Raw genomic sequence first — 72,089 nt, 5'->3', positions numbered from 1 at the left:
AGAACTGATGCTTTTGAACTGTGGTACTGGAGAAGACTCTTGAGAGTCCCATGGACTGCCAGGAGATCAAACCAGTCAATCCTAAAAGAAATCAGTCCTGAATATTCATTGGAAGGACTGATGCTAAAACTGAAGCTCCAATACTTTGGCCACCTGATGTGAAGAGCTGACTTATTGGAAAAGACCCTGATGCTGGGAAAGATTGAAGGCTGGAGAAGAAGGGGACAACAGAGGATGAGATGGTTGGATGGCATTACCGACTTAATGCACATGAGTTTGAGCAATCTCCGGGAGATGGTGAAGGACTGGGAAGCCTGGCATGCTACAGTCCATGGGATCACAAAGAGTCAGATGTTACTGAGCAACTGAACAACAAGGATTCAAAAACTGATTTATCTCTAGTAATAACTCTCTTTCCAAAAAAAATAAAATAAAATAATCCCTAGTTTAAATTCCTGTATGTATATCTAAAGGAGAAGTGGTCATTTCTCTTGAACCTACATGGTCTCCACTGCCTTAAGCTAAAAATAATCTTCATGCCAAATTAGCAGATCTTGAGAAGGCCTGTTCTGAACTCCCACAGCTTAACACATATCACACATGAACATCTCCTTACAATGGGTCATAGAAATTGTTGTAAAAAGTAAAACCATTAAACTTCCAGACTTGAAAAGATGAGAAAAACATTTGTGACCTCAGTGTAGATTAAGAATTCTTAAAAAGACAGAAAATATATAAACCACAAACACTTGGTTAATTGGACATCATGAAAATTAAACATACCTGCTCCTCTAAAAACTCCATGAAGAAAATGAAAAGAGAAAGAAGGAAAAGACTATATTATACATGAGCATGAAAAAAAATAAAAGCTTATCCAGAATGTGTAAAAAGCTTTTACAACTCAAAGAAGACAATCCAGAAAAATTGAAAAAGAACAAATGCATATGTATAATTTAACTTTGCTGTACACCTGATACTAACACAACAATATTAATCACCTATACTCCAATGTGAAATAAAATTTTTTAAAAGCCTCCCTTGACCATTCTATGATATCCCTCTCCTGACTGTAAAAAAAAAAAAATGCATATATATATATTGGGAAAAATATTTGAGCAGTGTTTCACAAGAGAAGATATTCAAATGGCCAAAAATCCCATAAAAGATGCTTAACACTACTATCAATCAGGTGCACACACCCTTACAGCACACTGAGATGCCTCAGACACAGAAATTAGAATAGTTGTGTTATTAAGGCTTTATACTTTATAACAAGTGCTGGCCAGGATATGGAGCAACACTGCCAGTAGCAATATAGATATTACAATCATTTCAGTAACTCTTAGTTTCTCTTTACCATATGGCCCAGCAATTTTATTCCTAGGTATTTACTAAAAAAAACAATAAAATGAATGTTTACATAGAGACAAATATTTTTAGCAGTTTTCTTCATAGTCCCAGATTGGCTATGACCTATATGCCTCTTAACTGGAAAATGGCTAAACAATGGAATGCTACCTTGCAGTATAAAGGACTATACTGATACACAGAACAATAAATGTGAATCTCAAAAGCATCATGCTGAATGAAATAATCTACACAGATAATGTGGAGAAGGAAATGTCAACCCACTCCAGTATTCTTGCCTAGAGAATCTTGTGGACAGAGGAGCCTGGTGGGCTGCTGACCATAGAGTCACACAGACTTGGACAAGACTGAAGCGTCTTAGTATGCATGCATGCATTGGAGAAGGAAATAGCAACCCACTCCAGTATTCTTGGAGAAGGCAATGGCACCCCACTCCAGTACTTTTGCCTCAAAAATCCCATGGGCGGAGGAGCCTGGTAGGCTGCAGTCCATGGGGTCGCAAAGAGTCAGACACGACTGAGCGACTTCCTTTTCACTTTTCACTTTCATGCATTGAAGAAGGAAATGGCAACCCACTCCAGTGTTCTTGCCTGAAGAATCCCAGGGACGGGGGAGCCTGGTGGGCTGCCCTCTATGGGGTCGCACAGAGTCGGACACGACTGAAGCGACTTAGCAGTAGCAGCAGCCAGTGTTCTTGCCTGGAGAATCCCACAGACAGAGGAGCCTGGTGGGCTGCCGTCTATGGGGTTGCACAGTCGGGCACAACTGAAGCGACTTAGTAGCAGCAGCAGCACACAGATAATATGTTATTTTGTGATTCCATTTATATAAAATTATTAAATAACAATCTGATAGTAAATAGACAGTGAATATACATTTGTCTGAAATGTAGGATCATGATCAAACAAGGAGGGGCATGATAGATGTGGTGATGAAAATATGCTGCTGCTGCTGCTAAGTCGCTTCAGTCATGTCCAATTCTGTGTGACCCCATAGACGGCAGCCCACCAGGCTCCCCCGTCCCTGGGATTCTCCAGGCAAGAACACTGGAGTGGGTTGCCATTTCCTTCTCCAATGCATGAAAGTGAAAAATGAAAGTGAAGTCGCTCAGTCGTGTCAGACTCCTAGCGACCCCATGGACTGCAGCCTACCAGGCTTCTCCGTCCATGGGATTTTCCAGGCAAGAGTACTGGAGTGGGGTGCCATTGCCTTCTCCGGATGAAAATATATTAAACCTTTAATATACTGGTGCTTAATTAATTATATTCACTGTTACAACTCATTGAACAGTACCATGAAATTGGCTGCATTTACCTGGTGCACATTATACCACAAATAAAGTTGATTTTATTAACTTGATGCACCCCAAGTTCCAAAAGTTTTCTGGAAGAACTGACTTACTGAGAAATATATTGTAGACACAAATCACTTCTTTGTATAATCCAAAAAAGGAATTCATAATAGGAGGATAACATTGTAAAATTTAATAGTATTGAGGAAATATTGTATTTTCCATTATTTAAAAGTATCTGTAAGGTTGAATTAAATACCTTATATCGCATATTCTAATAATTATATTTGTTTAGCAAGTGTGCTACTAAAATTGTCCAAAATCCCTTTTATAAAAGAGTGTATTTATCATATAGATATGCATACCTCTCCCTTTTCAAAAATGTGGTTTTGAATTATTTTGTATGTGATTATATAGTATACATAAAGTGATAAATGAAAATATAAGGTCACTCTTCTATAAGAGCAACAGTTCAATGAAACAATCATTTGCTTGAAATAGTTCAATTCTTAAATTATATATGCATCGATTAAAGTATCAAAAAAAGTTAAAGAACATCTACTATAGGGCTTTCATGGTGGCTCAGTGGTAAATCATCTGCTTGCAATACAGGAGACCTGGGTTCAATTCCTGGTTTGGGAAGATACCCTGGAGAAGGGAATGGCAACCCACTCCAGTATTCTTGGCTGGAGAATTCCATGGACAGGGGAGCCTGGCAAGCTACAGTCCGTGGGGTTGCAAAGAGTGGAACATGACTGAGCTATTAACACTTTCACTTTCACTATTTACCAAAACCCACACTAGGCACCTGCAAATTCAAAGAGAGAGTCTCATGAAATCTATATTCCTGGAGTTTATAGTCAATGTCAGATAATAAGTGAGTAACCAAGTAATTTTAATATAGTATGATAAAAAGACAATATGGTATGAAATTAATGGAAGTTTACTCCTTGGAAGAAAAGCCACGACCAACCTAGACAGTGTATGAAAAAGCAAAGTCATCACTTTGCCAACAAGGGTCCGTATAGTCAAAGCTATGGTTTTTCCTCTAGTCATGCATGAATGTGAGAATTAGACCATAAAGAAGGCTGAATGCTGAAGAATTGATGCTTTTGAACTGTGGTGTTGGAGAAGACTCTTGAGATCCCCTTGGATAGCAAGGAGATCCAAACAGTCAATCCTAAAGGAAATTAAACCTGAATCACTGGAAGGACTGATGCTGAAGCTCCAATACTTTGGCCACCTGATGTGAAGAGCTTACTCATTAGAAAAGACCCTGATGCTGGGAAAGACTGAGGGCTGGAGAAGTGACAATAGAGGATGAGATGGTTGGATGGCATCACTGACTCAATGGACATGAGTCTGAGCAATCTCCAGGAGATTGTGGAGGACAGGGAAGGCTGGAGTGCTGCTGTCTATGGGGTTGCAAATAGCTGGACATGACTTAGAGACTGAACAACAAAACAGTGGGATATTGGTGGCTGGGAACCACAGAGAGGAGGATTTAAACTTACCTCGGAAGTGTCAAGCTCAGTGCTAATGTACACATGCAAATTAATCAAATTATGACTAGGCAACAGAGATTCCTGGTGAGAGGGAACTCCATGCTTAGGGTGGTGGTATCACGTGAATAAGAAGAGGTAGAGTTATATTATGCTCTAGGTTTTTGCATTAGCTAAAAAAGCTGATCCAACTTGAACCTAGCACTGTCTTTATTTATTTATATATATATATATATTATATAATATATATATTGTTTTCTTGTTAGAATCATAGGAAATGGTAATGGCTAAAGTTTTCTTGACAATCCATTTATAGATACAAATGCATAATTGATAGGCACCCAGAGGTATTATTTTTCCACACAGAATTCAACTGGCTATGTAACAGAATCCACAATCCAATTTTAAATTCCTTTTGAGAATGTATTTCTGGAGGTCAGTTGAAAATTTTATACTGAAATTGTTTTTGTAAAACTTCCCAGAGGTCATATGTTAAAAACTACCTTGAAATAAACAGCAAAGGAGAAAATTCTGAATCAAAATATCACCACAATTTGAAAATGAAGCCCCAGGATATAGTACATTTTTCAATTTAAGTACACTGAGATTATGGCAATGAGAAATAGTTAGTTAGTTTAAAGAGCTATGTTCTTAGGTGTATGTTAGAACACATTAAGTTTAGCTTTTCTGAAACAGAATTGCTATTTTATACTTACAAGCTATAATTTTTGTCAATATGCTAATATAAGAGCATAATAATCAAATCATATGACAATACATATTTTATGTGGTTATAAGTGTTAAATATCGAGGTGTCTAATCATGAAAATCTTAATATTTTATTATACATATACACAACTGAAGTGACTTAGCAGCAGCAGCAGTAGCAGCAGCGACTATTATAAATAAACTTAACCACCCATTTTGGTCTCTGCTACTCCGCTAAATACCAAAGATATTTAAAATTCAACTATTTCAATAGCTAGCATCATTACTTCATGTTTTGTTTTCCTATCTTCTCATAATCCCAGCAACCACTGGCCCACTGATACTACGCAAAAATATTTAGATGGTCAAAAGAGACTTTAAAAAATAGTTTAGTGTGAGTCTTGATTTTTTCCTTACTAGTGAAAGATTCAGTAGCCTATATTTTGAGAAGAGCATAAGGATATTTATAAAACATGTCCATTCATACATTGAGAGATTGGTATTTGGGTGCATAAAGCTGTGACATAGCTTTGAAAGATAGTTCTTATTTTAACTATTGTATTCTTCACTGGAAGGAGCAGCAGAGCAATGCTTTCTATTATTTTTAAGTCCATCTGCAAACTTTTACCCCTTAGTTAGGTGTGTTATCATCCTTAGCAATTGTGTAGAGTGTGCACTGGACTGGATAGTCTGATGTGAGCTTTCATCAGGTTTAGTTGAGCCAGAATTTACCTTTATTCTCCTTCTAAATCCAATTTAAAATATTCTCAACACTTTGAACAATTGTACACAGGCTTACCAGCCTTTTGGATTGTGCAATCTTCTGAGTCTTTTTTAAGACTTGACTTCATTCCAGCATGTTATTGCCTTCTCCACCTGACTGGTTGCATATTGCCACCCCTGCTTGTTGGATTCTCTGGGAATTGGACAGTGGGACCTTTCTTTATGATGTTCTACTTCTGATCTCTTAGTATATTTTTTCTTGCATCTTGTAGCTATGAACTCGTAATAATTCTGACAATAAAGGATACTGTAAACATACTGTAACTCAAAACAATAAGGTTTATGTTCATGATGACCTAATTTACTCCACTTATAACATTAGCAAAATTACGCAAAACATAACTCCATGACACCATATAAAATATATGCTTCACACATCAACATTTGCTAGATTTCTAATTGTAAATACAGTGACATAATTCTGTGATTTCCTTATCAGCCTCCATACCACTGACTTCAGTTTGTGTTCAGAAGAAAAGGGTATTCTTGAGAAAATTACTGATCAGAAATAATGAGTTTGTAATAAAGGTAACTAAGATTTTTTAAAAAGTAGAAAAATTATCACCCGAAAACAGTGTGGCTTTCACTCTGTTGTTAATGTGAATTTGGCCAAATTTCTTCCCTTCTTTCTCTAATCCCTTAGAGTTGTTTATCTCTGCCTCTTGAACATCTTATCCTTTGAACCATATAGTTTACTGTTTCTCTCTTTTCCTCTTTCTTGTTTTATTTTAAATTGCCTTCAAGTTTTAAAAATTCTTTCCTTCTAGCAATCCTATACATTCTTTTTTAGGTTCCCCTTTTTTTTTGGCTTTTATGTGGGATTGGGGTTAGAGGAGAGCTGTTATGCTAATAGAATGTGTGCTGAGGTCTGACAAAAGCGGTTTTAAAATCAGGCTTACACCTAGAGTAGGAAATGGCAACCCACTCCAGTATTCTTGCCTGGAAAGTTCCAGGGACAGAGGAACCTGGTGTGCCACAATCCATAGGGTCGCAAAGAGTCAGACATGACTGAACACAACACAGAAGCAGCACCCCTTATAAACTCTGATATGTTAGGTAAGTTAAATAATCATTCTGTACCTTACTTTTCTCATTTGTGAAATGTGGATTTTCATAATGACTACATAATAGTTTTTTTGTGTGTGTAAAGATTAAATAATGCAACTAAATTATAAATGTATTACAATAATAATTAGCATATAGTATCCTAAAAATATTAATATTGTATATAAATAATTCTCTGACTTCAGCCTCTCTTTATTTGTCTAGGTAGTGGTTCTTAAGAGAGGAATATTTTGCTCCTGGGAGGACATACTGTGAAATCTGGACACATTTTTGGCCTCCACAGCTTGGCTGGGGAGGGGGTGCCACTCTCATCTAGTGGGCAAAGGCCAAAAATCTTGCCTAAACATCCTGCTATCCCCAGGACAGATCCCCACAAAAAAGAATTATCCAACCTAAAATGTTAATAGTGCCAACATTGAGATACTCTGGTCTAGTACAATGCTTAAAATTGAATCAACATAATCAGTCATTTCATAGAAGAATCCTAGAAAGAGACTGACTCATAAAATCACTAAAATTATTTAAAATGCCTATACAGGTTTAAATAACCAAGATGGCACAAGAGAATGATGCTTTATCAAGGACAGTAGGCAAAGGAGTTATTGTGGTTTATATATCTCCACAGAACATTGGAAATCATACAACTCAGAGAAAGGCATAGTGCAGCTTAATAAACAGTGAAATGAGGCTTCTTCTTGATGTAGTGAGTATCTCATTCTTGGAAAAGTTTTCAAATAGAGCTTTCAAATAATGTCCAAAAAGAGACCACTGGATGTGATACTTTGACTATACTGAAAGAACAGTTTTAAGCAAATGAAATACAATTTATCATGTATAATTGCATTAAGTTTAAGAGTTATTTGGTGGGTTAAAATAGGTAGCTAATGAAAATTATATTTTCTGGGAATTTGATGGTCAAGGTAGAAAATTAAAGGAGCCGTACCCGGAAAAGATGATAACTTAAGAAATGACTTTAAAATCATTGCAGTAGGAGGGAGGAGACTTAATCATTATTGCATATAAAGGGGAAGATGGTATCTGGTTGGTACATTTGAGATGTAAAATAGCAGGTACAACTGTTGAAGCGAAATTGAAGGGAACACAGTAGAGGAGAGGAAGGAGATGAAGGATGATTGTCTCAGGTCTTGAGAAAAGAAATGATGACTCTTCTTCTGAGGCAAAGAGGAATGATGAAAGAAGAAGCACCTATGCTTTTCAAAGAGGAATAGAATCACAGTCAAATTGCAATAAAGCTGAAAAGTTTTATGAAATTGTGAACCCTCTATTGAAAGAACAGTGGAATAAATGACAAAGGGAAACATTAGAGGTAAGAAAACATCTTACAGAAGAGAAAGGATGTCATGTGTATAGGTGGGCAGTTGTAGAATGAATGTTTCTTTCATTCTAAGGTTTATAATAGATCTATTCAGGCCCTCAGAGTTGGAAGTGAAATAGCAGCTGTCAGCCACAAACTACAGACATAAAACTCCACCTTGTTTGGCAGCCCTGAGTTGGGGTGCTGCACACCAAAACCTCCGATACTGGAGATACGAAGAGAACTGAGGAAACAGATCAGGCCATGCACTGAATTCCTATGGAGTCTTTGCTTTTACCTCCTTTATGGTTCTAATTCTGGACCTGTTTTAAAACTGAAAGAAAATTGTTAAGCAAATATCAACAAGGCATATTGTTTCCTTATGCTTAACATGTTTTATACTTACAATGATACAACTTAAAAGAAGAGCAAAAACTGGAGTTTTAAAATCTGATTAGAAAGTTGATTGATCAATCTAGTTGACTGTCAACTATTAAGATCCTAACTTTAGGACCAAGGTACTCGTTGCCCCAGAAGCTAACTGGTCATGATCGAGTCACTTCTCATGCATTTATTGAAGCCAAAGTTGCTTCATCCAAGTCTATGCCTTCCGCATGGCTGTGATTACTCAGTTTAATGATATAAATGTTATCCTCCATGACACAATTCCAGGGAATTCAGGAACACCCCCCTAGTTCTAGTTCTGCTTTCAATAGACTGAGGATTTGTTTGTCTGTTTGTTTGTTTTAGTTTTGGCAACTTCCTTGCTGTCAGCTTCTCATTATGCCCAACCCAGATTTCTTTACTTCTTCCCAATGGATGTTTCCAGGCATACCCACCAATAAACTTCCTGCAAGCAAGTCTGTATATCTCAGAGCCTATTTCCAAGAGAACTCGGTCAAAGATTGTGATCGTTTCTTAAAAATCCAAGAAGAATAAATAAAAATATTATGAAAAAAGTCAAGAAGCTGTATATTTGGATGATATGTTCCAATGCACATGTTTTATTCTTTTATATACTTTTTGTTATTGGTTTTAACATTGTCTTCAATAAGTCACAACATACTAATCATGTTTAGTATATTTCACTAGGAGACCATAGGAAAATGTTGGCACTCATCCAGTGGCATCATATTTAAAGACAAAGTGATTTTAGAGGAAATAAATGAGATATTTCACTTTTGAGATGGCAAATCTAGCTTTGTAAATGCCAATGGGAGTGTCACAGAGTGAAACACTGATTATTTCTAAACTACTCTGAACATGTTCCCAATGATATAAAAACAAAAGATTTATAACATTTGAAGAAGTCATGGTATAAACTCCAGTGTAATTAGGATCCATTATATTGGGGGTTCAGGAAAACTTTGTTAAGCAAACTTTTGCCATAATGTTATGACAATTTTTTTATGTTCCTATTATATTTTTTAATTGTATCACTCTAATTTCTTGAATACCTTTGAAATACTGTCAGTATGTAGCTCATGCTTCCTTAGAATGGTAAAGGCAACAAAGTTGCATCAAAATAGCTCAAAGATGAAAATGACACAACCATTAGTGTGCTGTGATTCAGCCAGCCATTTAGAATTTAGAAAAATCACAATTACTCATATTGTAGCACAACTGTCTCCTTTCTCCAATAAAGAAAATACCCATAATTGAATTCCCATTAATATTTATTCCTATGATTTTTATTACACAAGAGAACAGTTTTATTTTCTGTGTAGATGCTGCTTCTTTTCAAATACATATGCCCCTTAAGGTCAACATATTTTTGTAAGCATAAAATACACTATCAATCCTAGTCAGAAAGTGCATACTTCATTGAATTACTGCATTTTTAATTTGTAGTTACTTGAATAAGTCATCTTAACACAATTAAAATTTGGAAAGAAATCACAATAGTAATTCTCAGACATCATAGCATGTGCAAGTTAAAAAGGCATTGGTTTATAAGAATCAATCTCATGATATGTGTTGAATACCAAAGACATAGAAGCATTTGCTCTGTTTTCCTTAAAAAAAATTCATTTGATGTAATTTTTTATGATCAGATGAGAATGATTAAATCTCTCTGCTATTTCATTCTATTTATGTCTTGCTATTTGAACCGTGACAAAATTCTAACTCATATATAATTCAAATTCTTCTGCATCAAATCATATCATTCAATTTGTTTAAATTTCAAAGATGTGACTTTATGACAATACACTTGTTCTCAAATTATGAAAAATAATATTTTAATATAACAGTATTCACTATTTTAGGTTATTTTGATTGTATAAGAATACAGTCTATTTGAATACATTTCTTTCAAGTCCTTCAGAAGAAAACTACCAATCAACAATCAATTGAAATGACCTTTGCACATTCATTAAAACTCATTAGATGCACATACATATTAATAGAAAGAACACAATTTCCATTTCTGTGTGCATTTTCAAGAGCTTTACAATTTGAATATTTTAAAAGATTTCAAATTTTATGCCATTGCCCTGATTAATCAGTTACAGAGACAATAATTGGAACTATGACTCATTATAAGGTAAAATTATTACTTGATATATATGCATGCACACTATATAGTTTAAAATATATTGCCATTGGACTATATCAAGGTTAATATCTCAAAATGATAGGATGAGTATAGATTAAAACAAAATCTCTAAACACTGACAAAAACAGAATGAGCAAAGAGAATAAAGAATGGTGGATGAATTTCATGATCTCAAAATATGTAACAGATGCAAACTAAACCCCAAGGATTCTGTAATATATAGAAGTTTACATAAAATCAAAATTATAAATATTCAGTTTCTCTTATGAAATGTTATAGAACATGTTATAAATTCAATGTTACAGAAAATAACTAGAAAGTATCCTGAGACATTCTCTAATTAACATCCAATTTGCAAGTAGAGTAAAATAAACAGTCACCATGTCATTCCTTTCATAAAATAAGAATTTAGTGTTAAAGAAAAAACACTGATGAATTCTGAAAAATTAATTGCTTTTCTGTCTGGAGGTCTGAAATTTCAAGAAACAGAGGTCACTCCACCTTATTTTGTTCAGAGACATTATCTTTACCAGGGACCAAAATCTGCAGAGACTATTGCTCTGAAAATAATATAGAAAGTTCATAACTCTGTCTTGTTATGTCACTTTAAAAAGTAATCTATGACTTAACACACACACACACACACACACACACACACACACACACACACAGAATCTAAAACCTTAAGAGCATGTTCTAACTAAGAACAGCAACAACAACAATAAAATACTGAGTTAAAGAGAATATTCCCAGTTGATGAAGCAGTTTGTAAGATTCACTAATATTTCTAATGTAAATCTCTTCATTTTATATGCAAAAGAACGAAGAACAAATAAACCAAATATTCTGAAAGTTCACTGCTAACCCTCCCTGCTACAAATAGTTTCTATAACCAGGCAGAGTAACTTTTGGTGCTAATATTTATGACAAGAAAGCAGGTAGAGTTAAAGATCACTTATTATATGAAAATATTCTGATTTCTTACATTAAAAAGCAAAATTAAACTGAGTAAATTTGAGGGCCTGTTATAATTGGCTTTCTTCACTGATCGGAGAAGGCAATGGCACCCCACTCCAGTACTCTTGCCTGGAAAATTCCATGGGTGGAGGAGCCTGGTAGGCTGCAGTCCATGGGGTTGCTAAGAATGATTCATGAATCAGGAAGCCTCCCAGCTAACAGACAGAGAGTAGCTCCAAAGAGCTGCAGAAAAAGGAAAGGTTTTTAAAGGCCAAAAGGGGAGGGACAAGGAAGTCATAAATAAAGGAAACAATTATTTCAGGAAAGGCCATCTTCCTTTGAGGTATGTGTTAGTTGATCAGTCTTGTCCAGCTCTTTGCAACCCCATAGGCTGTAGTCCACCAGGCTACTCTGTCCATGGGATTATCCAGGCAAGAATACTGGCATGAGTAGCCATTCCCTTCCCCAGGGCATCTTCCCCAACCAGGTATCAAATCCAGGTCTCCTGCATTGCAGGCAGATTCTTAACCATCTGAGCCATCAGGGAAGCCCAATGAAAGGGGTCTATTAAGACATCACTTGTGCTGACTAAGAATTTCCAGATTGACTAGTCAAGATACATTTATACCTGTGGCTGGTTCATGCTGCATGCTCAGTTGTGTCAAACTCTTTGCAACCCTATGCACTGTAGCCCGCCAGCTCAATGGATGGCAAAAAACCATCACAATATCGTAATTATCCTCCAATTAAAACAAATAAATTAAAAATGAAATTACATTCTTAGAAAAGGCTGAAACTATAATTAGTGTAGGTATAAAGTCTTAGTATGGAGACCTGGGATTGAGCTGATTATCTTTTTTTTTTTTTTAACCCTAACCATCAACAAAGGTCTGTCTAGTCAAAGCTATGGTTTTTGCAGTAGTCATGTATGGATGTAAGAGTTGGACTATAAAGAAAGCTGAGCACTGAAGAACTGATGCTTTTGAACTGTGGTATTGGAGAAGACTCTTGAGAGTCCCTTGGATTCTAAGGAGATCCAACTAGTTAATCCTAAAGGAAATCAGTCCTGAATATTCATTGGAAGGGCTGATGATGAAGCTGAAACTCCAATACTTTGGCCCCCTGATGTGAAGAACTGACTCACTGGAAAAGACCATGATGCTGGGAAAGATTGAAGGCAGGAGGAGAAGAGGATGACAGAGGATGAGATTCTTGGTTGGCATCACAGACTCAATGGACATGAGTTTGAGTAAACTCTGGGATTTGGTGATGGACAGTGAGGCCTGGCGTGCTGCAGTTCATGGGGTCGCAAATAGTCAGACAAGACTAAGCCACTAAACTGAATTGAACTGAAGTCATGTCCAACCTTTTCGTGACCCCATGGACTGTAGCCCACCAGACTCCTCTGTCCAAGGTTCTCCAGGCAAGAATATTGGAACTGGTAGCTATTTCCTTCTCCAGTGGGCTCTTCCTGATCCAGGGATTGAACCCATGTCTCCTGCATTGGCAGGTGGATTCTTTACCACTGAACCACCAGGAAGCCCATGTATATATATTACTAAAATAATAACATATTATACTTTAAGAAAGTCTATATGTGAAAATAGATTAGATAAATGATAGGTAGGGGCATATATGAATAGATAGATGATAGGTAGATAGCTCTGTCCCTAAGAAAGTCAAGAAGGAAGGAATAAGATTCTTGCATCAATGAACACATTTAGGACCTACATACTGTTTACTATATACTATTTCATACTTAAAAGTACCATTGCTCCCTATACCTGATTTTGAAAGTGAAAGTGAAAGTCACTCAGTCCTGTCCGACTCTTTGTGACCCCAGGGACTACACAGTCCATGGAAATTTCCAGGCTAGAATAGTGGAGTGGGTAGCCTTTCCCTTCTCCAGGGGATATTCCCAATCCAGGGATTGAACCCATTTCTCCCACACTGCAGGCAGATTCTTCACCATCTGAGCCTCAAGGGAAGCCCATACTTGATTTTACCCACTTTCATTTTAATAAGCACTGCTATTGAGTTTATATAACAAACAAATACTTGGGTAATTTGAGCATCTCCAAATCAACATTTCCATAACTGACCTTTGGTTTCTTTCCCATTGTGTACCTTTTCCACTTCTCTCCATTTTAGTACAATAGGCCTTCTTCTCTCTCCCCCTTTTTTTTTTTTCTCACTACCCACTTCATGATTGGCTTCTCTGGTGGCTCACGGTAGAGTCTGCCTGCAATACGGGAGACCCAGGTTTGATCCCTGGGTTAGGAAGATTCCCTGGAGAAGGAAATGGCTACCCACTCCAGTATTCTTGGCTGAAAAATACCATGGATAGAGGAGTCTGGCAGGCTACAGTCCATGGGGTTGCTAAGAGTCGGACACAACTGAGTGACTTCACTTCTTCTACTTTCTGGTTAAGACAAATCCTTCAATGCATTCTCTAGTATACATTCAATCCAATTAGTGTTTCCAACCAAAACTGGTGTTGGGAGGCAGAGATATGAATAAAATCTTCCAAGCCAAGAAGGAACTTTAAGTCTGAAAAATGAAGCAACGACTCCATAAAGTACAACAATGAAGTTTGCTGTAAGTAACTTACATATAATCAGGAAGAATGGGGCATATCAAAGATCAAGACGAATTTGAAGCTGCACTCCACACTACAGAAAGGGAGATAAGGGTATTTAAAAGGACCAAAACTAAAACCTGAATCTGACTACCAGGGAGAATCAAGTCCACAGTTATGGGAAACAGTTCTCATACTTTTTTTTCTCCCCACAGGAGTCTCAGAACCAATGATTATCTATGTCAGCAAACACATCCTTCCAGTTTTCATATCAGATGAGGCAAGGATGACAGTTAATGGAGAACTTATCTGGCTTGAGTACATTCCTTGTGAGTAAGGCTTAAGTTCAGTCAGGTCAAAAGGGTATGGGGTAGAACTCTGGACCCAAAATGAGGCTGACAAATAAAGTGTGGTTAAGATACACACCCACATTACCCTAAACATAGTCCACATTACTTCCTATCTAAACTACAACAATAGCTTAGTAATATATTGCCTCAATTTTAGTCTTGTAAAGTCCTACTTCATTCAGCACAAGCAACCATGAATGATATTTAAAAATAAAGCTATTTTAATACTCTCATACTTTAAGTCTTTTCATGTCTTTCTATTATATGTAGAGTAAAATACAAAATCGTTGACTGGCAGTATAGTACACTGATTAAGAGAGCAGATTGGGTAGATAGATTAAAATATTTCAAATCAATCTCCACCACTTCCCAGTTGTGTGGTCTTAAATACATCATTTCAAATCTTAAAAGATGATGCTGTGAAAGTGCTGCACTCAATATGCCAGCAAATTTGGAAAACTCAGTAGTGTCCACAGGACTGGAAAAGGTCAGTTTTCATTCCAATCCCAAAGAAAGACAATGCCAAAGAATGTTCAAACTACTACATAATTGCATTCATCTCACATGATACCAAAGTAATGCTCAAAATTCTCCAAGTGAGGCTTCAACAGTACATGAACCATGAACTTCCAGATGTTCAAACTGGATTTAGAAAAGGCAGAGAAACCAGAGATTAAATTGCCAATATCCACAGGATCATCGAAAAAGTGAGAGAGTTCCAGAAAAATATCTACTTTTGCTTTATTGACTACACTAAAGCCTTTGACTGTATGAATCACAACAAACTGTGGAAAATTCTTAAAGAGATGGGAATATGAAACCACCTGACCTGCCTCCTGAGAAATCTGTATGCAGGTCAAGAAGCAACAATTAGAACTGGACATGGAACAACAGACTGGTTCCAAATCAGGAAAGGAGTATGTCAAGGCTGTATATTGTCACTCTGCTTATTTAACTTTTATGCAGTGTACATCAAGTGAAATGCCAGACTTGATGAAGCACAAGTTGGAACCAAGATTTCCAGGAGAAATATCAATAACTTCCAATATGCAGGTGACACCACCCTTATGGCAGAAAGTGATGAAGAACTAAAGAGCCTCTTGATGAAAGTGAAAGAGGACAGTGGAAAAGTTGGCTTAAAACTCAACATTCAGAAAACTAAGACCATGGCATCCAGTGCCATCACTTCATGGCAAATGAATGGGGAAACAATGAAAACAGTGGCTGACTTTTTTTGGGGGGGCTTTAAAATCACTGCAGATGGTGACTGCAGCAATGAAATTAAAAGACCCTTGCTCCCTGGAAGTAAAGCTATGACCAACCTAGACAGCATATTAAAAAGCAGAGACATTACCAACAAAGGTCCATCTAGTCAAAGCTATGATTTTTCCAGTATTCATGTATGGATGTGAGAGTTGGACTATAAAGAAAGCTGAGTGCTAAAGAATTGATGCTTTTGAACTGTGGTCTTGGAGAAGATTCTTGAGAGTCCCTTGGACTTCAAGGAGATCCAATCAATCCATAGTAAAGGAAATCAGTGTTGAATAGTCATTGGAAGGACTGATGCTGAAGCTGAAACTCCAATACCTTGGCCCCCTGATGTGAAGAACTGACTCATTGGAAAAGACCCTGATGCTGGGAAAGGTTGAAGGCGGGAGGAGAAGGGGACAACAGAGGATGAGATGGTTGGATGGCATCACTGACTCAATGGACATGAGTTTGAGTAAAGTCTGGGAGTTGGTGACAGATAGGGAAACCCTGACCTACTGCAATCCATGGGGTCGCAAATAGTCGGACACAACTCAGCGACTGAACTGCATTGAAATACATCACTCAAAATCTCAGTGGTGAAGAAGTTTTCTTATTTGTTAAACCAATGCTCATTTTACATAAATAGATTGCCAGTTATTTCTACAGTGAAAGATAGGTTTATTTGGGATAACGAAGAAGTGCAATTCAGATTCTGCAAAAATAAGCCATGTGAAAATCCAGGTCAACAAGTAGAGTAGATATAGTAGGGAAAAGAAAGGAGGGCTAGAATAAACAAAGGTTCTATTTGAGGAATTGAGAGTTCTAAGTACAGTGGTTTTTCACTGGCTGACTTCTGACAGTTTCTCATTGGCTGAGTTGATGCCCGGCGAGAAGAGGAAGTCTTTCTTCTTCCTTTTGTGCTCTGTTATTATCATAGGGTGGAGAAGGACATGACAACCCACTCCAGTGTTCTTGCCTGGAGAATCCCAGGGACTGGGGAGCCTGGTGGGCTGCCGTCTATGGGGTTGCACAGAGTCGGACACGACTGAAGCTACTTAGCAGCAGCAGCATTATCATAGGGTGTGAAAGCTTCTCTTTCTGTCCTCTCAAGTCTGTTATAGTAGAGGTTTCAAATGATTAATTTGTACAGTACCTATGCTTTTGAATTGTTTTAAGACTAAAGAATAAACGTGTGAAGAATAGAGTATCATCTAGCAAGCTGTAATGATAGCAGTCATTACAAAGGCCTGCACAGTGTAAATAGGCAGTATATTTTTGCAGCATGAACAACTTCCCAAACCTGTAACTCTCAATTTACTTCAATCACTGTAGCTTTTTTCAAACACATGGACCCTATAATAATCTTTACCAACCTCTTCTCACATGGTACTACATCTTATTGAAATGCTCTCTTCACTACCTAATGTCTATCCAACTCCTATTTATCTTCCCATTCTGTAAATATCATTGTCTCAGGTAGGCTAGAAAAATTTTTCCTCAGGAGAACTGTCATAATAAATAATAACATACTTTTTTTTTACATATAAATATTTATTTACATGACACCTAGCTCACATTTGGACTGTAAACTCTATAAGAGGAATGCAATAGCTTTTTTCTACAAAAACAACTTTGTGAATCCTAGCACAACATAAGTTCTTAATACATGTTTGCAAAATTACCAAAACAATTAAGTGATGAAGATATTTGAAGAGAAATTACCCAGAAGCGAGGGAAAACTAAAAAAGAATTCTAAATTATCATATAAAACATGGTGGAATTGGATATCATATAATAATTTAAACATGACTATTATTCCAACCAGTCCATCCTAAAGGAAATCAGTCCCAAATATTCACTGGAAGGACTGATGCTAAAGCTGAAATTCCAATACTTTGGCCACCTGATGTGAAGAACTGACTCATTGGAAAAGACCCTGATGCTGGGAAAGATTGAAGGCAGGGGGAAAAAGGGATGACAGAGGATGAGATGGTTAGATGGCATCACCAAGCTTCAGGAGTTGCTGATGGACAGGGAAGCCAGGCATGCTACAGTCCATGGGGTTGCAAAGAGTCGGACATGACTGAGCATCTGAACTGACTGATTTAAGCATGATGAAAATGAAAATAAATAAATAAATAAAAATACTTCAGATGTATAAAGGAAGTTTGGAATCTATAGATCTTGGAGATTACAATGTAAGAGTTAAAGGACTCTCAATCTAGCAGGGAAACATGATGAAAATATAAAACCATGAAAAACTGGCTGAAATACGATAAGCATATTTAAGAGCAAGATTAAGGAAATTTCTCTAACAAAAAGACCAAATTCTATACATGTTTACAGTGATGGGACCTGATGACAATAATAATAAAACTGTCAATATATCCACTTACATAAGAAAGTACTAGAAGGAGATAGTTTGAAAAAAAAAAATAAGACAGCAAACTAGGTTTTGTCTTAGACTACAAAGAAAAATTTCAAAAATTATTATCCTATTACAGTAAAACACACACACACAAAAAGACAGAACTAGAAAATAGCTATTTAAAAAACTCACTTTAGTACACTTGGATTGAATAGATATATAAGCTATATAAAATTATATTGTCAGTCAGCAATAATAAAAACATTCATAGTCAACATAGACACTACCATAATTATATAAAGTTTTGCTCAGGGGAAAGTATCCTAAGAGAAAATTTATATGATCATTTCAGTATATATGTGTATTTGTGTGTACATGTATATGCATTGAAAGATACTGCAGAATACATGCTAAACTTTTACAGCACTTATGGCTAGGAATTAAGATATTATGTAATTTATACTTTCCTATCATATTAAAATCACTGTCTGAATCTTTTTAAGTGAGCATGCTTTTCTTTTATAATCTTAAAGAAAACATAAAGCAAACAATTCTTTTCATATTTTAAATGAATGACAAAACAGTGAGATTCATGCATATATTTTAAAGGCATTTCTCAAAGTTAATTTGCTTTATAGAGACAACATTAAATCAGCTGTCAACAAAATTAAAGCTAGAACTTTAAATTTTCATTGTTCTTCCCATGAAGCCTGATGATTAATATTGTATGTTTACATGGACTGAAGCCAAACAACATTAAAACAAAAATTAATGTCTCAAAGAAACAGAGAATAAGATTTTTTCATGTAGACAAATCTCTACATTCAAAATATCCACATGGAGTAGAATTGTTAAGTCTTGGTTTTTATTATAGTCATCAATTTTTTTAAGTAAAAATAGAAAATCCTGCAACCACTGAGAGAACACATTTACTATTTTTAGATTATTGATAGTCTTATAAAGATCAGTTGCTTTTATAGTATTTTAGAAACATATAAGAATGCAATATTAGATGGCCTTTTTAAAACATTTGCTTGGTTATAACATAGCTTCCCTTGTGGCTCAGCTGGTAAAGAATCTGCCCGCAATGCAGGAGACCTGGGTTCGATCACTGGGTTGGGAAAATCCCCCGGAGAAGGGACAGGCTACCCACTCCAGTATTCTGGCCTGGAGAATTCCATGGCCATGGCGTCACAAGAGTCAGACACAACTGAGCGACTTTCCCTTTTCATCATAACTTTAAAAAATTTGAACATGACAAAGAAACTTTCAGTTTTTTACGTGAGAAGTTTTCAGGGTTTTATCTGAAATAAATTTGTGTATGTGAGTATGATATGCTACGTGTGTAATATAAAAGCCTTGTGAAATATATTTTCAGGCTGTCTGTTTTTTTGAGTAGAGGGAGATCTGGAAATCCAATTTGTCTTTTCTATGTTTACCAGAAGAGGGTGGAGTGCAGGTGGACCATGGGCACTTTAATATTACATGTTTTATGCTACATAATGGACTAATGGACTTAGATCATAAGTCTGCGTGTGTGTGCTCTGCTGCATCAGACTCTGAGACACCATGGACTGTAGCCAACCATGACTGTGAACTCATAACTGTTGCGTTTCTGGCATTGGCAGGTGAATTCTTTAGCACTGCCCCACTTGGGAAGCCTTAGATCATAAGTGTATAAACAGTAATAAAATGAAAAACAGATATTTTTAATTTCTAGAACCAAGATTAATGAATATTAAGGACTTAAATTATCTTCTGTCTTTAGTAGTATCTAAAATTAACAACATGTCTCTAAATGAGTAATTCTTTGATACTATACCATTAATAATTCATCAGACTTCTGTTAGTATCTCTTTGGAAAATGTTTGAATTTTTTTTAACACAGCGTCCTTAGGATTTAGTAGTCATCTGATTAAGGTCAATTACCTACATTGCAGCCTTTTAGGGAATTAAAGGGGCTTCCCAGTTGGCACAAAGACTGAGTTATTTTATGAGAAACTGGGCATCTCTTCAGGTAATGAAACTTGCATAAGCAAGCCAAACATTGATAAAACAACAAAAGCAACAAACCTTTTACTTACTTCTACAATACTGTCCTCTCTAAAAGGTCTGAATCTTTTTACAAAGTAGCTAGACATGGCTTGGGAATAGAATATTTTTGAGAATTTTTTCCTCCATATACTCCTCATCATTCATTTAGCCAGTCCCCTTGGTTCTATTTACCCCAAAATTTGTTATCACTCATTGCCTATAATTGACTTCAAAAATCTTGGTCCTTCATATCAAAGGTGGTTAAGTGGCTATGTCCTGGATTAAAGACAATCCTGCTCCTGGTGCAAATCTAACATACCACCACCCATTAGATCGTCAAATCAACTCATTCATAGATCCTAGTATCAACTTTCAATAATAATTTCAGGGACACAAGCAATGAAGTAGCATAAGTGAAGCAGAGAGAAGACTGGGGCACCCTGATTCTTAAGGTACTTCCTATTCACAGCCAATTCGGGTTCTCTGTTCTAGAGTAATAGTTATAGATTGAAGTAATGTCTGTGTTTCATCTCATGTGGGGGAGCTCATTAAGCTTTACTGAACCTCTCCATTTTATGACTAGAGAGTCACATTGCTTGCACTGCATTTTCCAGACTGTTGTGTCATAAATCCACAGATTGTGTTTTGTGTTCTCAGAAGAGAAGCTAAAAGCAAAGGAGAAAAAAAAACAAAAAACATAAAAGTATCTGAATGCAGAGTTCCAAAAAAAGCAAGGAGAGAAAAGAAAGCCTTCCTCAGCGAACAATGCAAAGAAATAGAGGAAAACAACAGAATGGGAAAGATTAGAGCTCCCTTCAAGAAAATTAGAGATACCAAGGGAATATTTCATGCACAGATGGGCTCAATAAAGGACAGAAATGGTATGGACCTAACAGAGGCAGAAGATATTAAGAAGAGGTGGCAAGAATACACAGAAGAAGTGTACAAAAAAGATATTCACGACCAAGATAATCACGAAGGTGTGATCATTCATCAGGAGCCAGACATCCTGGAATGTGAAGTCAAGTGGGCCTTAGAAAGCATCACTATGAACAAGCTAGTGGGGGTGATAGAATTCCAGTTGAGCTATTTCAAATTCTGAAAGATGATGCTGTGAAAGTGCTGCACTCAATATGCCAGCAAATTTGGAAAACTCAACAGTGGGCACAGGACTGGAAAAGGTCATTTTTCATTCCAATCCCAAAGAAAGGCAATGCCGAAGAATGCTCAGACTACTGCACAATTGCACTCATCTCACACACTAGTAAAGTAATGCTCAAAATTCTCCAAGCCAGGCTTCAGTAACACGTGAACCATGAACTTCCAGATGTTCAAGCTGGTTTTAGAAAAGGCAGAGGAACCAGAGATCAAATTGCTAACATCCGCTGGATCATGAAAAAAGCAAGAGAGTTCCAGAAAAACATCTATTTCTGCCTGATTGACTACGCGAAAGCCTTTGACTGTGTGGCTCATAATAAACTGTGGAAAATTCTGAAAGAGATGGGAATACCAGACCACCTGACTTGTCTCTTGAGAAACCTATATTCAGGTCAGGAAGCAAGAGTTCGAACTGAACATGGAACAACAGACTGGTTCCAAATAGGAAAAGGAGTATGTCAAGTCTGTATATTGTCACCCTGCTTATTTAACTTCTATGCAGATTACATCATGAGAAATGCTGGGCTGGAAGAAGCACAAGCTGGAATCAAGATTGCTGGGAGAAATATCAATAACCTCAGATATGCAGATGACACCACCCTTATGGCAGAAATTGAAGAGGAACTAAAAAGCCTCTTGATGAGAGTGAAAGAGGAGAGAGAAAAGGTTGGCTTAAAGCTCAACATTCAGAAAACTAAGATCATGGCATCTGGTCCCAATACTACATGGAAAATAGATGGGGAAACAGTGTCAGACTTTATTTTGGGGGGCTCCAAAGTCACTGTAGATGGTGATTGCAGCCATGAATTTAAAAGAAGCTTACTCCTTGGAAGGAAAGTTATGACCAACCTAGATAGCATATTCAAAGGCAGAGACATTACTTTGCCAACAAAAGTCTGTCTAGTCAAGGCTATGGTTTTTTCCAGTGGTCACGTATGGATGTGAGAGTTGGACTGTGAAGAAAGCTGAGCACTGAAGAACTGATGCTTTTGAACTGTGGTGTTGGAGAAGACTCTTGAGAATCCCTTGGACTGCAAGGAGATAAAAGCAGTCCATCCTAAAGGAGATCAGTCCTGTGTGTTCATTGGAAGGAATGATGCTAAAGCTGAAACTCCAATACTTTGGCCACCTCATGCGAAGAGTTGGCTCATTGGAAAAGACTCTGATGCTGGGAGGAATTGGGGTCAGGAGGAGAAGGGGACGACAGAGGATGGCATGGCTGAATGGCATCACTGACTCGATGGACATGAGTTTGAGTAAGCTCCAGGAGTTGGTGATGGACAGGGAGGCCTGGCATGCTGCGATTCATGGGGTCACAAAGAGTCAGACACGACTGAGCAGCTGAACTGAACTGAATAATACTGAACATTGGACATCATGCTATGAGATTTCCACAGATATAAGTGTTTGCCTAGCGAATATCATTAGTCTATTTACAGGGTGATCCAATTATCAACAGGATTAGAAAGGGATTAGTAGCTTTCTTTCCCCTGGGAATATCACCCTCATAATCAGGACAGACATGGATCACAGCTCTGCTGCTGTAACTTCACTCTTCCCTGGGTGATCCAGTATGTCTAATTTTAGGATGAAATGATTGCAGCACATTTATTCACACATTTGTGGCCTCCTCAAAAAAAAAAAAAAAAGCTTTACTAATATAAAAGATAATATTTTGATTTCCATCTACCTGACTTTTTCAGTTCAGTTCAGTCGCTCAGTCGTATCCGACTCTTTGTGACCCCATGAATTGCAGCATGCCCGGCCTCACTGTCCATCACCAATTCCCAGAGTTTACCCAAACTCATGTTCATTGAGTCAGTGATGCCATCCAGCCATCTCATCCTCTGTCGTCCCCTTATCCTTCTGCTCCCAATTCCTCCCAGCATCAGAGTCTTTTCCAATGAGTCAACTCTTTGCATGAGGTGGCCAAAGTATTGGAGTTTCAGCTTTAGCATCATTCCTTCCAAAGAACACCCAGGACAGATCTCCTTTAGAAAGGACTGGTTGGATCTCCTTGCAGTCCAAGGGACTCTCAAGAGTCTTCTCCAACACCACAGTTCAAAAGCATCAATTCTTCGGTGCTCAGCTTTCTTCACAGTCCAACTCTCACATCCATACACGACCCCTGGAAAAACCATAGCCTTGACTAGACAGACCTTTGTTGGCAAAGTAATGTCTCTGCTTTTGAATATGCTATCTAGGTTGGTCATAACTTTCCTTCCAAGGAGTAATATCTTTTAATTTCATGGCTGCAATCACCATCTACAGTGACTTTGGAGCCCCAAAAAATAAAGTCTGACACTGTTTCCACTGTTTCCCATCTATTTCCCATGTAGTGATGGGACCAGATGCCATGATCTTAGTTTTCTGAATGTTGAACTTTAAGCCAAATTTTTCTCTCTCCTCTTTCACTTTCATCAAGAGGCTTTTTAGTTCCTCTTCACTTTTTGCCATAAGGGTGATTATATCTGCATATCTGAGGTTATGATATTTCTCCTGGCAATATGATTCCAGCCCATGCTTCTTCCAGCCCAGCATTTCTCATGATGTACTCTGCATAGAAGTTAAATAAGCAGGGTGACAATATACAGACTTGACATACTCCTTTTCCTATTTGGAACCAGTCTGTTTGGCTATCTCTAATAATGTCCTCCCACTACTTCTTTTAATTCTGTATTATTAAAAGAAAACTCAAATTCACTCCCCCCAAAATTACTTCACTGTGATCTGTTTGATGTCCACTGTTTTTCATTATGATAACTGTTTTCTAATCACTCAAAATCAAATAGACTTGTCTATGAACAGAATCAAAGCTTTCTGAGTTTAACTGGCAAGGTTTTCACTATTTCTTTCTTTTTTTTTAATACAAATTTATTTTAATTGGAAGTTAATTACTTTACAATATTGTACTGGTTTTGCCATACATTAACATGAATCTGCCACAGGTATGCACGTGTTCCACATCCTGAACCTCCCTCTCTCCTCCCTCCCCGTACCATCTCTCTGGGTTGTCTCAGTGCACCAGCCCCAAGCATCCAGTATCATGCATCGAACCTGGACTGGCGATTCGTTTCATATATGATATTATATAAGGTTTTCACTATTTCAAAAGATTCAATAATTAATTTATACCTTTATTCTATTTGTATTATCTGGAGAACACTAGCCATTTATGATACTGTTTATAATTAAAAAAGGGGTTCCCTAGTAGCTCAGTTGATAAAGAATTTGCCTGCAATGTAGGAGACCCAGGTTCAATTCCTGGGTGGGGAAGATCCCCTGGAGTTGGGAAAGGCTACCCACTCCAGTATTCTGGCCTGGTGAATTCCATGGACTGTAAAGTCCATGCAGTCGCAAAGAGTTGGATACGTCTGAGCGGCTTGCACTTTCACGTTTCACTTTCACTTTATAATTGATACATATTTTGTTGTCAGAGTAATATGATGACTGATTGCTATTGTACTATTAATTTATTTTTATTCCTATTTTTTATATGTGGATGGATTTATTTCCTTCTCTAAAATGTAAAGATATAATTTAGTATACAATGTGATGAAATTAATATCTTTCAGGCTTCATTTGATACTACAACTTATTTGATGTTTCATCTTCTCCCAATGATAATCTGCAGTTTTCTAATTTCAGTTTGCTACTGTTGTAATTGCAATACACAACTCATATTTAAATGTTAATGGAGTGAAATTGCTCACATCCATATTTTAAGAGGTTTAAATATGTACAGTTCACAAACTCCAGGAAAAATGGAGTTTTTAAATGATAAGAAAAAATAATCAGGATATTTCAACTGAAAAATTAAGTATAAACAAATCAGTAATGGAAATACTCAATCTTTATTTTTCTAGTGCATGTCAATTTGCAGTATAATGTGCCACCTGTTTGTAATGAATGTCAAAGAAGTATGAAAATCACATGGCAGAAGTTTTATACATCTTATATGTTTCCATTTGCTAGCTAATTTTAACAAGTGTGTAGAATGTCCTCAAATATTAAAAAAAAATAGAACTTAATGCAATTTTAATTGGGTTAATTTGCTCTAATGTTGTAACCTATTGATATGTTTACTGGGTAACATCTAATTTCATAAATCTTACTATGGTTTATAACAGAAATAAACATCTGCTCTTTGGTTTCTGGCACACAGCTTCTAAAACCCTTGGAATTTCATAAGTGCATAAGAACAGAAAATCTTAATATTCATAACAAAAAATATTCATAACAGAAAATATCTTAATGTTCATAACAAAACCCTTCAATCATATAAGAGTTGATGTTAATAAGGTGACTTTAGGATTATACCTCAAGATGCGGACTGGTCACCAGGGGGAATAATCATGGGATTAGAGTATTGGAACTTTTAGTCTCAACCCCTGACCTCCAAACAGAGGGAAGGAGAGGAGCTTAAGATCGAAATCAACCCCAATGAACAATAATTTAATCAACTGTGACTGTAATGAAAGTGAAAGGAAAGTGAAGTCACTGTTGTGTCCGACTCTTTGTGGCCCCATGGACTGTAGGATCATCCGTCCATGGGACTTTCCAGGCAAGAAGACTGGAGTGGGTTGCCATGAAGCCTCCATAAAATCTTAGTGGCTCAAGGTTAGAGAGCTTCCAGGTTGGGGAACACCTGAAAGTGGGGAGAGCGGGCTTGGAGTGAGCATGGGAGCTCCTGGCCCTTTCCCCATTCTTGCCTAATGCATCTCTTCCATCTGGCTGCTCCTCAGTTATGTATTTTTATAATACACCAGTAATCTAATCAGCTTCTCTGAGTTCTGTAAGCCACTCTAGCTAATTAATGGAAACTGAGGAGGGATTTGTTGGAATAGCCAATCTATAGTTGGATGGTCAGAATCAAAATCTAGTATTACAAAAATATCTTAAAGCTGTGAGTCAATTTAAATATTATTCTTTTCCCCAAATTTCAAATAGAGATATTCAAAAATTTATTTTTTCTGTTTTCTTTTATTTCTATCCTATTTCATGCATTTGAAGATTTTTTATTTTTTGAAGGATATTAGCTTTACAGAATTTTGTTGTTTTCTGTCAAACCTTAACATGAATCAGCCATAGGTATACATATATCATTCCCTTTTGAACTTCCCTCCCATCTCCTGCCCTATCCCACCCCTCTAGATTGATACAGAGTCCCTCTTTGAGTTTCCTGAGCCATACAGCAAATTTGCATTTGCTATCTATTTTACATATGATAATGTAAGTTTCCATGTTACTTTTTCCATACATCTCACCCTCTCCTCACCTCTCCCCATGTCCATAAGCCTATTCTCTATGTCTGCTTTTCCATTACTGCCCTGTAAATAAATTCTTCAGTACCATTTTTCTAGATTCCGTACATATGCATTAAAATATGATATTTATCTTTTTCTTTCTGACTCATTTCACTCCATAAAATAGGTTCTAGGTTCATCCACCTCATCAAAACTGACTCAAATATGCTCCTTTTTATGGCTGAGTAATATTCCATTCTGTATATGTACTACAACTTCTTTATCCATTCTTCTGTCAAAGGACATCTAGGTTGCTTCCATGTTCTAGCCATTGTAAATAGTGCTGCAATGAACAATGGGATACATGTGTCTTATTCAATTTTGGTTTCCTCAGGGCATATGCCTAGGAGTGGGATTGTTGGATCATATGGTGGTTTTATTCCTCGTTTTTAAAGAAATCTCCATATCATCTTCCATAGTGACTGTATCAATTTACATTCCCACCAACAGTGCAAGAGCATTCCCATTTCTACACACCCTCTCCAGTATTTATTGTTTGTAGACTTTTTTATGGTGGCCATTCTGGCAGGTATGGGGTAATATCTCATTGTGGTTTTGATTTGCTTTTCTCTAATAATGAGTGATGTTGAACATCTTTTCATGTGTTTGTTAGCCATCTGTATGTCTTCTTTGGAGAAATGTCTACTTAGGTCTTTTCCCCACTTTTTAACTGCATTGTTTTTCTGGCATATGAGCTGCTTGTATATTTTGGAAATTAATCTGTTGTCACTTGTTTCATTTGCTATTATTTTCTCCCATTCTGAGGGTTGGCTTTTCACCTTGCTTATAGTTTCCTCTGCTGTGCAAAAGCTTTTAAGTTTAATCAGGTCCCACTTATTTACTTTTGTTTTGATTACCATTACTCTAGGGGGTGGATCATAGAGGATCTTGCTTTGATTTATGTCATTGACTGTTCTATGTTTTCCTCTAAGACTTTTATAGTTTCTGATTGTACCTTTAGGTCTTTAATCCATGTTGAGTTTATCTTTGTGTATCATGTTAGGAAGTGTTCTAGTTTCATTCTTTTACAGTTTTCCCAGCACCATTTATTGAAGAGGCTGTCTTTGCCCCATTGTATATTCCTGCCTTCTTTGTCAAAAGTAAGGTACCCACAGGTGCATGGGTTTATTATCTTGTTCCATTGGTCTATATTTGTGTTTTTGTGCCAGTACCATACTGTCTTGATGACTGTGGTTTTGTAGTATAATCTGAAGTCAGGAAGGTTGATTCCTTCAGCCCCATTCTTCTTTCTCAGGACTGCTTTGGCTATTCGGGGTCTTTTGTGTTCCCATATGAATTGTGAATTTTTTTCTTCTAGTTCTGTGAAAAATGCCATCAGTAATTTCATAGGGGTCACACTGAATCTGTAGATTGCATTTGATGGTATAGTCATTTTCACAATATTGATTCTTCCTGCCCAGGAACATGGAATGTCTCTCCATCTGTTTATGTCATCTTTGATTTCTTTCATCTTTAGTGTCTTATATTTTCCTGTGTACAATTCTTTTGTCTCTTTAGTTAAGTTTATTCCTAGATATTTATTTATTTTTGTTGCAATGGTGAATGAGATTGATTCCTTAATTTCTCTTTCTGATTTTTCAGTTAGTATATAGAAATGCAAATGATTTCTGTGTATTGATTTTGTATTCTGCAACTTTGCTAAATTCACTGATTAGCTCTAGTAATTTTCTGATACTATCTTTAGGGTTTTCTATGTACAGTTTCATGCCATCTACAAACAATAAGAGTGTTACTTCTTCTTTTCCAATCTGGATTCCGTTTATTTCTTTTTCTTCTCTTATTTCTGTGGATAGGACTTCCAGAACTATGTTAAATAGTAGTGGTGAAAGTGGAGACCCTTGTTTTGTTCCTGATGTTAGGGGGAATGTGTTCAGTTTTTCACCATTGAGAATAATGTTTGCTGTAGGCTTATCATAGGTGGCCAAAATTTTAAAAGAGCTTTACATTGATGTAAGACAAACTTTGCAAAAATATAAATTTTTAGTAGTTACATAATTACTTTTGTCTAATTAGTAGCCTTTTACTTTATTCTCTTTGAATATATTTTCTATTTAATCTCTTCAAACACAGTACCATTTAATAGAGCAATAATAAGCAAGTCTCAGCATATTAGACTTGTTCCAAAGAACATTGTTTTTTAAATTTCATTATATAACATAGTGTGGTTTTTATATGAAATACGCCCAGTAATTCTAGCAGGTTATAACATCCTATCACTGCAGTGAAGTTAGAGATTTGATGTGATGATAAGAAGTAGCATATGTTTTCTATGTTCAACTTGGAAAAATGATCTCCTGACAACTGATACTGAATATACATCATTAACACATGTTAATATTGCTTGGCTGTATTTTCAAAGAAATTCAGAAGTGTACCCTTCTTCTGTATATCTGAGGTTACTGATATTTCTCCCAGCAATCTTGATTCCAGCTTGTGCTTCTTCCAGTTCAACGTTTCTCATGATGTACTCTGCATATAAGTTAAATAAGCAGGGTGATAATATACAGCCTTGACGGACTCCTTTTCCTATTTGGAACCAGTCTGTTGTTCTATGTCCAGTTCTAACTGTTGCTTCCTGACCTGCATACAGATTTCTCAAGAGGCAGATCAGGTGGTCTGGTATTCCCATCTCTTTCAGAATTTTCCACAGTTTATTGTGATTCAGAGAGTCAAAGGCTTTGGTATAGTCAATAAAGCAGAAATAGATGTTTTTCTGGAACTCTCTTGCTTTTTCCATGATCCAGTGGATGTTGGCAATTTGATCTCTGGTTCCTCTGCCTTTTCTAAAACCAGCTTGAACATCAGGAAGTTCACGGTTCACATATTGCTGAAGCCTGGCTTGGAGAATTTTGAGCATTACTTTACTAGCGTGTGAGATGAGTGCAACTGTGTGGTAGTTTGAGCCTTCTTTGGCATTGCCTTTCTTTGGGATTGGAATGAAAACTGACCTTTTCCAGTCCTGTGGCCACTGCTGAGTTTTCCAACTTTGCTGGCATATTGAGTACAGCACTTTCACAGCATCATCTTTCAGGATTTGGAATAGCTCAACTGGAATTCCATCACCTCCACTAGCTTTGTTCGTAGTGATGCCTTCTAAGGCCCACTTGGCTTCGCATTCCAGGATGTCTGGCTCTAGGCCAGTAATCACACTATCATGATTATCTGCGTCATGAAGATCTTTTTTGTACAGTTCTTCTGTGTATTCTTGACACTTTTTCTTAATATCTTCTGCTTCTGTTAGGTCCATACCATTTCTGTCCTTTATTGAGACTATCTTTGCATGAAATGTTCCCTTGGTATCCCTAATTTTCTTGAAGAGATCTCTAGTCTTTCCCATTCTGTTGTTTTCCTCTCTTTCTTTGCATTGATCGCTGAAGAAGGCTTTCTTATCTCTTCTTGCTATTCTTTGGAACTCTGCGTTCAGATGCTTATATCTTTCCTTGTCTCCTTTGCTTTTCACTTCTCTTCTTTTCACAGCTATTTGTAAGGCCTCCCCAGACAGCCATTTTGCTTTTTTGCATTTCTTTTCCATGGGGATGGTCTTGATCCCTGCCTCCTGTACAATGTCACAAACCTCATTTCATAGTTCATCAGGCACTCTATCTATCAGATCTAGGCCCTTAAATGTATTTCTCACTTCCACTGTATAATCATAAGGGATTTGATTTAGGTCATACCTGAATGGTCTAGTGGTTTTCCCTACTTTCTTCAGTTTAAGTCTGAATTTGGCAATAAGGAGTTCATGGTCTGAGCTACAGTCAGCTCCTGCTCTTGTTTTTGCTGACTGTATAGAGCTTCTCCATCTTTGGCTGCAAAGAATATAACCAATCACTCTTGCCCTCTCTTTTTGACCACTTCCAATTTGCCTTGATTTATGGACCTGACATTCCAGGTTCCTATGCAATATTGCTCTTTACAGATTTGGTTCTTTTTTCCTCTGTCTTTACAGGTATACAGTATCACTTCGCGACTATATGATATGGTTCTAGTATATCCACATTTACCTATTCTTACTTCTTCCATTTCCAAGTAAGGCATGGCTGGTTTATCCAATCACCTAGTAAAATTGAGTATATTAATAGGCATCCCAAATTCAACATGTTCATCAACGAACTTCTACTACTTCCCACGATATCTCCTTCACCTTGAGTCTCTCCTTATCTCAGTTGATGGCAACACCATCCTTCTATTTGCTCAAATCAAAAAAAAAGAAAAAAGAGAGAGAGAGAGATGACCATGATTTTTGTTTTTTTTTTTAATCTCACACACTGTAACACATACTCAGTTTATCTGGAAACCCACAAGCTTCACGTCAAAACACACCCAGGCTTTCATTACTTTCCCTACTTCTTGATTCTTTACAATCAAGATTGCTGGGAGAAATATCAATAACCTCAGATATGCAGATGACACCACCCTTATGGCAGAAAGTGAAGAGGAACTAAAAAGCCTCTTGATGAAAGTGAAAGTGGAGAGTGAAAAAGTTGGCTTAAAGCTCAACATTCAGAAAACAAAGATCATGGCATCCGGTCCCACCACTTCATGGGAAATAGGGGAAACAGGGGAAACAGTGGAAACAGTGTCAGAATTTATTTTTTTGGGCTCCAAAATCACTGCACATGGTGATTTCAGCCATGAAATTAAGACACGTACTCCTTGGAAAGAAAGTTATGACCAACCTAGATAGCATATTGAAAAGCAGAGACATTACTTTGCCAACAAAGGTTCGTCTAGTCAAGGCTATGGTTTTTCCTGTGGTCATGTATGGATGTAAGAGTTGGACTGTGAAGAAGACTGAGCGCAGAAGAATTGATGCTTTTGAACTGTGGTGTTGGAGAAGACTCTTGAGAGTCCCTTGGAGTGCAAGGAGATCCAACCAGTCCATTCTGAAGGAGATCAGCCCTGGGATTTCTTTGGAAGGAATGATGCTAAAGCTGAGGCTCCAGTACTTTGGCCACCTCATGCTAAGAGTTGACTAATTCTAAAAGACTCTGATGCTGGGAGGGATTGGGGGCAGGAGGAGAAGGGGACGACAGAGGATGAGATGGCTGGGCATCACTGATTCGATGGACGTGAGTCTGAGCGAACTCAGGGAGTTGGTGATGGACAGGGAGGCCTGGTGTACTGTGATTCATGGGGTCGCAAAGAGGTGGACACGACTGAGCGACTGATCTGTACTGATCTGATCAATGTTGATTTCATTAATATGATCAAGTTTTAAAGTGTCTTCATCTTATCAGTAATAATAATGTCCTCTACTGATGGGTATTATATTTTCTAAAAAAGAATAATATCTGCTATCTTCTCATTTTAGGTTTAGATTCCTTTGTCATATACCAGCTCCTTTGTATTAGTTGACCAATTATGATTTTTCTTTCTTTTTGAATAAATATCCTCTCCCAGTGCTCCTTATTATAATAAAAGCAAACAAACAAAGCCAAAACAGCATTCTCTGAAATTTAACTAAGGCAGAGCCTAAGAACTATGTATTCATAATTGCACATACTTTTCTCAGAAGATATTTTTTTCTTGTCACTTCAATACATTTAATTTTCTTTAATTCCCAACTATGCAAAAATGTCTACTGATATCAAATCACAGATACAAATTTTAATTACCCCACATTTCCCCAAATTTTACAACAGTTACTTCTCCTGTTATTTGAAGTTCTATACTTTCTTCTCTCCAATATTTTTTTACTGGTTGACCACACTTCATCTTTGCCCTCATAAATAGATTTAGAAGAAAACAGGGAAGTGATACTGCCAACTCAAGCTCTGTTCATTTCTGAGCCCTGCTGTTAATGCATTTTGTTAAAGAACAGGTTGCAAATGTGAACCCTGTATATTAATCCAAAAACTATTCATTTGGCAAAACTGTTCACGTGAAAAATGTTTAAGAAAATGATATTGACTGAACGATTTACTCAGAAGCAAAAGCTGTGACTAATGCTTCTTTAAAGTTTTTGGCTTCTAATATATATTTTTTCTCTAATAATGGAGTCTCTCTTATCACAGAAAGATGTACCTAGTTTAATGGTGGGGTTGAAAGAAAGACTTGTTGACTCCTGAATTCCAGAATACACAAAACCTTTTAACTCAAACAGCAATTACCTTTTCCAACCTCACTCTTGACCTCAATCTTGCCCATTCTGGGCCAGTAGTATGCTGGAGTCAGTGTTCTACATGGCAGGATTCTAAAGCGTTGAAAACATCCCTGTATTTTCTGGAAATCAGGAATTATGGGGAGTTCCATGTGCTACTGGCAATCAGGACTTGTGGAAATATCTATTTAAAATGAAATACAACTAATACCTGGGTTTGATCCCTGGGTTGGGAAAATCCCCTGGAGGAGGGCATGGCAGCCCACTCCAGTATTCTTGCCTGGAGAATCCCCATGGACAGAGGAGCCTGGCGAGCTACAATCCATGGAGTCACAAAGAGTCAGACATGACTGAGCAATTAAATACAGCACAGCACTATTGAGATCACTGGGTTAGAGGAAACCTTAAATTATTTTACAAATCTCTATTTTCCTTTGTTCTGTTTTTTTCCCTCATCTCTAAACTTGTTACAGTACATTCTGGTTAAATTTGACCACTACTGTATTTTAAAGGTAGTGTTTTTGAATAAGATTTTCACATGGTTTTTCTCAACGTAATACTTTTAGTTTGAAACAGAAAATGCACATATGTATATATTCTCTTGTCATTCTTTTAATAAATATTGACTGAGCACCAACTATAATTCAGACATTGTGACTGGTGCTGGTGACCTTGATGACACATTTAGAGTTAGAAAAAATACCAGGCCTTGGAAATTAAAAGGAGCCCTTGAACTCATCTATTCATAATGCTTCATTTTATCATCAGAAAAGTCTTTTTAACGCTTATGGGATTTCTGATAAGAGAAACAGATTATTTTTCCTGTATTTAGGATGTGACACTTCATTGGCACTGATTTTGTACAGAACTATTTGCTAGGGTGTTTGGGGTGATCCTCGAATACAATAAGGACTTCCCAGGTGGCTCAGTGGTAAAGATTCCTCCTGCCAATGCAGGAGCTGCAAGAGATGCAGGTTCAATCCCTGGGTTGGGAAGATCCCCTGGATAAGGGAATGGCAACCCACTCCGGTATTCTTGCCTATAGAATTCCATGGACAGAGAAGCCTGGTGGGCTACAATCCATGGGGCTGCAAAGAGACATGACTAAGCACATTTATATACAATCCTCTTCTCATCCTCATTTTTTAAAGAAATAATAAAATCTGCAATATTTAAAATTGGTTTTATATTTCTGTAATCAAGTTGAAAATTATATATTTATCTTTATGTTTGTTTTCAAGATGATGCTGCTATTTGAGGAGAGTAGATCTTCTCTTCTGACAGGTAAATGTCAAGTAGAAAGATTTCACCACTGTGGGTCAGAGAGAAGGTAATAAAAAAAAATGTTTATGAAAATAAGTAAAGTTCTTAAATTATATAAATCCCTCAACCCCCTTCCCACTAATTCTATCTCTTTCTCAACAGCCTACCCCCCTCCAAAAAATGACCATTAAACCTAATATAAATGTATCAGAGGATAGAAAATAGGCTTAAAATAATTCTCTGTTTTGATAGGCTCTGTCTATTCTTATACCATTTCAAATTGACAATATTTTGATTCTTGGCTTTATGTGCATACAATATATACAAAATATACAATGGGTGTGTGAAAATTAATACTCTCTTATTTCCTAAATGTAGATAGCTTAAATTCAACAGGTTTTGCTTTATTTTATGATATGTACAATAGCTACAAAGTGCTTTTCAACACCTCTAAAAATGATATACTGCTTAGCTGCTCAGTTGTGTCTGATTCCTTGTGACCCAGTGGACTGTAGCCGGCCAAGATCCTCTGTTGATGGAATTCTCCAGGCAAGAATACTGGAGTAGGTATTCTCTTATCCAGGGGTTTTTCAGCCATTCCCTTCTTCAGGGGAACTTTCCAATCCTATATATATATACACACACACATACACACACACACATACATATATATACACAACTACACAACACACACACACACACACACATATATATATATATATATATATATATATCAGTTCAGTCGCTCAGTCATGTCCGACTATAGGCGACCCCATGAATTGCAGCACGCCAGGCCTCCCTGTACATCACCAACTCCTGGAGTTCACTCAAACTCATGTCCATCGAGTCGGTGATACCATCCAGCCATCTCATCCTCTGTCGTCCCCTTCTCCTCCTGTCCCCAATCCCTCCCAGCATCAGGGTCTTATCCAATGAGTCAACTCTTCGCATCAGGTGGCCAAAGTATTGGAGTTTCAGCTTCAGCATCAGTCCTTCCAAAGAACACCCAGGACTGATTGCCTTTGGGATGAACTGTTTGGATCTCCTTGCAGTCCAAGGGACTCTCAAGAGTCTTCTCCAACACCACAGTTCAAAAGCATCAATTCTTCGGTGCTCAGCCTTCTTCACAGTCCAACTCTCACATCCATACATGACCACTGGAAAAACCATAGCCTTGACTAGATTGACCTTTGTTGGCAAAGTAATGTCTCTGCTTTTGAATACGCTATCTAGGTTGGACATAACTTTCATGGCTGCAATCACCATCTGCAGTGATTTTGGAGCCCCAAAAAATAAAGTCTGACACTGTTTCCCCATCTATTTGCCATGAAGTGATGGGACTGGATGCCATGATCTTCGTTTTCTGAATGTTGAGCTTTTAGCCAACTTTTTCACTATCCTCTTTCACTTTCATCAAGAGGCTTTTCAGTTCCTCTTCACTTTCTGCCATAAGGGTGGTGTCAACTGCATATCTGAGGTTATTGATATTTCTCCTGGCAATCTTGATTCCAGCTTGTGCTTCTCCCAGCCCAGCGATTCTCATGATGTATTCTGCATATAAGTTAAATAAGCACAGTGGCAATATACAGCCTTGACATACTCCTTTTCCTATTTAGAACCAGTCTGTTGTTCCATATCCAGTTCTAACTGTTGCATCCTTACCTACATATAGCTTTTTCAAGAGGTAGGTCAGGTGGTCTGGTATTCTCATCTCCTTCAGAATTTTCCACAGTTTATTGTGATCCACACAGTCAAAGGCTTTGGCATAGTCAATAAAGTGGGAATAGATGTTTTTCTGTAACACTCTTGCTTTTTTGATGATCCACTGGATTTTGGCAATTTGATCTTTGGTTCCTCTGCCTTTTCTAAAACCAGCTTTAACATCTGGAAGTTCACAGTTCACATATTGCTGAAGCCTGGCTTGGAGAATTTTGAGCATTACTTTACTAGTGTGTGAGATGAGTGAAATTGTGCGGTAGTTTGAGCATTCTTTGGCATTGCCTTTCTTTGGGATTGGAATGAAAACTGACCTTTTCCAGTCCTGTGGCCACTGCTGAGTTTTCCAAATTTGCTGGCATTTTGAGTGCAGCACTTTCACAGCATCATCTTTCAGGATTTGAAATAGCTCAACTGGAATTCCATCACCTCCACTAGCTTTGTTCTTAGTGATGCTTTCCAAGGCCCACTTGACTTCACATTCAGGATGTCTGGCTCCAGGTGAGTGATCACACCATTCTGATTATCTTGGTCATGAAGATCTTTTTTGTACAGTTCTTCTGTGTATTCTTGCCATCTCTTCTTAATATCTTCTGCTTTTGTTAGGTCCATACCATTTCTGTCCTTTATTGAGCCCATCTTTGCATGAAATGTCCCCTTGGCATCTCTAATTTTCTTGAAGAGATCTCTAGTCTTTCCCATTCTGTTGTTTTCCTCTATTTCTTTGCATTGATTGCTGAGGAAGACTTTCTTACTCTCCTAGCTATTCTTTGGAACTCTGCATTCAGATGCTTATATCTTTCCTTGTCTCCTTTGCTTTTCATTTCTCTTCTTTTCATAGCTATTTGTAAGGCTTCCCCAGACAGCCATTTTTCTTTTTGGAATTACTTTTCCATGAGGATGGTCTTGATCCCTGTCTCCTGTACAATGTCACGAACCTCTGTCCATAGTTCATCAGACACTCTGTCTATCAGATCTAGTCCCTTAAATCTACTCACTTCCACTGTATAATCATAAGGGATTTTAGTTAGGTCTTACCTGAATGGCCTAGTGGTTTTCCTTACTTTCTTCTCAATTTAAGTTTGAATTTGGCAATAAGGAATTCATGATCTGAGCCACAGTTAGCTCCTGGTCTTGTTTTTGCTGACTGTATAGAGCTTCTCCATTTTTGGCTGCAAAGAATATAATCAGTCTGATTTCAGTGTTGACCATCTGGTGATGTCCATGTGTAGAGTCTTCACTTGTGTTGTTGGAAGAGGGTGTTTTCTATGACCAGTGCGTTCTCTTGGAAAAATTCTATTAGCCTTTGCCCTGCTTCATTCTGTATTCCAAGGCCAAATTTGCCTGTTACCCCAGGTGTTTCTTGACTTCCTACTTTTGCATTCCAGTCCCCTATAATGAAAAGGACATCTTTTTTGGGTGTTAGTTCTAAAAGGTCTCATAGGTCTTCACAGAACTGTTCAACTTCAGCTTCTTCAGCATTACTGGTTGGGGCATAGACTTGGATTACTGTGATATTGAATGGTTTGCTTGGAAATGAACAGAGATCATTCTGTCGTTTTTGAGAGTTCATCCAAGTACTGCATTTCAGACTCTTTTGTTGACCATGATGGCTACTCCATTTCTTCTGAGGGATTCCTGCCCGCAGTAGTAGATAGAATGGTCATCTGAGTTAAATTCACCTCTCCAGTCCATATTAGTTCACTGATTCCTAGAATGTCGACGTTCACTCTTGCCATCTCCTGTTGACCACTTCCAATTTGCCTTGATTCATAGACCTAACATTCCAGGTTCCTATATACTATTGCTCTTTACAGCATCAGACCTTGTTTCTATCACCACAGTCACATCCACAACTGGGTATTGTTTTTGCTTTGGCTCTATCCCTTCATTCTTTCTGGAGTTATTTCTCCACTGATCTACAGTAGCATATTGGGCACCTACCGACTTGCAGAGTTCCTCTTTCAGTATCCTATCATTTTGCCTTTTCATACTGTTCATGGGGTTCTCAAGGCAAGAACACTGAAGTGGCTTGCCATTCTTCTCCAGTGGACCACATTCTGTTAGACCTCTCCACCATGACTCACCCATCTTGGGTGGCCCCACATGGCATGGCTTAGTTTCATTGAGTTAGACAAGGCTGTGGTCCATGTGATCAGATTGACTAGTTTCCTTGATTATGGTTTCAGTGTGTCTGCCCTCTGATGCTCTCTTGCACCACCTATCATCTTTCTTTTACCTTGAATGTGGGGTATCTCTTCATGGCTGCTCCAGTAAAGCACAGTCACTGCTCCTTACTTTTAACAAGGGGTATCTCTTCACTGCCGCCCTTCCTGACCTTGAACGTGGAGTAAGTAGCTCCTCTCAGCCCTCCGCACCTGCACAGCTGCCACTCCTTGGACGTGGGGTTAATCCTCTCAGCCACTGCCCCTGACCTCGGGCATGGGGTAGCTCTAGTACTATGCTCCCTGAAGGTGAATGTATGTTACTGGATAAGGAATAATCATTTTAACTATTGGTTCTCTTTCAGAAACTCTTTTACATAATTTAAATATGTTCTCATTTTATAGGAATCTATTAGGTGGAAAATTTTATTTGTATTTTATAGATGAAGAAAATGAGTATGTAAAAGGTTGATTATCTTCAATGAAAATGAGTTTATCCCAATGTGAGACTTAGATGTGTGCTTCCTCATAGGTGTATAACTACTTGACCACATACTATACTGTATTTCAGGGCAAGCAACTAAATTTAAAATATTGCTGTCATAATCATTCTTAGCTGCAAGCAATCATTACTTTTATGTCCAACACAATAATTCAGAAATTCTTAAAAAACCTTTAAAATGTTTCAAGTAATTCTTCCCATGAAAGAAGCATTAATGTGTTGGCTTTCTCAATAACAAGTATGGATTCTGATTCCTGATATGATGGACTAAAAGCTAACTGATATGAAATTTACTATAAAACAAATGAACAAACCAAAAAAACACAGAAAATGTAGATAACACAGAAATCATAGAAGCAGAAAGACTGAGATACAGGATGAACATGCACTTTGTGGACAGGAGGGAAAGTCAACAAATCCCTGCATGTCTCTGTGGCTCTTTTTCTAGAACCAGGAGGAGCAACCCATATAGTATATACAGTACCTGCTGGGTACACATTAGGAAGACCAGTCTTTCTCTCCTGGCAAACCAGAAAGAGAAGCTGAGTAACTAAGAACACGGAAAAGTTTATAATTTCAGAAGGGAAAATGCCAAAGAAGGGTTCTCCAAACCAAGCTCCTCCACATTTTGATTTGACAACTAAAGAACTGTCAGTGTCATTCACCATCTTTTTCCAAGAGAATGAAGTCACCAGTCATGCAGTGGCTGACTTTCCACACCCTCTGAGAGGGGTTAAGGACAGAAATCAGGAATGACTACTCTGTGCTCTGGCAGAAACTGGCAGAACAAGCCTTCAGATAATTATACGTATGCAGGAGAAAATTTTATGAACCCAATTTCTTACACCTTCTCATACCTAGAAAAACACTACAATCATGAATGGAGTCATCTGGTCCTGGTGACTAGCAGTAACCTCTTTGGAGATGCATGGTTGTTGCATATAGCACCTTCGCCAAAATCAGATGTCTACTAACCCCCAGAGCAGTTCCTCAGAGCTATCTGAGAGGTTGTCTCCTTGGTTATAGTCCTCAGTAATTCACCCAATAAAACTGAAGCTCAAAGCTCTCATGTTGTGCAATTTTTTTTCTTTCAATCGACATACTGAACCTTGAACCATGGGTAAAAAAGATTCAAACCAGCCCAGCGAAAGGAACAGGATCAGAATCGAGACCAGAGATGCTGTTCAAGATAGAGTTCACAATTTAAATCTAGCCAAGTATTCCTTGCTGAATTTAAGGGAAAAAATGCTGACAAAGAAAAATAGCAGGATCCAGAATCCCCACAACTTAACCTTTTTAGTTTCAAGGACAGAAGCAAAATTAACTGAAATAAAAAGAAATAAAAAGTCTGACAGATTCTCAAGAGCAAAGAATGCTATCTGGGTCTGAAATCTAATTGTCTAAAAATTCTAATTGAGCTATTACATCAGAAACAAGATGTTGACACTAACAAACAATGTCTTAAAGCATCCTTTGTAGCTATTTTCAATTGAACATTGTTCAGTGAATGCAAATCTCACAAAGACTTTCAAACCTCAGGAGAAAAACAGAGGCAACAAAAAGGAAACAATGGACATTTCTGGACTAAAAATATTATTAATAAAGAAAATAAACAAAAAGCTGAGACTGAATAAAAGATCAATGCGACCCTCAGGCTGTTATTCTTGCAGGAAAATTTGTTTAGGTCACATAACAATAAAATGCAAATAAAGTGTTGTTTCAACATGCAGTGGGAGGCATTCAGACAAAATCATGCTCAGTGATCTTCTGTCAAAAGAAAGCTAACATCAAAGTTTTCTCTTACTAATTTGAGTTCTGAAGATATTGAATAAAATAGGAGTGCTGTTAGAAAGGGTGGAAAATGTTATTGAACAAGATTAAAGAGATAAGATGATGAAGCAGTTCAGTTCTCTCATTAGTTTTATTTTAAAATTCAAGACTGAATGTATGCATTTGAAGAATGTGCACTTATGATCAAAAGTCAGGAAGCATCTCAATATCAGAAATCAAGAGTGAGGATAAATCAATTCATACATGATGAGCATGCTTTAAAAATAAAAACAAAAATGGAGAAAGAGTTATGGGATTTCAGTAGATGAAGGATTCTTTTTAGGTAAGAAAGAGAGCCTAAAGATCTGCTAAGCTGTCTTGTGTGTGTGTGTGCTTAGTCACTAAGTCATGTTTAACTATTTTGATCCCCTGGATGTAGCCCACCAGGCTCCTCTGGCCATGGAATTTTCTAGGCAAGAATACAGGAGTGACCTGTCTTCAGTTCAGTTCAGTCAGTTCAGTCATGCAGTCGTGTCCAAATCTTTGCGACCCCATGAATTGCAGCACCCCAGGCCTCCCTGTCCATCATCAACTCCCGGAGTTCACTCAAACTCATGTCCATCGAATTGGTGATGCCATCCAGCCATCTCATCCTCTGTCATCCCCTTCTCCTCCTGTCCCCAATCCCTCCCAGCATCAGAGTCTTTTCCAATGAGTCAACTCTTCGCATGAGGTGGCCAAAGTACTGGAGTTTCAGCTTTAGCATCATTCCTTCCAAAGAAATCCCAGGGCTGATCTCCTTCAGAATGGACTGGTTGGATCTCCTTGCAGTCCAAGGGACTCTCAAGAGTCTTCTCCAACACCACAGTTCAAAAACATCAATTCTTCAGCACTCAGCTTTCTTCACAGTTCAACTCTCACATTCATACATGACTACTGGAAAAACCATAGCTGTCTTAGAGGATCATAAACTTAGAGTCATCCTTGTAGACTAGTACTTAGCAATGTAGCTGCCAAATATAGAAAAAAAAGTGTTTAACTTTTCTATATTTGAAAATTGTAATTCTAGTTTTGTTATTACTATCAATTTTATGATGTCATATTTATGGTTATATTTTGAAGGACACATAATATATCAATAGTGTGATTTATTAGCAATTCTTGACTGAAAAAGTACCAAATTTTTTAATCCTTTATCATAGAGAAATAAAACCTCCCTAGATCTCTCAGTGCTCCTGAATAGTCCTAGACTCCTGAGACTCCTCATGCAACATGAGAATTGTGAAGTGTGAAAGTGTTAGTCATTCAGTACTGTGTGATTCTTTGTGACCCGATGGTCTGCACCCCAACAGGCTCCTCTGTCCATGGGATTCTCTTGGCAAGAATACTGGAGTGGGTAGCCATTTCCTTCTTCAGGGGGTCTTCCTAACCCAGGGATTGAACCTGGGTCTCCTGAATCATAGGCAGATTCTTTATCATCTGAACCACCTCTATAACCATTGGTCTACTGATTTACTTTGAAGATTTAAGGGTAATTAAATCCCTTACCTCCCTAAAAAGACAAATGGTTACAGCTCAGACTAGGTCTCAGAATTAAGCTCTAAGGGATAGAATGACTAGAGAACCAGCTCCCTAGGAATTTACATGTGAAAAGGGATAAAATCCCTATTAGGCTGCTGCACATATTTTATTTACACATAAGTAAATGACTCAGACATTATATATTTTTAAGGAGGCCTGCTTCCTTCCTCTTCATAAGCAAAGAAGAAAAAAAAAAAAAAAAACCCTTTGTCTTCACCAGTGGAATACTTGACACGTCATATAGGATATCTGGCATGACTGTTCTTGTACTACCCAGGAGTAAGCACTGGGACAAGGGGTACAACACAATTCCCTACTGTGAAGTAATTAATATAAACCCATTTCTTATCCAGAATATCTCCCGTGCATATTATATTAAAGTGGAAAGAATCACATGAATAAAAAGAAATAGAAACCAAGATTTTCAATTGTAACTCTTGAAAGGTTGTAAGAAAATAGTGATTTGCTCTAGAGACAGGGTGGTATTCAGCTTAGAGTTATAAATCAGCTCACATGAAGAAATAAGAATCCCAAGAAGAGTCTATACAATGGAGAAGAGAATACCAGAAGTTTTAAAGAGAACATGGTCAATAGAATGGAAAATGATAATGGGTTCATGAGAGGAATAATAAATATCCTATTAAGTCAGCAGAAAGGGGTGGCATGGAGTAAATGAAGGGCAGAATTAAGAGAATATGTGAACAATAATGTCAAAATATAAAATCATTTTCTGTTTTTATTAATTAGCTAATTAGCCCAGCATATGATGATTGCATTATTATTATGTCTCAGGTTGTAAAGAAAAATAAGATTCTCAAAGAGTTACAGCTAATAAATAAAAGTAGATGAATAAACATGTAAATAGGGCTAAATAATCATTCCTGTGGGAAACATTTGTACATAGTACAGGAAAGAATGTTTGTATTTATACTTTTTGTTGCTGAGGTTTGAGGTTAGAAGTTAAGAAATACATTTATGGAGCAGCTGGGGGATCTAAAATTGGAACTACGTCCAGGGTGTCAAAGGCAAAATAAATCTTATTAATTTAGTGTTAGAAAGTGTTTTTCTTTTTTGGCCATGCTGTGTGGGATGTGACATCTTAGTTCTCTACTCAGGGATCAAACTCACATCCCCTGCAGTAGAAGCACAGAGTCTTAACCACTGAACCACCAGGGAAGTCCCTAGTCTTAAAGAGTTATTGAAGACATTTAAGAGTTGTTTCTGGCCAAGAGTTGGGGAATAAAAGAGATTCAAATAAGTGATCAAACTAGAGGCTGGGATAAAGAGGGGCTAATTAACCATTCTATGACTGTGAAGTTATACAGCACTCTCTGTGCTTAGTTACTCAGTCATGTTTGACTCTTTGTAACCCCATGGAATAGCCTGTCAGGCTCCTCTGTCCATTAGAATTCTTCAGGCAAGAATACCAGAGTAGGATGCCATGCCCTCCTCCACAGGTTCTTCCCAACCCAGGGATCAAACTGGGTTCTCCTGCATTGCAGGTGGATTCTTTACCAGCTGAGCCACCAGGGAAGCCCACAACACTCTCTACCTAGATACAAATATGACTGATATTTTTTTAATTGACTGGCTAACAAAACCCTTTAATTAGCTCCTGTACAGGCCTTGCCTATGTATACATATGTAGAATTATGTCTACAGATCATAAAAACAGTGAAACTTTTTTTTTTAATATAACAAACTTGGCATGTCTTACTAGCACCCTCCCACATGCAGTAAGAGAAGAAATAGACTGTGTAAGCAATGCATTTGAATATAAATATTTGTGTCTGAGATTATCCTAAAGTACATAAAGCAATTAAAATATTTATGCCATCTTATATATAATTTATTCAATGAAAATCAATATAAAAATCCTACTGAGAAAACAATCTATTTATTGAAGGGGCTGTTGAAATGCTAGGATGGAAGCAGGAGCATGGGAAAGTTTTACAGTTTGGTGTGAAATGATGGCTTTGAGTCCTGAGTCTACTGAGTTCTGAGTTTATTGGCTTTATGAAAATGAAAGTGAGTAGCTCAGTCCTGTCCGACTTTTTGCAACCCCACTGGATAATGGAAAAAGGAAGAGAGTTCCAGAAAAACATCTATTTCTGCTTTATTGACTATGCCAAAGCCTTTGTGTGGACCACAATAAACTGTGGAAAATTCTGAAAGAGATGGGAATACCAGACCACCTGACCTGCCTCTTGAGAAATTTGTATGCAGGTCAGGAAGCAACAGTTAGAACTGGACATGGAACAACAGACTGGTTCCAAATAGGAAAAGAAGTACGTCAAAGCTGTATATTGTCATCATGCTTATTTACCTTATATGCAGAGTACATCATGAGAAACGCTGGGCTGGAAGAAGCACAAGCTGGAATCAAGATTGCTGGGAGAAATATCAATAACCTCAGATATGCAGATGACACCACCCTTATGGCAGAAAGTGAAGAGGAACTAAAAAGCCTCTCGATGAAAGTGAAAGTGGAGAGTGAAAAAGTTGGCTTAAAGCTCAACATTCAGAAAACGAAGATCATGGCATCTGGTCTCATCACTTCATGGGAAATAGATGGGGAAACAGTGGAAACAGTGTCAGACTTTATTTTGGGGGGCTCCAAAATCACTGCAGATGGTAACTTCAGCCATGAAATTCAAAGATGCTTACTCCTTGGAAGGAAAGTTATGACCAACCTAGATAGCATATTCAAAAGCAGAGACATTACTTTGCCAACAAAGGTCTGTCTAATGAAGGCTATGGTTTTTCCTGTGGTCATGTATGGATGTGAGAGTTGGACTGTGAAGAAAGCTGAGTGCCAAAGAATTGATGCTTTTGACCTGTGGGTGTTGGAGAAGATTCTTGAGAGTCCCTTGGACTGCAAGGAGATCCAACCAGTCCATCTTAAAGGAGATCAATCCTGGATGTCCATTGGAAGGACTGATGCTGAACCTGAAACTCCAATACTTTGGCAACCTCATGTGAAGAGTTGACTCATTGGAAAAGACTCTGATACTGGGAGGGATTGGGGGCAGGAGAAGAAGGTGATGACAGAAGATGAGATGGCTGGATGGCATCACTGACTCAATGGACATGAGTTTGGGTGAACTCCGGGAGTTGGTGATGGACAGGGGGGCCTGGCGTGCTGCAATTCATGGGGTCACAAAGAGTCAGACACGACTGAGCGACTGAACTGAACTCACTATACAGTGCACGGAATTCTCCAGGCCAGAATACTGGAATGGGTAGCCTTTCCCTTTTCTAGGGGATCTTCTCAACCCAGGGATTGAACCCAGGTCTCCTGCATTGCTGGTGGATTCTTTACCAGGTGAGCCACAAGGGGATCCTTGGCTATATGACTTATATTATTGTATTTTTGTGTTGAAATAAAACAATGCAAATTTGACATAGATCTAAGGATATGAAGATGTTTTGGGTACCTCCTTTTATCTTTTGGCTGTTCTGCCCTGTTTTCCATAGTAAACCCTGTCTTGTTATGTGATACATGCCTATCTCATAGGGAGACTTACTGATGGCTCCAGAGTCAATCTGCCTATAAAATATTAGTAAAGTTTATTATTTCCATAGTAGGTATTGAATGATGAGCCAAGTACTTTAAAAATGGCATTATTATTATTATAATCAATGCAATTTCTCTGTATGTTGCTCATCTCCTTTAGCAATACAGTAAGATCTTTCAGAAATTCATTTTTTTCCCACAAGTTCTTTTCAAATATTTAGAAAAGTAGACTTTCCAGTGAAAAATTATTTTCTTAGTTCTTTGAAATATATCATGAAAAGGTACCTGTCTCTTCTCTATACAGTTATCACACTCTAGTGCCAAGCACTAGACTTGGCATGCACTTCCTTTAGGGATGTCATTTCAGTACAGTGGTGAGGAACTGGTAGCTCTACAGTCTTAGCTAGAAATTTAATATTCTTCAAATGTGGGCTTTAATGAGTCACTTATATGGGTTAGGAATTGCAATTAGCAATTCTGACTTATGTATTCTCATATTGCTCTTAGAGGAGTACTGTGTTACTGAAAGGTGATCTGGTATACCAGGAAAAGCAAGATCAAATATTCTTTGTTTCAAATACTCAGACCTTGTAATAACTAGTTGTACAACAATGGACACTTGATATCTCAGGTCCTTGATAAGGATGATAATTCCTATCCTGGACGGTTGGTGTGAGAATTCAAATAAATGTACTAAAGAGTAATTACATGGTAGATGCTCCATGAAAAATAGCTATTATAATACCTTTTTGTATAATAGCTAAAAATGACACAAAGGAACCTATTAACAAAACAGAAATAGACTCACAGACATAGAAAACAAATTTATGATTACCAAAAGGGAAATGGGATAAATTAAGAGTTTGGGATTAACAGATGCACACTAGTATATATTGATATAAGTTAGATAACTAACAAGAACCTACTGTATCAAACAGGGAATTTCATTCAGTACTTTGTAATAATCTATAAGGGAAAAAATCTGAAAAAATAATATGTATATATAACTTTGCTGTATACCTGAAACTAACATTTATATTTCAGTAAATTAAAAAAAAATCTCCTGTACATACACAGAAATATAAGAGCTTAATAATGCAGAGCTAACATGTCCAAATAGTGTATCAAAATACCCTAGGTAGCACAGAAAGTTCATATGGGGCATGGTAGGATATTTTAAATTTTCAAGGAAACACAATGACTTTTCATGTCCACTATATGGATTTTAATTCATTGTCACTCAGAATTTCAATACTAAATTGGGCTGTTACTTTCAACTATATTTTGTTTTTGCAAGACCAAATTTCTAAGGACAGCACACAGTTTTACACATTTTTCTAAAAAAAAAAAAATGTTAATTTTGTAAAGCCCTTATATTTATTATTATCTAACAGCATCTCAATGCACAATGTTAAATGTCTATCTTTAGTATTAATAATGGAGAAGGAAATGGCAACCCACTCCAGTGTTCTTGCCTGGAGAATCCCAGGGACGGGGGAGCCTGGTGGGCTGCTGTCTATGGGATCGCACAGAGTCGGACATGACTGAAGCAACTTAGCAGCAGTAGCAGAAGCAGTATTAATAGACAAAAAAGAAATCATACTTTAAATCATCATTTTCGAGTCTTTCAGTTTCTCAGATGATTTTCAATCAAATGTGGTTAAATATATCATTGTTTTTCTACTATACTGTTACTGAGAAAAGCAAATGCAAGTTAGTGGAAAATATGTTTGTTTGTTTTTGTAGGGAGGGGGGAGTGTTTGCTTATTTATCCTACTATTAGTAGTATTTTCTTTCAGAGAATTATTTGCAGACTATTTTTAAGCCAACTGTATTAAAAGATAAGCTATTACTGAAATTATTCTGGTACACAGAAATTACATTATATCATCCCAAATGAAATGAAGAAAATACAGGGAAGCTTTTGGTACCCTCTCTGAGTGCTGAAGAATTGATGCTTTTGAACTGTGGTGTTGGAGAAGACTCTTGAGAGTCCCTTGGAGTGCAAGGAGATCCAACCAGTCCATTCTGAAGGAGATCAGCCCTGGGATTTCTTGGGAAGGAATGATGCTAAAGCTGAAACTCCAGTACTTTGGCCATCTCATGCGAAGAGTTGACTCATTGGAAAAGACCCTGATGCTGGGAGGGATTTGGGGCAAGAGGAGAAGGGGACGACAGAGGATGAGATGGCTGGATGGCATCACTGACTCGATGGACGTGAGTCTGGGTGAACTCCGGGAGTTGGTGATGGACAGGGAGGCCTGGCGTGCTGCGATTCATGGGGTCGCAAAGAGTTGGACACGACTGAGTGACTGATCAGATCTGATCTGACTATTATCTTGTCACATATCCTACTCTGATAGACACTGCCAAAGCTCATAGCAGTATTCCATTGAGTCTTCTATACACTCAGCTGGTCCAAAAAAAAGAAAAAAAAAAAAAAATCAAAGGCGTATTCCAGCATGAGGTAATTCTACTCAATATCTCATATTGTTACAACTATTTCCCCTTTGTTCTGTTCTACAAAGGACACAGTTAAAGTTAATTTTTTCCCTGGAAAGGGTGAAATAATGAACTCCTGAAAGCTGCCTTTTCAGGCACTTAAACAGAAAGATGGTTCTGCTACTTTTACACAAAATTTGTGTTATCTAGTTGCAGGAAAAATCAAATTCTTTAGATTCCTTCCATAAGACAAAGTGTCACATAGGTGAATTTACTTGCAAAATTCAGAAGAGCATGTATCGCCATACTGCCTAAGTATTTAGGCAAACAATTCCCCAGAAATGCAAATAATTTATGAGGTAGAGAGTATGTGATATGCTTTTAACATAATCTACCAATAAAACTTTTTAAGTGCTGTCAATCAAAAAAGTTGGTTCATGCATTTCATAATTATAATTGTTTTTATAAAGTGCAGCTTTAATAGTATTTACAATGAACTATATTTAACATGACAAAGCTGATCAGATAAAATTTTAAAATTTAACACTATGTAAAATATACATATAAATATATCTTATTTGGATGACTTCATATGCTAAAAAAAATGAAAAATAGTCTATTAAACTTTTTTCCAAAAAGACCTGACATAATTAATATTTTATCAGGAATAAATAATAATCATCCAGTACATTAGGTTACCACTAAGCAAAAAAATCATTAAAGTAACTATTGAACACTGTTTCCTTAATTCCTAGGCACCCCACTCCAGTACTCTTGCCTGGAAAATCCCATGGGCAGAGGAGCCTAGTGGGCTGCAGTCCATGGGGTCGCTAAGAGTCAGACATGACTGAGCGACTTCACTTTCACTTTTCACTCTCATGCATTGTAGAAGGAAATGGCAACCCACTCCAGTGTTCTTGCCTGGAGAATCGCAGGGACGGGGGAGCCTGGTGGGCTGCCGTCTATGGGGTCGCACAGAGTCGGACACAACTGAAGTGACTTACCTTACTTTACCTTACCTTACTTTTCTAGGGCTACTAAAACAAAGTACCACAAACTAAATGGCTTAAAGGAAGTTCATTATTTCACAGTTCTGAAGGCCAGAATTAAGGCACTAGCAGGCCTAATTCCTTCCACAGGATGTGAGAGGCAATGTTCCATGCTTCTCACCCAACTTCTGGTAGTTTGTTGGCAATCGTTAGCATTTCTTGGTTTGCAGAAACATCCTCCCAGCCTCTACATGGAGTCCTCCCTGTGTCTTTGTGTTCACATTTTCCCTTTGTAAGGACATCAGTTCTTGGACAAGGCTCATCCTAATGACCTCATCTTAACTACTTAGTGTTAAATAATTTTCCTTTCTTAATAGCCAATTCTAGTACATAAATTTTGATAAATTATAAAACTGAATAATTAAATTCAAGAATAAATTCTAGGTGGTATAATATGAATTTTTAAGCATGATACATTGCCAAAATTTTCTGTTCATTGTCTAACAATATTACCAGAAATAGGGTATTAGAAAGCCTATATTGCCAAGACATCAGCTAAATTGGCCACTACCAAACTTTTAAACTTGTCTTTCCCATTGATAAAATAAGTAAAATTCACTTAATAAATATTATTCTTCTGCTTGCAGAATTACAGTTGAGTATGAGATATGAGGGGGCTTCCCAGGTGGCATTAGAGGTAAAGAACCTGCCTGCCAATGCAGGAGATATAAGAGGCAAAGGTTCAGTCCCTGGGTTGGGAAGATCCCCTAGAGGAGGGCATGACAATCCACTCAAGTATTCCTGTCTGGAGAATTCCATGGACAGAGGAGGCTGGAGGGCTACAGTCCATGGGCTTGCAAAGAGTTGGACATAACTAAAGTGAATTAGAATGTGTGCACACATGAAATATGAGACCACCCCTTCTCCAAGATGTGTCTACATACAGGACATGCTCTGAAGGGTTGCTGGTCTCAGTGAAAGGAGACTGCCAGTGAACTTTCCTTCCCAACTCCCAGATAAACAAACAAACAACAAGCAATAAAAATCTGAGCATGAGGCAAGAAGTAGAGTTTTGAGTAGCTCTAGCCAGGCCTCTGAGTTATCATCCTGTGGAATGTGTGTTTGTTGCTCAGTCACGTCTGACTCGTTGTGACCCCATAGACAATAGCCCACCAGGCTCCTCTGTCCATTGAATTCTCCAGGCAAGAATACTGGAATGGGTTGCCATTCCCTTCTGCAAGAGATCTTCCTGACCCAGGGATTGAATCCTGGTCTCCTGCATCGCAGGGCCAGTTCTTTACCATCTGAGCCACCAGGGAAGCCAAGGTGAGTCATCCCAACTGAGAGCGAAAGCAGGAAACTCCCCCACCTGCCAGCAGCCTCAGCAGCAGAAGAAATAGATAAATTCTCTATGAATAAATCATATTCTAAATAGACATGCCGGGGTTCCATAAAGAAAACTGATATATTACTTCATAAAGCAAGATTACCAACTATATAGGAAGGCTAGCCACTGTGAATGGAATTCAGCAGAAAATTATGTTTATCTATCTAATTTTATATAATTTTAGATTCAGAAGGAGCAAATATATAAGAAATTTTGACATACCATTCACTGAAGTTACCGAAATATTAAAAGTTAAATACTTGTCCTTCTTCAACCTCTGTCTTTTTCAACTTGATTCAATCAGTTCATATTTCTACATATTTGAGAAATGGAGCAATATGAAAAAAAATATTAACTCTTACTGCTTAGACTATATAATTTTATATAACAAATATGATCCTAACTATCAAAATACATTGATACTAATTTTATTTTTATCTAATATAATCTAATTAGTGATAATACATCAATTAATAGGAGTTTCTTAATGTGTTGTTTTTCCATATAATTCAATCACATGAAATAATTCAGAAACAATTTCTGTTAAATGAAATTGCATTATATTGTCACAAAGCCTAAAACTAATGAAAACTTCAGTGAACTTATTGTTACATACAAGCTGTGGCAGAAAAAAGATGTTTACTGATATATAAGGGTTTCCTTCCCCTTTTCATTTTATCATATTCAAGAAGAACATTTATACAATTCAGCCCTAAAAGTCAATAAGCTGTGAAATAAATTATATTTTATAGCTTAATTATACTGAACTAGTAATAGCTCTTGTCACATTTAAATTATTTTCTCTATGCTTATGTTTCTAATATGTTTATTATATATTCAGAGATGACTCAAACAGCAAAGAATCTACCTGCAGTGGAGGAGACCCACATTTGATCCCTGGGTCAGGAAGATCCCCTGGAGAAGGAAATGGCAACCCACTCCATTATTCTCATCTGGGAAGTCCCATGGACAGAGGAGCCTGGGGTCTACAGTCCATGTGTTCACAAAAAGTTGGACAAGACTGAGTGACTAATACTTTCACACACACACACACATATACACACATACACAAACATATGTATTCCTAACTTCATGTACACAGAAAGAGATACATACACATGAACAGAAAAATGGCAAGGTGATAACCAGAGAGTTAAACTTTTGAATATTGATATTAACTTTTAAATTTTCTTTGAAATCATTAAGATGAATAAAAGAGTATAAATGTGTCACCAACACTTTTGGTTCAAGTCTAAACAAAACATCTATTCTTCCTTTTGCAGACATATTCAGACTTCAAAAAATTAAGAATAAATAAACTATTAGCATAATAAGTTTTAAGCAAATAAATGTTTATTAACTCTCATTCTTCTATAAGATGTCTATTATCTGTAGTTAATTGTAGACTACATGTTTACATAATTTCTGTATTTGAAGTTATTCATCCTTTTCTCAATGTGATATGAATATTTCAAATCCCTCCAGTTATCTGGTGAATATGTCATCCTCCATATATACATACTGGTCAATATATTTGTGGTCTTTTTGAAGCTTGTTACCCAGCAACTCTAGGGTATTGTGTCTAATACCCTCTAAACCAAGTGAATATCAGTAAAACATACATGTTCACATTAAAACTATGAACTAAAGATTACTGACAGCTCAAAACCCTTCTGATTCCATTTTGCCACCAAATTAAATTCAGGAAAGGGCCTTCTACTCCCTGCCTGATATATCAGAAAAAAGAAGAAAAATAAGTCTTTTTTTTTTTTTCCAGAAAGTTTTAGAATTCAAAATTTTGGATAAGGGGTATTTGAAATATTATAACAATAAAGTTTAATTTAGGAAAGATTTTATAGATTAACTTTGAAAGGAGGGAAAATGTTTTGAATATCAATGACAGAATATGAGATACATTAGAAACAATATAATCTATTTAGTACAAGAAACTGAGGACAATAGTAAGATTCAAGTTAAAATTCAAGCCAGGCAATGTACTCTGTCTAGCAATCATTTGGAGTTTCTAGTGAAGGTGTTTTCCCAAGGTATGTTGATGAATAAATGAAAATTTCTATACTGTTGTCTATCACTGTCTCCTAATGTAAATTTTAAACAATTTATGAAGAATTTATTTCTGGGGAAAATTGGAAATATAGTCTTATAATAATGAGTTTTCAGCAGTGCCTCTTATTATTTAGTAGAGATTACTGGAGTATTTAACAAATATTAAAGATATAAATTACCTCAGTAAGTTGATACAGAAATCAGCAAAAAGAAGAGTTTTAAATAAAATAACTTATTTCAATCTCCACCAACTCCTTTCACCATATATGAAGGAAAGGGTTATTGACACATTTAACCTAGTAATTAAGATACTTGAAAAGCCAAAATTAATTCCACATAGTTTCTATGCCAGAATTATGCTTTATGAATATTTTCTCATAATAGATTCAGTAATTTATTACTCAGGAGAACACTCATGAGAGTCCCTTGGACAGAAAGGAGATCTAACCAGTCAATCCTAAAGGAAGTCAACCCTGAATATTCATTGGAAGAGCTGAAGCTGAAGCTCCAATCATTTGGCCACCTGATGCGAAGAGCCAACTCATTGGAAAAGACCCCGCCCGATGCTGGGAAAGATTGAAGGCATGAGTAGAAGGGGATGACAGAGGTGGTTGGATGGCATCACCAACTTGATGGACATGAGTTTGAGCAAGCTTTGGGAGTTGGTGAAGGACAGGGAAGCCAGAGCAGTGAAAGCACTAAGTCTTAACTGGACTGCCAGAGAATTCCAAAAACGTAATTTTAAAATGGAGAAGGCAATGGCAACCCATTCCAGTAATCTTGCCTGGAAAATCCCATGGATGGAGGATCCTGGTAGGCTGCAGTCCATGGGGTTAAAATACATTCAGAACATTTATTTCTATAAAAAAGATTTCATCTGCAATATATTTAGTATAATTTAAAAGTAAATACTGTAGTTGGCTGTAAACTGCCCACCAAATTAATGATTACTTAAGGGAAAGGCTACCCACTCCAGTATTCTGGCCTGGAGAATTCCATGGACTGTATAGTCCATGGGGTCTCAAAGAGTCAGACATGACTGAGGGACTTTCATGTTCATGTTAGTAGTAGGAAGTTTACACTAGAGAGTTAATTTTCATATAAAAAACTTTTTGCTTGGTATATGTTAATTTATAATCATTATCTCTTTAACTGTGTTTCTTAGTATGGTGCCTGAAATATATCTAATACTCAAGATATGTTGAATCAATGAGTTATGATTGTAACGTGGAGACTAAACACCATATACTGGTTTAAGAATCTGAACGTAAATAGTGGACTTGTATAATTACAGTAAAAAGAACAATTTCTACTTATTAACAAGGTATTTTAAAACTCCATCTGGAGAATTAATCTGAATTTTGCGAGGTAGATTTTTTAATAGATTAAATATGGAGATATGGATAGTCCGACGGCTCAAAGACACCTGGAAATATTTTAGATCATTTTATTTAAATAGAAAAGAAAGAATTATTAAGCAATTTCTTTCACAACACACACTAATTTTGTAACTGTGGAAAGTCTATTTACTAAGCTAGTATTCCTCTCACTGCTTTCCAAATAAACTTGCAAATAAGGTAAAATCAATTAAAGTTAACGGAAATTTAAAGTGAGAAAAATGGGGAAGAGAGAAAAACAAATCATACAACAAAACATTGGTTGAAAGTTGCAGTAGGTTTTCCTTCTTAAATAGGATGCAAATGACATTCAATATATTCCTCAAATTATTTAAGATACAAGAGGGAAAATGTTAGTATGCATAGTGATGACTAGTCTTTTATTCTTTAAGTGTGATTTGCACTTTCATTCGACCTCCTAAGCAACCCAAGTCAACAGACCTGAAGCAGATTTTGTTTTTTCAATCAAAAGTTTTCATCCACTGTTTTTGTTATTATGCACTTTTGACTCTGCAGTACTGAGATTTCCTAGCCTCACTTAAGAATGTCATTATAGTTTTAGATGGGAACACTCTATCTGCAATTATACTTGAGGCTGTAACACAGAAAACAAAATCAAGGTAACTGATTAGTGCATAGAAAAACTGAAGGAACAAGAAAAGCTTGTGTATAGTTATAATTATAGTATCACATGGGCTTCCCTGGTGGCACAGTCAGTAAAGAATCCATTTGCAATGGGGAAGACCTGGATTACATCCTTGGGTTGGGAAGATCCCCTGGAGGAGGCATGGCAACCCACTATACTACTCTGGCCTGGAGAATCCCCATGGACAGAGGACACTGGAGGGCTACAGTTCATGGGGTCAAAAAGAGTTGGACAGAACTGAGCAACTAAGCATAGCACACAGCACATAGTATCACAAAATTAGGAAGTGCATTTTGAGTTACCTTCTATGGACTCTGAATCATTAAGTAAACAGTGATCATATCTGACAAATAAATATTTTCCATTTGATATTTTTACAACATTGAGAATGTGAATTTTACGGTTCTCAAGCTATGCTGCTGCCAAGTCACTTCAGTCGTGTCCAATCTGTGTGACCCCATAGATGCCAGCCCACCAGGCTCCCCCGTCCTTGGGATTCTCCAGGCAAGAACACTGGAGTGGGTTGCCATTTCCTTCTCCAATGCATGAAAGTGAAAAGTGAAAGTGAAGTCACTCAGTTGTGTCTGACCCTCAGCAACCCCATGGACTGCAGCCTTCCAGGCTCCTCCATCCATGGGATTTTCCAGGCAAGAGTACTGGAGTGGGTTGCCATTCCCTTCTCATCTCAAGTTATATATATATATTTAAATTTATGGAGCTGTTTACAAGCTGAGAACTGCCTCATGATTTTGTGATTACTTAGAATAATAATTTTAATAATAAAATTGAAACAATACACTGGGGTTGAATTTGGACATTAAGAGTCAAGCCATTTATCTATAGCAATAAGGATATGTAACTAGGCATTTTAATGTATGTGATCCCTTGAGTTTATATTTACTATACATTTTCCAAAATATCATCTTGAAAAAAATGAGGATAGAGGTAGAGAAGCACAGCAGGGATAAAGGAGACAGAAGAAATTTAATCATTGGAAACATTCATCACAGAATCAATGTCTTTTGGGGTTTGTTGGTGATATCCTCTATATGTTATTAAGGCTTCTCTGATGGTAAATATGGTAAAGAATCTGCCTGCAATGCGGAGACCCAGGTTTGACCCCTGGATTGGGAAGAACCCCTGGAGATGGGAATGGCAGCCCACTCCAGTATTCTTGCCTAGAGAATTCCATGGACTGAGGAGCCTGGTGGGTTGCAGTCCATGGGGTCGCAAAGAGTTGGACTAAGCAACTAACACTTTCACTTTCTATATGTATTAGGTCCCTTACTAGAAAATACAATACCTTTCTCAGAATACATTAATTGGCTCTGTTTAATTGTATTTATCAATATTTATATATATATATATAATTACATATATGCTAAATCCATGAATCAAATATAAAAACCACTTTCATTATGTCATAATCCCACTTTGGATACAAGCATCATTGATTGTACTTTGCTTTATTACAGATATCACATATTTTACAAATTGAAGGTCTGTGAGTAGCCTTGAATTAAGCAAGACTATCGATGCCATTTTTCCAATATCATTTGCTCACTTCATGTCTCTATATCACATTTTGTTAATTCTTGTAATATTTCAAACATTTTCATTATTAATATATTTGCTATATGACTAAAACTTTTTATACTAGCACAGAGAAATCCAGGGTAATTTATTTTCCTAAATTTATATAAATTCATATAGCTTCAGTGCAATGATCAATCTGTGTATAAAACTGCCTTGGAAAAATACATCTAAAACATATACTAGCATACAATCTCTGGGGGCTTGACTGATTTAGGCTGGTTTTAGCTAATCTTTGTTGGACTTACGCATGTGTTTGCATTTTTGCTTCTCATATGTTCTCTAACTCCTGGAACCAGCAGGTGAGCACAGGCAAGTCTTTTTCATGGCAACTGGAATATCACATAATGCCAAGCAAAATCACTCAAATTATCTACATTTTCAATCTAAGATACACATCTGCACACTATCACTTTCACCTTGTTCTCGTGGCCAAAGCAATTCTCATGGTTGCTCCTGTCATCAAAGGCATAAAGCACTGAGAAACTGGCATTTTCCCTTCCCTGGAAGTGAGTAAAAGTATTACAAGAGATGAAAGTGGAGAGAGAAAATAGAAGCTTTGCTCACAGAGGACCAATGAGTCATGTTTGAACGGAAGAACTGTTCTCAAGAATAAAAAACAAAGAGATAGTGTTGGTGGTGTGAGGTAATAGTAGACCCAGTATATTTCATTGCCTCTGATATTTGTGTTATATGTACATATATGTGGTTATATCATTTATTCTTTTCAGACACATTTAACATCATATACCAAATTAAGTGTTTTGAAATGTTTAAAATGCAAGTAATTAGAATAAAAGTATCAAGATTCGATAATGACTATATAAATGGCAATGGGCAGACCATATATAACTATAACTATATATATAACTCTGACCCACAACTTCACGGCAGCCAGTAGCCAGTCCAGAAAGCCAAACCACTACCTATGTATGCTGCAATATGTGCCAGAGAACCTGTACCTGGTCAATAACTATGAGTCTCTCTTAGTTTTGCCCTCTTCTTCCCTTCGTTCCCACTTCCAATCAGAGAAAGACTATATATTGTGCTGACTAATCACACTGGATGACCTGCTTTCAGTTACTCCCCCTCTAGCTTTTCCACGCCAACAACTTTCAATCAGGGCACGCTGGAAGCCTTCCCCTTTTTTCTACTGTAGAGTTTCACAATGCCCTGGCTGCCTTTTGAGTTTTGTCAAATGCAGGTGATGGTGGTTGACTCTCTTATACGCTCTATGAATATACAGCCTTGCTTATTCTTACTTGGGTGGTCTTCTATCCACCAGCAAAATACATATGTATATTATCAAGACAGTCCCTTAAGGCCTCCCCTTTGGAAATCAGCAGTTTGCACTCTGTGTCTTTCTGTTCTATTTTGTTTTTTAGATTCAACATATCAATAGGATCCTATGGCATTTGTCTTTCTCTGACTGATTTCTCTTAAGAAAATATCCTTTGGGTCCATCCACATTGTCACAAATGTCAAGATATTACTCTTTCATGGCTGAGTAATATTCCATTGAATATGTATACCACATCTTCATTAACCATTCATCTATCAATGGGCATTTAGGTTGCTAAGTTGTCCCTGGCTACTCTAAATAAAGTTGCAATGAATTTAGCAGTGCACATATTTTTCAAATTAATGTTTCTGCTTCTCAGAATTAGAATTATGTGATTGCGTGTTAGTTGTATTTTTACTCTCTGAGGGGTCTCCAATCTGTTTTCCCAATGACTGCACCAATTTACATTTTCACCACAGGGCATGGGGCTTCCCTTTTTTCACATCCTCTCCAATACTTGCAATTTCTTGTCTTTTTGATGATAGCCATGATGACAGGTATAAGGTGATATCTCATTGTGGTTTTGATTTGCATTTCCTAAATGATGAGCGATGCTGAGAATCTTTACAGGCATCTGTTGGCCATTTGTATGTTTTCTTAGGACAAATATCTGTTCAGGTCTGCGACTGTTTTTCTCATATTGAGTTATATGCTTTCTTCACATAATATGGATAATTAACGCCCCTCCCCCACTGGATATTTGCAAATATCTTTTCCTATTTAGTAGTTTGCCTTTTTGTTTTGTTGATGATGTCCTTAATTGTACAAAAGTATTTTAGATTGATATAGTCTGTGAGGCAATGGCACCCTACTCCAGTACTCTTGCCTGGAAAATCCCATGGGCGGAGGAGCTTGGTAGGCTGCCGTCCATGGGGTCGCTAAGAGTCAGACACAACTGAGCAACTTCACTTTGACTTTTAACTTTCATGCATTGGAGAATGAAATGGCAACCCACTCCAGTGTTCTTGCCTGGAGAATCCCAGGGACGGGGGAGCCTGGTGGGCTGCCGTCTATGGGGTTGCACAGAGTCGGACACAACTGAAGTGACTTAGCAATGACTTAGCAGTCTGTGAGACATATTTTAAAGGGAAGCAAACATTTTCCTGCTTAGGAAAATCTAAGTTTAAAAATAGTTTTTCACCTTTAAAGAACAACAGATGAGAATTATGCAAACATCTGATGAAATGGGAGTTTTAAATAGCATGTTACCTTCTAATATGTTATTCAGAACAAGTCTCTCCTCTCATTCAATCAGACTTCACTGCAATTATACATTCTTGTGATTAAGTGGTTCTCTTAAATGGTTATAATACTTCAGTGACTTGGGAAATTTGATGTTTTCTTTACTCCCAAGTGTTAAGTCATTTACTGATGATACCATCCAAAAAATAGTACAGTTCAGGGGATATTTTCTCTGACATGTTTTAAGTGTAGACTGCATGAAATGAAGGATTTTCTCCAAATTTTTCATCATCTTTCATAACTGACCCGTTAGTGCACCACTCACCTTAAGCACTAAAATAACAAGACAGTTTAATATGTAATACCTTTCACTAATATGAAATAATTTCTTGTGAAATTCTCATGGTATATAGGAACATGTTGACATTGAGTCTGACACAGTAATAGAGATAGGATAGAGTTCTTTTTCTGTGCCATTCATTATATGTTCCAACATTTATGAAGTTGTTAACTGTTTTTGTTTTCCCTGTCCATTCTTACACATTTTACTTTCAAAAACGTTCTCCTTGGGTAATTATTTCTACTCTTTTAGTCTCATTTGGAATTCATTGTTTCTGTGAGTTTCCTGAATTTGTAAGCCTTAAAGAGACAGAGTGACTTATAAATACCCCATTACAGATTTAATAGAAATAGTCTATTTTGCACTTCAGTAGCACATTATTTCAGACTATTTCTGCATAACTTCTTAAAAATACAATTTGATTACAATATTTTCTTGTGAAAAAGACATATATTTATTAAAATTTTTCTCATTTTGTTTATGTCCCTCCTGGAATCAAATATAACATAGAACAGCTATCTGTGTTATGTTAATTGCAATTTATGTGATGAAACTTTTAAAAAGCTGTAGTTGACAAAATAATATATATTGGAGAACAAATATTCTTTCAGAATTCAGTTTCAAAGATTATAAAAAGTAGATTTGTATATTAAAACCAATGATTTAATACTACAAAGTATTATAGAAATATACAACCTAAACCTTAGAATTTGTCCCCTTAATTTTTCCCTTTTTAATTAGTTACATTTTTAAAATTCAGAATGATTCCATAATGCTTAAACATATGTGAAGTACTTAAAATAGTACCAAGTTTGTGTTGATACTCTATAAATGCTTGCTACTTCTATTAATGTTAGCACTACTCTTATTATTAAGCATTTTTTAGGAGAAATTCAGAATAAATCTTCACTAGGTATAAATTATAATATTATCAAGATTTATATATTATAACATTAGATGGAAAAGAAAGATGTTTGTGGCATATAAAATTGCTCCATCTACCCACTTACAGGGAAATAAAAAAAAAAAAGCTTCATAACTATAAAAAATAAGACTAAATCCTTAATCACACTGGCAGTGGTCACTGTGCATTTAATTTTCCATGGTTGCTCTGTGTTTTATCAATCTCTTCAGAACTGAATTCTCATTTGAAAGTGAAATGATTCAAGTTGAGGTTATATTACTGGTTTGTACTCATCTATAGTTATAGGTTAGAAAATCTTACAAGAAAAGCAATCTCTTAGCAAAGAACAAGGGATATGACATGCCTTGATGCCATAACTGATGACCTTCAAATTATTCTCCTTTTGTTTATCTGCTTGTGTTTTGAAGTATTTGTTAGTAACTGAGGAATAGATGCTCTCTGGAACCTATTGGGTACTTTTATAGACGTTTCCATTGGAAGAAAAATGCTGCCAACTGAGTGCAATTTACTGTAATCATTTGCATGCCTATCCCAGTACTCTGTGAGAGTAAGGGAATTTATTAAAGCATACATATCCCAGTGAAAACAGGGGAGTGTAGTGGATGGCAAATTTTGAAAATGCCATTTATAGTCTCCATGCCACTAAATTAGAAACAAATTTCCTAGAGCCTCAAGAAGAAAAGTGAGCATATGGCTAATACTGAGCTCCTTCATCTCAGTAAAATCTTTGTAAATAGTATTTGATCAGTCTAATTTACTGCCTTAATCTTTCACCCCTCTTTCCTACAAGATAAGATATAAACATTTCAAAGTAAATGAGGCTGAATATTAATTTGGTTTTGTCTTCTTCTATGGTAGTACTGTAACCAGGTTTTAATTCAATGCTGCTGCTGTTGCTGCTAAGTCGCTCTGTCATGTCCGACTCTATGCGACCCCAGAGACGGCAGCCCACAAGGCTCCGCTGTCCCTGGTATTCTCCAGGCAAGAACACTGGAGTGGGTTGCCGTTTCCTTCTCCAATTCAATGCTAGAATCTGTTAATTACTTTATAAATACATCTAATGATCAGTCCTTTAAAAGGAAAGGTACTCTTTTATATGTTACCATGGTATTGTTTACCTTACCATGCTTAGTATAAAAGTTGTGACAATGAGGAACCTGAGAACTGTGAAGTAGCAGACAATATAGGAATGAATATATCATGAAAGTTAAGGCATAATACTACTAAAATGATGGGCTAGGAAAATTATGTGTAATTTTCTAGATAGGCAAATTGAGCCTTATGAGACAAATTATAAAATGTTTGGTTAGCAGACATAAGATTATTTAGGTTCCTGGAAGTAGCTTAAAAATCCTCCTAGGAGGAAATTATTTCCAGTAAAAGTATAAAAATAATAGTGAGGAATTGCTCCAAGTTAGTGATTCATTCAGCTACTCTGGCAACACTGCATAAGCAGTAGGTTATATATGCGTTTGGCTAAATAATGAAAGAAATGTGGGATACTAAGTAGGAGGAAAAAAATAGGATAGGAGAAATACTATATTAAGAAGATTCCAGGAGACAAAAACTACCCAATTTCATAACTGAAGCAAATATGGTAACCAGCCTTGATAGTTTATCCACTAATCAAAGAACTCAGCTCTCAAATCAAATATAATAGCAAATTTAACTACAATGGACTGATTAAACTTTTGACACAAATAAACCTATAGCCACTAAACTGGATACTGGGAGATGGCAATAAAAGATTACAAACCAAAGCTTAATTATAATATCACATCTTATTTTTGTCTTTGTAAGGAGGTAGAACTTTCAGTTATGACCATGTAAGATGTCTTGACAAGTTCTTTCCCCATCAAATAGCTATAAAACTAGGGAAAAAATATGAAATAAAAACTATTTTGTTCTGGTATTTGGCCAAAGGCTGCTGCTGCTGCAAAGTCGTTTCAGTCGTGTCCGACTCTGTGCGACCCCACAGACGGCAGCCCACCAGGCTCCCCCGTCCCTGGGATTCTCCAGGCAAGAACACTGGATTGGGTCACCATTTCCTTCTCCAATGCATGAAAGTGATAAGTGAAAGTGAAGTTGCTCAGTTGTGTCTGACTCTTCACGATCCCATGGACTGCAGCCTACCAGGCTCCTCCGTCCATGGGATTTTCCAGGCAAGAGTACTGGAGTGGGGTGCCATTGCCTTCTCCATTGTCCAAAGGCATAAACCAAATTAAGAAACATTTATACTTAAAAAAAATTGCTGAACTGTGAGTAGGAACTGTGGGAATCTGTGGCACTTGGCCTGAAGCTGCATACATTTTTTTTTTCCCTAACACTCATGCTTATTCTTGGTTAGAAGGAGACTTTTGTCCAGGGTGAGGATAAATGGGCAGCTTCTCTGCTTTGTTTAGAGGGAATTCATTTGATTTGGAGCAGTGAGCACTGCCAATACCCAATATCATAATCAGGGTATGTGACTCTTCAGAGGCAACAGGGATATAAGCTCCTTCTATTACCTGAAATTGTGGTCATGGTTAGAGAAAGAATATCTCTGGCTGTGGTTTTTGCAATTGTGCAATAGACAAGGGAGAGGACTCAACCTGTTGATGCATTCCTAGTATACTTTGTGGCTGTACACATATGCATAGAAGACACTAAAGAACACAGAAAGAAGATATATCCAGTGATGACTTAAGAGTGGTTTGAACATTAAATTTGATCTCCATGCAAATACAGATCTATTGACAGAGTTGGAAGGATTATTGCCTAGATTGCCTACAACCTCTACTACATTATATGGAAATAAGGAAAAAACATATTAAAGTTAGCCTTAAATATAAAAACAAGCATTATTTAAAATTAAATAAATATTTATGAAATTAAAAGATGCTTGTTCCTTGGAAGAAAAGTTATGACCAACATAAGACAGCACATCAAAAAGCAGAGACATTACTTTGTCAACAAACGTCCATCTAGTCAAAGCTGTGGTTTTTATCATAGTCATGTATGGATGTGAGAGTTGGACTATAAAGAAAGCTGAGTGCCAAAGAATTGATGCTTTTTAATTGTGGTGTTGGAGAAGACTCTTGAGAGTGCCTTGGACTGCAAGGAGATCCAATCAGTCCATCCTAAAAGAAATCAGTACTGAATATTCATTGGAAGGAATGATGCTGAAGCTGAAAGTCCAATACTTTGGCCATCTGATGTGAAGAGCTGACTCATTGGAAAAGACCCTGATGTTGGGAAAGATTGAAGGCAGGAGAAGAAGGGGATGACAGAGGATGAGATGGTTGGATGGCATCACTGACTCAATGGACATGAGTTTGAGTAAATTCCAGGAGTTGGTGATGGATTGGGAGGCCTGGCATGCTGCAGTCCATGGGGTCGCAAAGAGTTGGACATGACTAAGGGACTGAACTGAATTAAGCAAAGACATTAGCAACGTCCACTGCAAGGAAAATAGAATTGTTAGACTTAGTCTGGAAAAATCATTTTACAAAGGAACTAAAAAGACACAATAAACTGAAAGAAAAAGAAACCAATAAAAACAGTTTTTTGGGGGGAGATATCAGAATTGAGAGTGGATATTACCAAAATACTCAAATTTCAACTCAAATATAGAGATAAGAAAAAATATAGGAAATTATGATCCATACTCAGCAAAATCAAAACCTTTTATAGAAATTACTGTTTCTACAGAGAATTATTTCACTTACTATAAATATGTCTGAAGAAAAAGAAAAGAACACCCAAATAAATAAAAGTATGACAATAATAAATTAATAAGTAAAGATTTGTTGGGCATTAAGAGAACCAAAGTGAAATTATCAAATTAAAGAATGTGACTCATTTTTAAATCAGCTTAAGATTTGTGACAGTATAATAATAATTTGTAAACTCAAATATAAACCGATAAAAATTAGCCAATTTGATGAACAGAGAAGCAAAAAAGCTTGAAGGAAAAAATAGAGATCCTAATAGGCCAGCGATAAAATATCAAATATTCTAACATATGTGCAAATGGAATCCCAAAAAAGTGAGGCAAGAAAGAAACGGTTAGAATTGGTAGGCTTTTATGAAAATTTACTGATTGCTAATAAGCATATGAAGAGATGCTTGATACCATTAATCATTAAGAAAATTAAAACTAAAACCACAATGAGATAGTTCTGTTACTATTAGAATGGTTATAATAAAAAAAGAGGGACAATACCATGTTGAAATATAAATGGTTCTGTGTTTCGCTCAACTTAAAGCCTTTCCATAAAAGGCTATCTTTTGCATTAAATACAATATTAATGCATTTTCTATTTAGGCTAAAAGCCCAGAATTCAGATGAACAGAAATCCAGTCTTTTCTGTGAGTTCTAGAATCTTCATTTAAGTGCCTGGCATGGGTAGGGGATCAATAAATAAAGTAAAATAAAATAAAATTAGATACATAAATCAAAGCTCTGAATCTATTGTTATGCATATTAAAGACTAGGACTTTGAACACACTGGCTCAAGAGAATCATCTTGGTTCTCTGGGTTCCATGCTGTACATCATATTTACGTCCTCACAACATGACTGCTTGTATTTACTTGAGAAATTTGCAGGAATGTTACATTTGAATCACAGAACTCTGAATTTTCCTAAAAAAAAATACATACAATGTATAACTCAATTTTTGGTTACAACATAATGCAATCAGTTCAGTTCAGTCACTCAGTCATCTCCAACTCTTTGCGATCCCATGAATCTGAGCACGCCAGGCCTCCCTATCCATTACCAACTCCCGGAGTCTGCTCAAACTCATGTCCATTGAGTTGGTGATGACATCCAGCCATCTCAGCTTCTGTCATTCCCGTCTCCTCCTGCTCCCAATCCCTCCCAGCATCAGAGTCTTTTTCAATGAGTCAACTCTTTGCATGAGGTGGCCAAAGTACTGAAGTTTCAGCTTTAGCATCATTTCTTCCAAAGAAATCCTAGGGCTGATCTCCTTCAGAATGGACTGGTTGGATCTCCTTGCAGTCCAAGGGGCTCTCAAGAGTCTTCTCCAACACCACAGTTCAAAAGCATCAATTCTTTGGTGCTCAGCTTTCTTCACAGTCCAACTCTCACATCCATACGTGACCAATGGAAAAACCATAGCCTTGACTAGACGTTCCTTTGTTGGCAAAGTAATGTCTCTGCTTTTGAATATGCTATCTAGGTTGGTCATAACTTTCTTTCCAAGGAGTAAGCGTCTTTTAATTTCATGGCTGCAGTCACCATCTTTAGTGATTTTGGAGCCCAGAAAAATAAAGTCTGACACTGTTTCCCCATCTATTTCCAATGAAGTGATGGGACCAGATACCATGATCATAGGTTTCTGAATGTTGAGTTTTTTTTTGTTTGTTTGTTTGTTTGTTTTTTTAATTTTATTTTATTTTTAAACTTTACATAACTGTATTAGATTTGCCAAATATCAAAATGAATCCGCCACAGGTATATATGTGTTCCCCATCCTGAACCCTCCTCCCTCCTCCCTCCCCATTCCGTCCCTCTGGGTCGTCCCAGTGCACCAGCCCCAAGCATGCAGTATCGTGCATCGAACCTGGACTGGCAACTCATTTCATACATGATATTTTACATGTTTCAATGCCATTCTCCCAAATCTTCCCACCCTCTCCCTCTCCCACAGAGTCCATAAGACTGTTCTATACATCAGTGTCTCTTTTGCTGTCTCGTACACAGGGTTATTGTTACCATCTTTCTAAATTCCATATATATGCGTTAGTATACTGTATTGGTGTTTTTCTTTCTGGCTTACTTCACTCTGTATAATAGGCTCCAGTTTCATCCACCTCATTAGAATGGATTCAAATGTATTCTTTTTAATGGCTGAATAATACTCCATTGTGTATATGTACCACAGCTTTCTTATCCATTCCTCTGCTGATGGACATCTAGGTTGCTTCCATGTCCTGGCTATTATAAACAGTGCTGCGATGAACATTGGGGTACTCGTGTCTCTTTCCCTTCTGGTTTCCTCAGTGTGTATGCCCAGCAGTGGGATTGCTGGATCATAAGGCAGGTCTATTTCCAGTTTTTTAAGGAATCTCCACACTGTTCTCCATAGTGGCTGTACTAGTTTGCATTCCCACCAACAGTGTAAGAGGGTTCCCTTTTCTCCACACCCTCTCCAGCATTTATTACTTGTAGACTTTTGGATCGCAGCCATTCTGACTGGTGTGAAATGGTACCTCATAGTGGTTTTGATTTGCATTTCTCTGATAATGAGTGATGTTGAGCATCTTTTCATGTGTTTGTTAGCCATCTGTATGTCTTCTTTGGAGAAATGTCTATTTAGTTCTTTGGCCCATTTTTTGATTGGGTCATTTATTTTTCTGGAGTTGAGCTGTAGGAGTTGCTTGTATATTCTTGAGATTAGTTGTTTGTCAGTTGCTTCATTTGCTATTATCTTCTCCCATTCTGAAGGCTGTCTTTTCACCTTGCTAATAGTTTCCTTTGATGTGCAGAAGCTTTTAAGGTTAATTAGGTCCCATTTGTTTATTTTTGCTTTTATTTCCAATATTCTGGGAGGTGGGTCATAGAGGATCCTGTTGTGATGTATGTCAGAGAGTGTTTTGCCTATGTTCTCCTCTAGGAGTTTTATAGTTTCTGGTCTTACGTTTAGATCTTTAATCCATTTTGAGTTTATTTTTGTGTATGGTGTTAGAAAGTGTTCTAGTTTCATTCTTTTACAAGTGGTTGACCAGAGTTCCCAGCACCACTTGTTAAAGAGATTGTCTTTAATCCATTGTATATTCTTGCCTCCTTTGTCAAAGATAAGGTGTCCATATGTGCGTGGATTTATCTCTGGGCTTTCTATTTTGTTCCATTGATCTATATTTCTGTCTTTGTGCCAGTACCATACTGTCTTGAGAACTGTGGCTTTGTAGTAGAGCCTGAAGTCAGGTAGGTTGATTCCTCCAGTTCCATTCTTCTTTCTCAAGATCTCTTTGATAGGGATTGCATTGAATCTATAGATTGCTTTAGGTAGTATACTCATTTTCACTACATTGATTCTTCCAATCCATGAACATGGTATATTTCTCCATCTGTTAGTGTCCTCTTTGATTTCTTTCACCAGTGTTTTATAGTTTTCTATATATAGGTCTTTAGATTCTTTAGGTAGATATATTCCTAAGTATTTTATTCTTTCCGTTGCAATGGTGAATGGAATTGTTTCCTTAATTTCTCTTTCTGTTTTCTCATTATTAGTGTATAGGAATGCAAGGGATTTCTGGGTGTTGATTTTATATCCTGCAACTTTACTATAGTCATTGATTAGTTCTAGTAATTTTCTGGTGGAGTCTTTAGGGTTTTCTATGTAGAGGATCATGTCATCTGCAAACAGTGAGAGCTTTACTTCTTCTTTTCCAATTTGGATTCCTTTTATTTCTTTTTCTGTTCTGATTGCTGTGGCCAAAACTTCCAAAACTATGTTGAATAGTAATGGTGAAAGTGGGCACCCTTGTCTTGTTCCTGACTTTAGAGGAAATGCTTTCAATTTTTCACCATTGAGGATAATGTTTGCTGTGGGTTTGTCATATATAGCTTTGATTATGTTGAGGTATGTTCCTTCTATTCCTGCTTTCTGGAGAGTTTTTATCATAAATGGATGTTGAATTTTGTCAAAGGCTTTCTCTGCATCTATTGAGATAATCATATGGTTTTTATTTTTCAATTTGTTGATGTGGTGTATTACATTGATTGATTTGTGGATATTGAAGAATCCTTGCATCCCTGGGATAAAGCCCACTTGGTCATGGTGTATGATCTTTTTAATGTGTTGTTGGATTCTGATTGCTAGAATTTTGTTAAGGATTTTTGCATCTATGTTCATCAGTGATATTGGCCTGTAGTTTTCTTTTTTTGTGGGATCTTTGTCAGGTTTTGGTATTAGGGTGATGGTGGCCTCATAGAATGAGTTTGGAAGTTTACCATCCTCTGCAATTTTCTGGAAGAGTTTGAGCAGGATAGGTGTTAGCTCTTCTCTAAATTTTTGGTAGAATTCCGCTGTGAAGCCGTCTGGACCTGGGCTTTTGTTTGCTGGAAGATTTTTTATTACAGTTTCAATTTCCGTGCTTGTGATGGGTCTGTTAAGATTTTCTATTTCTTCCTGATCGAGTTTTGGAAAGTTGTACTTTTCTAAGAATTTGTCCATTTCTTCCTCATTGTCCATTTTATTGGCATATAATTGTTGATAGTAGTCTCTTATTATCCTTTGTATTTCTGTGTTGTCTGTTGTGATCTCTCCATTTTCATTTCTAATTTTATTGATTTGATTCTTGATGAGTCTGGATAATGGTTTGTCAATTTTATTTATCCTTTCAAAGAACCAGCTTTTGGTTTTGTTGATTTTTGCTATGGTCTCTTTTGTTTCTTTTGCATTTATTTCTGCTCTAATTTTTAAGGTTTCTTTCCTTCTACTAACCCTGGGGTTCTTCATTTCTTCCTTTTCTAGTTGCTTTAGGTGTAGAGTTAGGTTATTTATTTGACTTTTTTCTTGTTTCTTGAGGTGTGCCTGTATTGCTATGAACTTTCCCCTTAGGACTGCTTTTACCGTGTCCCACAGGTTTTGGGTTGTTGTGTTTTCATTTTCATTCGTTTCTATGCAAATTTTGATTTCTTTTTTGATTTCTTCTGTGATTTGTTGGTTATTCAGCAGTGTGTTGTTCAGCCTCCATATGTTGGATTTTTTAATAGTTTTTCTCCTGTAATTGAGATCTAATCTTACTGCATTGTGGTCAGAAAAGATGCTTGGAATGATTTCTATTTTTTTGAATTTACCAAGGCTAGCTTTATGGCCCAGGATGTGATCTATCCTGGAGAAGGTTCCATGTGCGCTTGAGAAGAAGGTGAAATTCATTGTTTTGGGATGAAATGTCCTATAGATATCAATTAGGTCTAACTGGTCTATTGTATCATTTAATGTTTGTGTTTCCTTGTTAATTTTCTGTTTAGTTGATCTATCCATAGGTGTGAGTGGGGTATTAAAGTCTCCCACTATTATTGTGTTATTGTTAATTTCTTCTTTCATACTTGTTAGCTTTTGTCTTACATACCGCGGTGCTCCCGTGTTGGGTGCATATATATTTATAATTGTTATATCTTCTTCTTGGATTGATCCTTTGATCATTATGTAGTGACCATCTTTGTCTCTTTTCACAGTCTTTGTTTTAAAGTCTATTTTATCTGATATGAGTATTGCTACTCCTGCTTTCTTTTGGTCTCTATTCGCATGGAAAATCTTTTTCCAGCCCTTCACTTTCAGTCTGTATGTGTCCCCTGTTTTGAGGTGGGTCTCTTGTAGACAACATATGCAGGGGTCTTGTTTTTGTATCCATTCAGCCAGTCTTTGTCTTTTGGTTGGAGCATTCAACCCATTTACGTTTAAGGTAATTACTGATAAGTATGCCCCCGTTGCCATTTACTTTATTGTTTTGGGTTCGAATTTATACACAATTTTTGTGTTTCCTGTCTAGAGAATATCCTTTAGTATTTGTTGGAGAGTTGGTTTGGTGGTGCAGAATTCTCTCAGCTTTTGCTTGTCTGAAAAGCTTTTGATTTCTCCTTCATACTTGAATGAGATCCTTGCTGGGTACAATAATCTGGGCTGTAGGTTATTTTCTTTCATCATTTTAAGTATGTCTTGCCATTCCCTCCTGGCTTGAAGAGTTTCTATTGAAAGATCAGCTGTTAACCTTATGGGAATTCCCTTGTGTGTTATTTGTTGTTTTTCCCTTGAATGTTGAGTTTTAAGCCAACTTTTTCACTCTCCTCTTTCACTTTCATCAAGAGGCTTTTTAGTTCCTCTTCACTTTCTGCCATAAGGGTGGTGTCATCTGTATATCTGAGGTTATAGGTTACTGCAATAATATGCTGTTTATGAAATGCAAAGCCTATTCTTAAATATCTATATATAGCCAAAGTTTTTATTTAAGGACATCAGAATGAAGCATATTAAATTACAAAACAAAAAAATGTGACCAAATGGCATTTTTTTTAGTTTAGTCTACAGTCCTCACTTTTTGGGATTCCATTTGCAAGTATATTAGAATATTTGATGTGTTGTCACTGGCCTATTAGGCTCTTTACTTTTTTCTTCAACCTTTTTTTGTCCTCACTGTTCATCAGATTGGTTGACTTTTATTGATTTATATTTAAGTTTACCAAGTCTTGTTATAATGTCACAAATCTGAAGTTGATTTAAAAATTGAATCATATTTTTTCATTAGTTTTAAAATATTTATTTTGGCTTTTCCTCAACTATATCTCAAGTACAAGGTTTCTTTTTTATATGCTCTATAGATATATTATACATTAAGATTAAAATTTTTAATACTTAATATAAAATAATTTTATTATATTAAAACTAATAAATATTTAAATTACTGAAGAATTACAGCTAAAATATAAACCTGCAAAAGAGGAAGCTTATCTCTCTAATACAAAGCTATAATTAGATATTCAATCATACATACATTAAAATATTTTATGATCTTTCTGTAAATGAGAAAATAATTACTTTTTACATTATGTTCTAAGATGTCTTTACAAATTATAATATCTACATTAGAAATTAAAACTAATACTTGTTCCGAGCCATTTGGCAAATTACAAATTTACAGACTTGCTTTAATCCAGCCATGTACCTGTTTGGATAATTTATTGTTACATACATGTTACTTTAAAAAACTAAAAGTTAAAAGTCAGAATATATAGAAATACAGTGACTCCTCCAGAATCATTATTTCAGAAGAATGGATCTTTTGTTTCAAGAGTTCTAAAGTTTATCAAATGTATCTGTATACTGTTGCTGAATAATACCAAATTGTAAATAATTTTATGGAATTTCAGGCCTAAAATTTTAAGTTATTAACTGTGCATGAACTCTGAAAACTTAGTGAGTAGAAAATAAATTTAATATCCCCACCATTATACTCAATACATCAGATGACATGGACGAAGCTTTAAAGTTTTGGTAATATGAATAGGTTATAAAGTCAGAAGTGTTCCAATCAGCTAAATTTATATGGTTTGTTACTCAGTTTAAATTAACGGTTAAGGCAATGCTAAGAATGCTCAAACTACCGCACAATTGCACTCATCTCACACGCTAGTAAAGTAATGCTCAAAATTCTCCAAGCCAGGCTTCAGCAATATGTGAACCGTGAACTTCCAGATGTTCAAGCTGGTTTTAGAAAAGGCAGAGGAACCAGAGACCAAATTGCCAACATCCACTGGATCATCAAAAAAGAAAGAGAGTTCCAGAAAACCATCTATTTCTGCTTTATTGACTATGCCAAAGCCTTTGACTGTGTGGATCACAATAAACTGTGGAAAATTCTGAAAGAGATGGGAATACCAGACCACCTGACCTGCCCCTTGAGAAATCTGTATGCAGGTCAGGAAGCAACAGTTAGAACTGGACATGGAACAACAGACTGGTTCCAAATAGGAAAAGGAGTACGTCAAGGCTGTATATTATCACCCTGCTTATTTACTTATATGCAGAGTACATCATGAGAAATGCTGGACTGGAATAAGCCCAAGCTGGATCAAGATTGCCAGGAGAAATATCAATAACCTCAGATATGCAGATGACACCTTATGGCAGAAGGTGAAGAGGAACTAAAAAGCCTCTTGATGAAGGTGAAAGAGGAGAGTGAAAAAGTTAGCTTAAAACTCAACATTCAGAAAACAAAGATCATGGCATCTGGTCCCATCACTTCATTGGAAATAGATGGGGAAACAGTGGAAACAGTGTCATACTTTATTTTGGGGGGCTCAAAAATCACTAAAGATGGTGACTGCAGCCATGAAATTAAAAGACGCTTACTCCTTGGAATGAAAGTTATGACCAACCTAGATAGCATATTGAAGAGCAGAGACATTACTTTGCTAACAAAGGTTCGTCTAGTTAAGGCTATGGTTTTTCCAGTGGTCATGTATGGATGTGAGAGTTGGACTGTGAAGAAAGCTGAGCACCGAAGAATTGATGCTTTTGAACTGCGGTGTTGGAGAAGACTCTTGAGAGTCCCTTGGACTGCAAGGAGATCCAACCAGTCCATTCTGAAGGAGATGAGCCCTGGGATTTCTTTGGAAGGAATGATGCTAAAGCTGAAGCTCCAGTACTTTGGCCACCTCATGTGAAGAGTTGACTCACTGGAAAAGACTCTGATGCTGGGAGGGATTGGGTGCAGGAGGAGAAGGGGATGACAGAGGATGAGATGGCTGGATGTCATCACCGACTCGATGGACATGAGTTTGGGTGAACTCCTGGAGCCGGTGATGGACAGGGAGGCCTGGCCTGCTGTTTCATGGGGTCGCAAAGAGTTGGACATGACTGAGCGACTGAACTGAACTGAACTGAAAGCCTCTTCAAAATTAAAAAGTGACTTAATTTGATGCACAAATAGGCCAGTAGATATCATTAGTTGGTTTTGAGTAGTCATATAATTTTATTCCACACAGGGACAATTTTTAGTATAATGGATTGCTATTCATGGTAATGGTGGACAAAAGACAT

This window comes from Bubalus kerabau, chromosome 16, assembly GCF_029407905.1.
Source record: "Bubalus kerabau isolate K-KA32 ecotype Philippines breed swamp buffalo chromosome 16, PCC_UOA_SB_1v2, whole genome shotgun sequence".
Taxonomy (NCBI): domain Eukaryota; kingdom Metazoa; phylum Chordata; class Mammalia; order Artiodactyla; family Bovidae; genus Bubalus; species Bubalus kerabau.
Note: the sequence above shows the minus strand (reverse complement) of the source record.